The sequence below is a fragment of the Callorhinus ursinus genome, unplaced genomic scaffold, assembly GCF_003265705.2.
Source record: "Callorhinus ursinus isolate GAN/ISIS: 27379988/994484 unplaced genomic scaffold, GSC_fseal_2.0 scaffold4, whole genome shotgun sequence".
Classification (NCBI taxonomy): domain Eukaryota; kingdom Metazoa; phylum Chordata; class Mammalia; order Carnivora; family Otariidae; genus Callorhinus; species Callorhinus ursinus.
In genome coordinates this window covers 157,570,117-157,642,205 of record NW_027397066.1, presented here as the reverse complement: position 1 = coordinate 157,642,205, position 72,089 = coordinate 157,570,117, and positions in this window count along the sequence as shown.

Here is a 72,089-nt window from a genome sequence, read left to right as displayed (position 1 = left end):
AAATATCTCTATACTCCTCCCATTTGGGGGGTGTTCTGTCCCTGTACCTCCTCCTAAGATCTCTATGGACAGTTTTCAAATCTTGTTCCATCAAAGTCCCTGATGGTTCAGCTAAGTCATTAGTCACTGTCCATGAATCAGATACCTCTGGCCATCTCTTCTTAGGACTTTAGGATTTGCTTAAATTTAGTCTTTTATGACACTTTCATTTGATTATGGAATGTCACTATGCAGTCCTAAATTTTTGGCTTTGTAGTTCAAACAACCCCAATAAAAGATGGGCAACTCAAGTCACATGGTAACTTAATGGCTCATGATTAGCATTCAGTCTCAACCAAGCTCCAGTAGTAAAGGCAGAAGTTGTTTCTAAAAAAAATAAATAAATAAAAAGAAAGAAAGAAAGAAAGAAAAGAAAAGAAAAGTTACTGATAGACAGTGGCATAACTGCTCCAAAATCCTAGAGATCTGCACTGTGATCCACCTAGAGATTCCTGCCAAAGGCTCCTTGCAGCATGACTATCTGCCTGAGACATTTAAAGCACTATCATATATGCTGGATCATAGAACCTGAATGACAGAAGAGCTTGTTTGACAGTGTGGACATATTGCACAGCCTTTTTAAAAAATTCTGTGTCCCATTCAGTATGCTGACAAATCTTCGGATTTAGGCTGATGAACAAAACTGGATTTTAAAAATTCAGCAGGTTATGGATACCCATGAAATCTTTAGAAAAATAACTAGTCAGCTTTTTCCTTGCCAATGACACACTCATCTTGCTTTTTCTGATCATTTTGAGAGGTTTATAAAAAAATTTTTCTGTTTTTTGAGTTTCCTATTGACTAAAATCCTTAGAGTGTTTTTAAGATGCATTTTTATAGAGCAGTTGGGTCTGTACAGTTCTCTTAAACCTTGGGCATGTGGTCAATTCCATACATTTGTTGAATTAAACTTTGAACAAAAAAAGAGCCAATAAATGTAAATGGGACAAATGTGCATACTGTATAAAGAGGTAGAAGATGTGGATTACATACATATGGTAGTTTATATAACCACTGATACTCTTGGGTACCCAAAGAAATTATTCAGTTTTCCTTTAAATTATAATTTGTATTCCCTTATACAGAATGGATGTGGATATATATAACATTTTATATAATATACTATATTTATATTATATATACCACATTATGTTTAATTATCATGTCTACTTAGGCTCCTCTTGGCTGTGATTGTTTCTCAGAGTTTGTTTTTAATGACCTTGAAAGTTTTGAGGTGTACTGCTTAGGTAATTGGTAGAATGTTCTGCAATTGGAACTTGTTCAATATCTTTCTTATGAGCATATTGGGGTTATTTTGGTGGAGGAGAAGACCATAGAAGTAAATGCCATTCTCATCACATTATCTCAAGGATACATACTATCAACATGACCTATCACCATCAAACATTAACCTTGATCACCTAACTGAGGTAATGTATGTCAATTTTCTCCATTATAAAGTTACCCTTCCACCCCCTTTCTATACTGTACTCTTGGGAAGGAAGTCACTATGCAAAGCCCACACTTAAGGTGTGGAGACTTATACTCCCTCCTTTAAGGGTAGAGTATTTATATAAATTGGAATTCTCTTGAATGGGAGTCTCATCTCTTCTCCCTCACTTATTATTTGTAGTATTTTATTGGAATTAGTAGGTGTTCATGATTATTAATTTTGTACTTTGGGTTATATCCAATAATATATTTTGTTGTTCATATTGTTTCGTCTTTGGCCATTAGGTGTTCTTTCAGCTGGCCTCTTTGTTCCTTTGCCATACTATAATCATCATGGGTTTTCTGAGTACTTCCTTACTTTCTGCCTGCCACTACAAGAGGCTCCAGGATCATCTTGTGTATTTCCTGACTTGGTCCTGGACTCAGACATTTCTCCAAGGAGATTTGGTTCCTTTTACTGGTGAATGGTATTAGAAACCAAGATCTGGGTGCTAGGTGTACTCAGTACTTCTGTGGTGCCACTGTTTCTAAGCTCTCCCAATTGACAGAGCAAGAAAATAAATGTGTGTATAACTAAACTGTCTATATATGCATATTTGTAAGTATTTCTATATATAAGCATCTGTATCTATATTAAGCTAAGTATGAGTTCATACTAATTACCACATGGATCATTTTAGCTTTCTCTTGCTTTTCTATAAAATCCCATTCCAAATATGAGAAATCTGACTTCTACTTGCTGTCATACATTTACTTAATTATTCTGTTCTAGCAAACATGTGTTATGGATTGAATGTTTTTGTTTCCCCCAAAATCACATATAGAGACTGTAATCCCCAATGTGACTGTATATGGAGGTAGGGCCTTTAAGGAGATAATTAAGATTAAGTGAAATCATAAGTGCCATATCCTAATCTGATAGAACTGGTGGCCTTGTAAGAAGAGGAAAAGACACAAGATTGTGCTCTGTCTCTGCACACATACAGAGAAGAAGCCAGGTGAGGGTACAATGTAGCCAGAGAGATCCCAACAGAAACCAACCCTGATGGCACTTTGACTTTGGACTTCCAGACTCCAGAACTGTGAAGAGACAACTTTCTGTTGTTGAAGCCACCCAGTCTGTGGTATTTTGTCATGGAAGCTGGAACAGACAAATACATGTATAGTGGGTTCGGAATTGTTAACCCATTTTTCCACTGGGCCAACTTCATCAACCAAAGTGCGGTGCTTATATTCATTTTCCTTTGCTTTAGTCTCACAGTTGCTTAGGTCAGCACTTTTCTCTCCTACTCTTCAATGAAGGAAGGAGTTACTCCATACATTTGTAGTACAGTTAGATTCTTTTGTCATGGTCTGCATTCTATCTTAGGATTCCTCAACATGGTAAATGATTTTTACATATTTACATACATCAAGATTTACTCTTTGTGCTGTGAAGTTCAACGGATTTTGACAAGTGTGTAGTATCATGTATCAAACATTGTATCAGAACGGTTTCATTGCCATGAAAAAAATTCTCCTGTTCTTCACCTATTTGTGAACTTCTGGTAACCACTGATCTGCTGTCTCTATAGCTTGCCTTTTCCAGAACATCAAATACATTGAATCACAGAGCCTTTTCAGACTGATTTCTTTCACTTAGCAATATGCATTTAAGAGTCATCCATGATTTTGCAGGGCTTCAGTGTAATAACCATGTTTCCTAGTTTCTGTTTTTGATGCTTGTACATTGTGGGGTCTTGCTGACCCTGGAGGGACTGCCCCTACCGGGGTTAGCTGAGTCCTAGAGATAGCAAATCACCTTTGAGCATAACTGTGAGCAAACTAACCAATCCAGAGCCCATACCACCAACCATCTTCGTCAGGCTCTCACATTTCAGTGAGAACTGTCTCCCTGCCCTAAAGACTTGGGGACAAGTACCAGACAATGAGGGACAACCTTTATACCTCAGAGCCCACTAAAATTATTCAAAGTAGCTCATCCTAAACCTGTTTGGCCTTCTTACTCTTCCTTGTTCATTCCTTCCTGTGAAAACCACAATAAAAGCTTTTGCCCACATTTTCCCCATGTTCCTTCTGCCTCTGATCCTGGTGTTTTCCCATGTGGTCCCCCATAATGTGCCATGACCCCTCCTCTTGAGATCTGAATACCAAGCTATATTTTTAGTGGCAATCATCTCCTAATCTGTTGGCCTTGCCATACCTGAATAATAATAAAACTTGCATTTTAAAACACATAGTTCACTCCATCTTATTATTGAATAGTATTCCATTATATAGATCCACTGCAGTTTATTTATTCATTCATCTACAGAAGAACATATTAGTTGTTTCTAGTTTGGGGCAATTATGAATAAAGATGCTATTAACATTCATGTGGAGGTTTTTGTGTGGGCATGTTTTTAAATCAGTTGGGTAAATATCTTTGAATGCAATTGCTGGATTATATGGTGAGACCATGTTTTGCTCTGTAAGAAACTACCAAACTGACTTCCAAATTGACTGTACCATTTGCCATTTTGCATTCCCACCAGCAATGAATGAGAGTTCCTGTTGCTCACATTTTGCCAGGATTGATATTTTTATTATTTTTAAAAAGTTAGCCATTCTAATAAGTGTGTTGTTTTAATTTGCATTTCCTAATGAAAAATGACAGTCGGCATCTCTAATATACTTATTTGTCATTTGTATATTTTTTTTGGTGAGGTGACTGTTTATATCTTTTGTCCATTTTATAATTGTGTTGTTTATATTCTTATTGTTGCTTTTAACAGTTTTCTGCATACTTTGGCTACAAGTACTTTATCAGATTGGTGTTTTGAAAATATTTTTTCTCCCAGTTGGTGGTTTATCTTTTCATTCTCTTAAAATTGTATTTTACACAGCAGATGATTTTAATTTTAATTTTTTTATTGTTATGTTAATCACCATATATTACATCATTTGTTTTGGTGTAGTGTTCCATGATTCATTGTTTGTTCATAACACCCAGTGCTCCATGCAGAATGTGCCCTCTTTAATACCCATCACCAGGCTAACCCATCCCCCTACCCTCCTCCCCTCTAGAAACCAAGTTTGTTTTTCAGTCCATCATCTCTCCTGGTTCGTCTCCCCCTCTGACTTACTCCCCTTCATTCTTCCTCTCCTGCTATCTTCTTTTTCTTTTTTCTTAAAATATGTTGCGTTATTTGTTTCAGAAGGACAGATCTGTGATTCAACAGTCTTACACAATTCACAGCGCTCACCGTAGCACATACCCTCCCCAATGTCTATCACCCAGCCACCCCATCCCTGAAATAAGTCAATCAGAGAAAGACATGTATCATATGACCTCACTGATATGAGGAATTCTTAATCTCAGGAACAAACTGAGGGTTGCTGGAGTGGACAGCAGATGATTTTAATTTTGTTTAACTCCAGCCTATCAATTTTTTCTTTCATGGATCATGTTTTCTTATTTTGTACCTAAAAATATCACCAAACTCAAGGTCACTTAGATTTTCTTCTAGACATTTTATAGTTTTAAATTTTACACTTAGGTCTATGATCCATTGGGGTTAATTTTGGGGGAAGTTCTAAGGTCTGTGTTTCTTTTCTCTCTTTATCCCTTCCTCCCTCCCTCTCTCCATTCCTTCCTTCCTTCCTTCTTTCCTTCCTTCCTTCCTTCTTTCCTTCCTTCCTTCCTTCCTTCCTTCCTTCCTTCCTTCCTTCCTTCCTTCCTTCCTCCCTCCCTCCCTCCTCTGTTCCTTCCTCTTTCTTTCTTCCTTCTTTCTTTCTTTTCCTTCCTTCCTTCCTTCCTTCCTTCTTTCTTTCTTCTTTCTTCTGTCCTTCCTCCCTCCCTCTTTCTTTCTTTTCTCTTTCTTTCTTTCTTTCTTTCTTTCTTTCTTTCTTTCTTTCTTTTTCTTTCTTTCTTTCTTTTCTTTCTTTCTTTCCTTTTCTCTTCTCTTTTTTTACATATGGTTGTCCAAATATTCCATCAGCCTTTATTGAAAGGCCATCTTTTCTTCATTTCACTGCCTTTGCTCCATTGCCCAAGATTATTTAACTATATCTATGTGAACATATTTCTGCTCTCTATATTCTATTCATTCATCTACCTGTCCATTTTTTTTTTTTTTTGCCAATATGACACTGTCTTTATTACTGTAGCATTGTGGTAACTTTTGAAATAGGGTCATGTATGTCTTTCACCTTTGTTCTTCTTCAGAATGGTGTTGGTTATTCTGTGTATCTTGCCTTCCCATATAGGCTTTAAAATCAGTCTATTGATATCCGAAATATAGTTTGCTAAGATTAGGATTGTGTTCAATCTATAGATCAAGTTGAGAAGAATTGACATCTTAATACTATTGAGTATGTCAGTCTATGAACTTGGGATATATCTCCATTTATTTAGATCTTCTTGGATATTCTATTCTTTTGTTGTTGTTCATTTCTTTCTCTTTACATTTCAATTTAGGAAGCTCCTAGTGACCTACCTTTAAGTCCAGTGATTCTTTTCTCTACTGTGTTCCATCTACCAGTAAGCTCATCAAAGTCATTCATTTAGGTAGTATTTTTGTGAAATCTAGTATTTCCTTTGATTCTTTCTTAGAGTTTCCAACTCTCTATTGCCTATCAGTTCTTGTATGTTGTCCATTTATATCATAGTTATTTTAAATTGTCTGTCACATAGTTCCAAAATCTGAATTGTATCTGAATCTGAGTCCAATGCATGAATGTCTCTTCAAACTGTGTTTTTACTTGCTTCCATCATGCTTTTTAATTTTTTGTTGAAAGCCAGACAATTTATACAGTAACAGAAACTGAAGTAAGTTGGCCTCTGGTCTGATATGTTAATTTATGCAGGCATTGGGTTGTGTTTAATATTTTCTCTAGCTATTGGTGCCAGAGGCTTCAAATTCTTATAGCATCTTTGTTTATGTCTTCTTTGTTTTCTTTGGGTTTCTCAAAGAACTATTTTAAATAGAGTTTATCCCTCAGTGCTCTCTGAACTGTAATCCATTGCTATTTATAATAGATAACTATTGTGTAAGATATGGTGTTGTATAAAGTGTGGGGGAGAAGAAGCATTCTATAATCTTATAATTAATCTCAGTCTTTTAGTGGGCCTGTCTCCTTCAGCTGTGACCTTCACAACTGTTTCTTAGCTTCCTTTGCTTTAGGTTAGACAATAATTTTAGAGTGGGCGTGAGTCAGAGAAATGGCCTTACTCTATATGGGACAGGCTCCGATAAAGTCTTTTCTTCTGGATAGTAGGCTTTGCTATGGAGAAGACCCTAGGTGTATTTCACCATATTCTTTCTTGAACTCCAGCAGAGTGCTCTTTCTTGGATGTTCACAGTGAATAGGAACCTTGTGTGTTTTTTAAAAATAAAGCCCAGGAAAGTGTGGCACCCCTATAAGGCTGTAGCTTCTAAGAGTTTCTCTCTTTCATTCTAGTTTACATTTAGCTTCTAGGCATTTGTCAAAGTTGCCATTTCAGGGTTTATACCAGTTTATGGCTCCAGAGGCTCCTGTTCAGGGTAAACAGATATCAGTCACAATTGTCTACAGTTGTCTGTGTCTCCAGATTTTGTGGTGGCAGTTCACTGAAACTTGTCTTATGCATCCAAGAAAAGGCATTGGTTTTGTTTGTTCACCTTTTAACTGTTGTAAGGATGGGCATGACTTCCAAGCTCTTTACATGCCATCAGTGAAACCCGAAGTTGTGGTCATGTGGTTTAATTGCTCATGCTTTTATTTTTGAAATTACAAAGTATGCTGAATAACCATGTTTTTTATTCCTTAAGGAATGTATTCTCTCTCTAAGGAATTAGAGTCACTATATAGCACATATTTGTTTCTAGATGTTTTATTCAGTTTTCTGATTTTTAGTGAAAAGGATACTGCTTCCTTCCCAAATGTTATGCTTAGCCATTACCTTTCTTTGAACTGAAGTACTACCTATATCCAAGATGTCAAAAATCTTTATCCCTTAATATGCTTCTCTGGCTTGAATTATAGCTCTGGGAAGTGGCTACAAATTTTAGTAATGAAGTAAAGTGGTTTTTTCATAAGGTTTATTTTTTTTTGTTCTGTAAAAGTTAAATGTGCTGTAGGAATAAAGGAGAAAGAGGCCAGAAAAACTAAAATCTAAAAACTGATCAAAGTTATGATGGGAACACTTGACAGCTTTTTCTATGTGGCGAAGCATACATCTGTGTCATTATTAAATGGAAGTACTGTTCAGCAGATCATAAAATTACATGATATAATTTCCCCGTACTACAGAACTTCCTATGACTCACAGATATGAACTACCTTGTGTTTAACTAGTACTTTTTTTTCTAATGCAAACCAAGAGCCAAATTAGTTATTAAGCTTCCAGGAAAATGAACAAGATTGTCTTTGCTCTTATTCTGTCTCTTTAAAATCACAAATTTACTTGATGTTATTTTTTTTTCCAATAAGAATTCCTTGCCAATTTTGATAAAAATCCAAAGTAATTGGCAGGCATTGATATTTCATCCCTCCTCTGCGTGTCTCGGGAAAATGACCCACCAATATGGCTCTATGTAATTTACTTCCCCATCTCTGGAAACACCATTAGTAACATTAGCACTGTTTTAACAAATAGCAGTTTTTACCTGCTTATCAGCTAGCTTAGCAACAGTAGACTTGAACAATATGTAGTATTCTTTCTGGTTATAAGAATTTTACTTTTATTGTATCCTTGCTTTGTAGAATATCAGACTTTCATGTGTACCTTTAGCAGTACAATAACAATGGTCCTAATTTATTACACAACTCTACCCTTCTAGAAATTTTACTTGTATAATTCTCTCATTTAAATTTCACTTAATTTTATAAGTATTAACAGGGCTGAGATTCAGCAGGTCCACCTTACAAGGCTAGATGGATTGTTTTGAGCATCTCTATTCCATTTAAAGGATGAGAAAACTGTCTAGAGATGAATTATCTCTATTAATTTGAATAGCAAATAAAATACAATTTTTAAAAATACAAGACAGGAAAAGAGGAATAGATTACATTCATCTACCAGTATATCAAAAGAAGTGTAGCTAGTGATCAAAATCAGGGCAAGTTTCCATGACCAAGATTATGACTTTAGATTTCTTGGCTAATGAGAAATGTAAGCAACTTTCTTGCTCTCTGAAGTTTCCCATCCCCTCCCTCCCTTCCTTCCTTCCTTCCTTCCTTTTTCTGTCTCTCTCTTTTTTTGGTCTCCTTTCCTTACTTGTGTTCATTCTCTTTCTTCTTTCTTTCTTTCTTTCTTTCTTTCTTTCTTTCTTTCTTTCTTCTTTCTTTCTTCTCTTTCTTTCTTTCTTTCTTTCTTTCTTTCTTTCTTTCTTTCTTTCTTTCTTTCTTTCTTTTCTTCCTTTCTTCCTTTCTTCCTTTCTTCCTTCCTTCCTTCCTCTTTCTTTCTTTCTTTCTTTCTTTCTTTCTTTCTTTCTTTCTTTCTTTCTTTCTTTCTTTCTTTCTTTCTTCTTTATTCCTTCTTTCTTTTTTCTTTCTCATACCCTCTTCCCTTCTCACCCTTTTTTTTTTACTTATGCTGAATACTTATACAATTTTACTTAGAACTAGCTCTAATTACATTATTGTAATATAAGCCTAATTTCTATATTATCAAAATTGGTCCCTATTAGCTGGTTGAGGTGTTTTTGGCTTTTGTTTTGTTTGTTTATTTTTTGCAGGAAGTGGCAATCTGTTGACCCAACCCAAACAGGTTTGGTGTACCATATGTTTCTCTTGGGGTGGGCATGGGGGAATGATGACCACAAATACCATTATGGTATTCCATCTTCTACCTCTTCCACCCCAATTTACTAGTTTGTATCTTATGGAATTGTCATGTAAAAATCAATAACATTGAAATTCAAAAACAGTTTCATGAGATGCAACCTGATATATTCATGTGACATCAAAGAAAATTTATATCCAGGATTGAAAATTTCTAAGAAAGTCTTGTGGAATGAAAAGAGGCTGAGTAATTCCTTATCTCAGCATGTTGTTGGGGGAGTGGGTTGCAAATCAGACACTGAACTCTCTTACTGCCAGTAGGTGGAAACACTTTTTTTTACTACTTTCTATTTTTGTCTTGAGCCATAGGTCCCTGCAACATCTATCATGTATATCTATTCTTCAGAAGCCCAGTGGATCAGAATAAATGCTTTTATTTATATGGTTATGATGTGCTATTACAATGGCAGCTGTATAGTCAAACATGTGTATGGGTGTTCATATCTTTAATCATCTCCTAAATTAAGGATGGAACATGTCCAGATTCATTGGACTTAATTCCCACACAGTTTCCTGACCAAATGCCAAGGATCTCATATTGACTTCTTATCTAAAATTAGAGGCAATTGAAATGAATTATAAGGTGTTTCATAAGATTCTTTTAAAAATAATTCTTACCTCTGTTTGTAATGCCTCATAACATCCTTTCCCCTTCATCTCTACTCTGTGTGGGGTGATTTGTAACTGCAGATTTTCTCATATATTCATTTTTTTCTTCTTTAGTTTTTCATTAATTCTGGGCTACTGCTACTAGTTTAAATTGTGGTTTTACTTTCTCTTGGTTAAAAAAATAGAACAACAAAATTATCCATACAGATGACTCAATGTTTACAGATCTTTTGGTGGAGAGAAAAAAATGCCTGGCCTGTTGGCATGGAAGACAGGGCTAGGGGCAGTGTGAACCTTGAGAGCAAAAAAGAGAATTTCTAAATTATTTTATGCTAGGGGCTTCTAAGGAGAATCAATATGGTTAGACTTACACAAAACCTATCTCTGAAGCTTTGCTCCTCACAACCCAGACGTGGCTAATAAGAACCAGATTTCTCAGTCAAGTTAGAGAAATAAGCAGCTCTGAGCACTAGGTTAACTATAGGTAATTTAGCTTTCCCTATTAGACTCAAGTGACAGTTAATTGCCTTCTTGTGTCTAAGGTTAGATTGCTACCATAGGTGTTTATGCTTATGATTAAAGTTCGTGGAAGAGATTATTGGTCATTTTACCTAAAATGTATTATTTAACTGGAAAGCAAATATACTGACTCCTATTGATTATTTATCTTTCTAACACTATTGTTTAAAACATAATAGACATTCCAGGTATGCATTTTAGCACTGTGTATTAAGCAGATGATACTAAATAGGATAATGCCTTAGCAGGGTGTGGAGTCCTCAGTAAATCTTGGTATTTTCTTTTTTTCACCCTTAAGTAGGTCTGAAAGAGTAGATAAAAACAAGTGTTAAGGTCAGTCTAAGTGAAGAAAAGAGGTCATAGAGAGTAGGCTCTCTGAAAGGACAGGGTGGTGAGGAATTCCAGCTCCAACTTTTAAAAATCTAAGTGATGTGTTAACTTATCAAAAGCAGAATGCACAGTGTATAAGCTGGTTGGACACTAAAGATTGCTTGGCAGCTTTGCCAGTCAACCTGACCTCTGACTGTCAATCTGAGAAAAAAATCCAACCACTACAGAAGTAGACAAGAAAAGAACTTTATAGAAGAAATTGAAAATGGCCAAGAAGTGTGTGGGGTCCAGAAATTTTTGATTTTTTTTCCAAAACATTAAATAATACATAATGTCTATGCTATTTAATCTGTTTATTTTACCAAATCATCTATAATACAGATACCTTTCAGCATAAGTAAGTTGTATATATGAAGAGAAATGCAGGTGAAATTCACTAATGAATATACAGTCAATGTTTCATAGTAAGTACCAGAATTAACTGGTGCACAGATTACTGAGAGTAAAGGTGGAAAGGGCCTGGAATCCATTCCCCTCCTCAGTGGTGCTTGGTGAACAGTGGCAGCTGGAGAAAGGATTTTTTTTTTCCTTTGGTAGGGGGAACAACCAGTGCAAATGCTAAAGATGTGTGAGGATGGCTTGCTTGTGGGTTGGTAAGGAGCTGTGGAAGTGGAGAGTAAGGAGAGCAGAAGGGGAAGTTAGACAAATGACAGGCAACCAGAACTCAGGGGCCTTTGCGCAACTCAAGTGTGATGTCAGGACCAGCAACATCAGGATCCACTGACAGCATGCTAGAAATGCAAAATCTGAGGTCTCACCTTGACCTAGTGAGTTATAATCTGCATTTTAACAAGGTCCCCAGACAATTTTTAGACATGTTAAAGTTTAAGAAGCACTGTCCAATGTAAGACTCTGGCTTTTACTCAGGCACAATGATTGGTTGCACCTTGGTAGAATGTGAGGCGGGGGCTTTAAAAAATAATAATGTCTTAATCCCATAACAAGAGATTCTAATTTAATTGGCTGAGGGTAAGAGCTGAGCATTGGAATTTCTAAATGCTCCTAGTGATTCTTTTTTTATTTTATTATGTTATGTTAATCACCATACATTACATCATTATTTTTTGATGTAGTGTTCCATGATTCATTGTTTGCGTATAACACCCAGTGTTCCATGCAGAACGTGCCCTCTTTAATACCCATCACCAGGCTCACCCATCCCCTAGAACCCTCAATTTGTTTCTCAGAGTCCATAGTCTCTCATGGTTCATCTCCCCCTCCGATTTCCACCTCCTTCATTTCTCCCTTCCTACTATCTTCTTTTTTTTTTTTAACATATTATTTGTTTCAGAGGTACAAGTCTGTGATTCAACAGTCTTACACAATTCACAGTGCTCACCATAGCACATACCCTCCCCAAAGTCTATCACCCAGCCACCCCATTCCTCCCACCCCCCACCACTCCAGCAACCCTCGGTTTGTGTGGGAAGGGTTGAGTATCGCTGCTCCAAGTAACATAATATTATTTTCCATTACAAAAGATCATTCTTGCTGCTGTGTTAAGAAAAGAGTGTAGGACAAAATTTTTAAGTTGGTTATGAATTATATGAATACATTAATAAAGATTTGGAAAAAAATAGGATGGAGAGTCATCTTATCCACTTAGGCAAGTTCAGATTGTAAAGATGTCTATTCTATTCTCAGTGATATATTCACTTAATGCACTGATATATTCATTTAATTCCATTTTCATAAAGCTTCCATAAGATTTTGTTGAAACTTGGTAAAATGCTTCTAATACTCATCTAGAAACTTAATAAGTATGAAAATAGGGACTTACATTTTGATAAAGAATGAAATAGAGAAAGTAGTTTGAGATGTTTTAAAACCTGCTATCAACCTTCAGTAGTTATTTCAACAAATGTATCAGTGGAGATACAGTAGAAAGTTGAGGAACAGACATAAGTATATATAAGAATTGAGTATTTTAGAAAAGTGATATATATATGAAAAGTGATATTTTATATATATATAATATACAAATATATTTATATATTATGTATATATTAGAAAAGTGATATTTTAAATTAATGCTTGGATGGTCCCTTTGGGATTACCCTTTGGGAGATTGTCTTTTTTCCATTGGTCAGTCTTTCCTGCTTTGTTGAATATTAATTGACCTATAGTTGTGGGTCCATTTCTGTGTTTTCTATTCTGTACCATTGATCTATGTGTCTGTTTTTGTGCCAGGAACATATTGTCTTTTTTATTTGTTATTTTTTTAAATTATTTTTTAATTTAATTTAATTTTATTATGTTATGTTAGTCACCATACAGTACATCATTAGTTTTTTTTTTAAAGATTTTATTTATTTATTCATGAGAGAGAGAGAGAGAGAGGCAGGCTCCCCACTGAGCAGGGAGCCCGATGCAGGACTCGATCCCAGGACTCTGGGATCATGACCTGAGCCGAAGGCAGACGCTTAACCATCTGAGCCACCCAGGCACCCAGTACATCATTAGTTTTTGATGTAGTGTTCCATGATTCATTGTTTTCATATAATACCCAGTGCTCCATACAGTACATGCCCTCCTTAATACCTATCACTGGCCTAACCCATCTTCTCACCCCCCTCCCCTCTAAAACCCTTAGTTTGTTTCTCAGAGTCCATAGTCTCTCATGGTTTGTCTCCCCCTCCAATTTCCCCCCCTTCAGTTTTCCCTTCCTTCTCATAATGTCCTTCATGTTATTCCTTATGTTACACAAATAAGTGAAACTATATGATAATTGACTTTCTCTGCTTGACTTATTTCACTTAGCATAATCTCCTCCAGTCCCATCCATGTTGATGTAAAAAGTTGGGTATTCATCCTTTCTGATGGCTGAGTAATATCCCATTGTATATATGGACCACATCTTCTTTATCCATTCATTTGTGGAAGGGCATCTTGGCTCTTTCCACAGTTTGGCTATTGCAGACAATGCTGCTATGAACATTGGCGTGCATATGGCCCTTCTTTTCACTACATCTGTGTCTTTGTGGTAAATACCCAGGAGTGCAATTGCTGGGTCATAAGGTAGCTCTATTTTTAGTTTTTTGAGGAACCTCCACACTGTTTTCCAAAGTGGCTGTAGCAACTTGCATTCCCACCAACAGTGTAAGAGGGTTCCCCTTTCTCCACGACCTCTCCAACATTTGTTGTTTCTTGCCTTGTCAAATTTTGCCATGCTAACTGGTGTAGGGTGGTATCTCAGTGTGGTTTTGATTTGAGTTTCCCTGATGGCTAAAGATGATGAACATTTTTTCATGTGTCTGTTAGCCATTTGTATGTCTTCTTTGGAGAAGTGTCTCTTCATGTCTTCTGCCCACTTTTTGACTGGATTATTTGTTTTTTGGATGTTGAGTTTGAGAAGTTCTTTATAGATCTTGGACATCAGCCGTTTGTCTGTAATGTCATTTGCAAATATCTTCTCCCATTCTGTGGGTTGCCTCTTTGTTTTCCTTTGCTGTGCAGAAGCTTTTTAACTTGATGAAGTCCCAAAGGTTCATTTTTGCTTTTGTTTCACTTGCCTTTGCATTCCATGCTCATGGATTGGAAGAATAAACATTGTTAAAATGTCTATGCTGCCCAGAGAACCATATTGTCTTGATGATTACAGCTTTGTAATATAGCTCGAAGTTTGGAATTGTGATGCCTCCAGCTTTGCTTTTCTTTTTCAGGATTGCTTTCGCTATTCGGGGTTGGGATTACCCTTTTGGATGTCTACCCCTTATACACTGGGATAAGTTCCAGATGGAAGAATTAAAGATGTATATGTAAAAAAATTCCCACAAAATATAACCAAAAGAATTATGCATATGTTTGTGTAAATGTGTTTGTGATGTGGGTTAGTATTTTGTCAAGTATGATATAGGCAGAAAACATAAAAGAGAAAATAAATTTGCTTAGACAAAAGCAGCCATAGTAAATGAAAATGCAAATAAGATTTTGTGGGAAATATTTGTTACATATGTTTTAGATAAAGGGTTAATATAATTACATACATATAAATATATATTATAACATATTGTACAAATTAATAATAAAAATGATAAACACTTTAATAATACAATGTGAAAAAGTTAACCCAAAAAATTTAAAAGAGAAAATGCAAATGGATAGTAAACACACTGACACATATCGAACATCACTATATTTCAAGAAATTTATGTTAAAAGCATGATTTATCATTTTTGCCTGTTGAATTGAATTAAAAATATTATAAAATTATCTCATATTAAAATAGTGATACTTGATATAGCAAAATGGGCATTCTCACATAATTTTTTTAAAAGATTTTATTTATTTATTTGATAGAGAGAGAGAGAGAGAGTGACAGAGATAGCAAGGAGGAACACAAGCAGGGGGAGAGGCAAAGGGAGAGGGAGAAGCAGGCTCCTTGTGGAGCAGGGAACTGGGCGGGGCTTGATCCCAGGACCCTGGGATCATGACCTGAGCTGAAGGCAGATGCTTAACGACTGAGCCACCCAGGCACCCCTCTCACATTCTTCTTTTTGAAATGGGTAAACCATTAATTCAAAGACAATTTTATGGAAATTTTTATTAAGATAATAATCATGGCTGGGCGCCTGGGTGGCTCAGTTGGTTAAGCAACTGCCTTTGGCTCAGGTCACGATCCTGGAGTCCCAGGATCGAGTCCCACATCGGGCTCCCTGCTCCGCGGGGGTCCGCTTCTCCCTCTGAGCGTCTTCCCTCTCATGCTCTCTCTCATTCTCTCTCTCTCAAATAAATAAAATCTTTAAAAAAAAGATAATAATCATGGCTGTAAACAAAAATTTGGCCCCTGATATATTTTTGCAGCATATTTTTTAAATAATAAAAAACATAAAAATTCTACAATTATTTAATGTTCCAATAATTTAAGATAGATCTGAGCAGCGTAACACTATGTAAACATTTTGTGGGACATATGATGGAATGAATGTTGAAAGGACAAATATTCTATATTGATATTTGACATACAAATATACTACTACATACATTCAGTAAAAAACATACATGAGGATAACATATGTGGCATAAATTAAATATAGCTCTTTATAGAAAATATCTAGAAGTACCAATATTTTAATTATTTGAGTTATTACTTCTTCATATTTCTGCTTATCTTTAATTTCTATAATAAATATGTAATTTTTTGGAAAAAGTTTTAGTTTGGAATAATTAGATTTACAAAAAATTGCAAAGGTAGTAGAGTTCCCACATACTGTTCACATAGTTTCTCTTGATGTTAACATATTATGTAACTATGGTGCATTTGTTAAAACAAAATGTTAACATTAGTGCATGACTATTAAATAAACTACAGATGCTTTTTGGATTTCATGAGTTTATGAACTAATGTTTTTATTCTATTCCAGGATTTAAGCCAGGATACCACATTGCATTTAGTGTATTACTTTTCTAAAAAGAAAAAAGCTCCCAAAACTCATTGAAAAATAATAATAACAATGCAAATTGAAGAACAACATAATTGAGGAACAACAACATAATTGAGGAAAACTATGGCATTTGAGCATAAAATGAGCTTTTTCTAGATTTCCATTGGCCAAGAAAAAGAGGGAAAGATGATAGGGAACATAATGATTCACCATCTGGTACTGTGTTCTCCCTTCATCCTTGAGGCAGGTAACAGATGGTGGTAAAGGAGTTGAAGGAAGATATCCACACCACTTTTCCAAGGATTCCAATAGAAAGATGTTATTTCCCTATGTGAAGGGTATCCATAGCAACAGATCTTTACTCTGGTTTAAATTATATCAACTAAATATACTTTAATTCAGCTCAGAAGCTCTGGTTGGTTGTCATATCTTATCCATAAGGAATTGAAAACTGGTTATTAAATGCAACTTGGTAGATTCCTGTGTTCTGTGGGGGAAAATAAGAAAAGAGATTTGGTAGTAGTCAAATATTTAGGACTGCTTGTGACCTAAAGAAGTATTTTGGCCAAGTCTTGTCTAAAGGTAATTGAATTGTGCTGGTCCATTCCATTTTTCTTGTTGGCTGCTCTGAGAGACAAGAGGCATATCTTTGTAAGGTAGCCAGTACAGGACTCTTAAGAGTAAAGTTTTAAGGGTGATTCAGGTTTTACATGTCTAAGAACTATGTTATTAATGCATGTGGTACCCAAGAAATTCACTCCTGCAGACTTTCACTGAATTTATTCAATAAAAAAAATTACATGTATTAGTTCATCTCTGTTGTCCAACTCTAGTGCTCTATGCTTTGGGATAATGCCACTAGTCTCCTCTATCTCAGGATCTATCTGACTTCATGAAATAGAGAGAGGATTCAACTGGAAAAATCTAGTCAGCTTTATTACTTAGAAAGTTTTTTTTTTTTTTAAACCAGGATTCTTTCAATTAGTGAGGACCATAGGAAATTGTCTTTTGGAATCAGGCTAAGTGGTTGAATGTCAAATGTGTTTATTGGACTCTCTGGTGCCTGCACAAATCACTTGTACAAATCACTATGTGGATTTCTCTGGTGTCTCATCCCTTGTGATTATATCTAAGCTTTTTTATATCTAGGCAGTATAATTCTGGATAGAACATAGATAGTAAACAATAGACTTCTGAACCTAGGAATGAGTAAGCACTATTGAGGCAAAGGCATAGCTGTAAAACCCATCTTGGTGAGGAGACCTCACTATGTAATGGACCCAGCACTGGCTTGGAATAAGGTAGAGCTGGGTTCAATCTGGCTCTGTCACTTACTTGCTGTGAGATTTCAGGCTTGTTCCTCACCCTAACTCATCTTCCATTTCCTTGTTTATAACATGGGGATCCTAATATTCTTCTTAGAAAGTTGTGAAGAGTAAATGAAATCATATATATAAAATATTTGATACATAACAGTCATTCAAAATGGATCCTTTATTCTCCTATTTGGTCCTGCTTATTCCCCGAAAATCATGCCACCATGATCCGAAAGATACAATTCTTATGCAATTGTTTTGTTTTGAAGATAGGAAAGGGTAAAAAACCAAAATCAAAAACCCCTCAGTGTTTTCCAATACAGTCAAGTGAAATGGGAGTTTTGGATGTCAATATAAAGACATGCCCTTTTGAATCATGGAATCTCATAAAGATAGGGTAAAATTATACCGTGGCTTGTGCTCCCATCAAACTGAATTTCCAGAACCAGTCACTCTATAGATGCTTAGTGCCATGATTCACTTTCTAGATTCATTTGATCAGTTCTCCCAATAAGCCAGAACTAAATGAATCCCAAATGACTTTCAGCTATTTTAGGACAAGTGTCATTTTCCTTAAAGCCAGTCATTACATCTCTTCCCCTGATGTGTATTTCACATTTTCCTGCCAAACAATTTCTGTAATAAAGATTACAAAAAATGAAAAAAAAGTTTATTTTCAAAATACTTCAAGCTATTTTAATTGAAAGAAGATGAGATATAAAAACATCTGATCTAAGCACATACTAACATTAATATGATGTAGTTAAAAGCTCTAAAATGATGTAAAAATAATTTGTTTAATTGCATTTTATTAGAGGTAAGAGAATAACTTTGTGCTACAAGTGCGCTTTTGGGGAGGGTATATGCTATGGTGAGTGCTGTGAATTTTGTGAGACTATTGAATCGCAGACCTGTACCTCTGAAACAAATAATACATTATATGTTAAAAAAAAAAGAAGATAGTAGGAAGGGAAAAATGAAGGGGGAGAAATCAGAGGGGGAGACGAACCATGAGGGACTATGGACTCTGAGAAACAAACTGAGGGTTCTAGAAGGGAAGGGGGTGGGGGGATCGGTTAGCCTGGTGATGGGTGTTAAAGAGGGCATGTACTGAATGGAGCACTGGGTGTTATACACAAACAATGAATCATGGAACACTACATCAATAACTAATGATGTAACGTATGGTGATTAACATAACATAATAAAATTAAAAAAATAAGAAAAAAACAAAAACTAATTCACTAATTCTTAATCACTTGTATGTCTAACAAATAAGTTGCTTAATTTAAAATGTGAATTCTTAGGTTTCACTAACAAAGATTTTGAATCAGTGGTGCTGGGGTGGTATCCCTGCAATATGCCTCAAGCAAGCATGCAAGTGAATCTCAAGCAGATTTTCCTTCTACAATATTTTGTGAAACAATTGAAGAATGGAATTTTATTGGTATGGAGGTATTTGATAAATCCAGTTCCACTTGCTTACAATTCTGAATTGTTTCAATCATCATTACTTTAGCCTTCCATAATTCCCATATTCCAAAGGAGTTCAAGATGCTGTGAACATAAGATTGAAGCTAAGGTAATTTTAAAATTCTAGAAGTACTAAATATCCTTATTTAAGGTGTATGGGAATGTTTCAGTTATTTTAAAAATACTGCATACAAGACTATAGAGAATCCTCAGAACTAGCAGAATGAGTACATGAGACAAGTATTTGACCAAAATTACCTAGAAGTGCAGCTGATACTAGATAATGGCATCTTGCATATTGAATCTAATGGTACTTTACTTAAATTTTCAACCTAGAGACTGGTGGTATAGACCAGCACTTCTCAAAGTGTGTTCTGTGGACTGATGCCATCCTTGAACTGTTTTTGTTATCATTTAGTGACAATATAGAAGTTAAGAGTAAGCTTTCAGAAACTTTTATGGCATTTTGAAAGAGTAAATATATGTTAGTTGTATCTAATAAGTAAAATAAAATGGGCTTACATTTTGTATGTCTTTTCCTCAAATTTCACCTTTCTAGTGATTCATTTTGACTGTATTTTACAAGGATATTAGACCTAGATGAATTGGAAATTTTAAATAAAATTACACTTTCACAGGTGAATATATAGTGAAGGTAGTGAGTGGATTAGCAACATAAAACTAGTATGAAGGTTAAAGGGCAAACTAATAAATTAACTATAGTCAAAATAATTAGTTAAGGGATGCACACATAAAAATATGTAAAATATAACATTTGAAACATAAAATGGGGGAGCAAAATACAGAGTTTTTTGAATGGCTTTTAAATTTAGTTGCTATCAACTTAAAAATAAATAAATATATATCTCTCTCTCTCTTAAAAAATCCTATATATGGTGTTATATGTGAACTTCATGGTAACCACAAAGAAAAACCAGTAGTAGATCCACAAAAGATAGGAAGAAAGACATCTAAATATAACCCTAAAGAAGGCTATCAAACCACAAGAGAAAAGAGAAACACAAGAATAAAGGAACAAACACAAGAATAAAGGAACTCCTGAGGAACTCCTCAAAGCAGCGAGAAAACAATTAACAAAATGGCAAAAAGTACATACTTATCAACAATTACTTTAAATGTAAATGAACTAAATCCTCTAATAAAAAGACATAGAGTGGCTGAATGGATAAAAAATACAACACTCATCTGTGTGTTGCCTACAAGAGACTCATTTCAGATCTAAGGATACACACAGACTGAAAGTGAAGAGATGGAAAGAGATATTCCATACAAATGGAAAGAAAAAGAAAGCTGGTGTAGTTATATCAGACGAAATAGACTTTTAAACAAACACTAGCAAAGGACAAGAACATTACATAATGTTAAAGGAATCCAACAAAAAGATATAACATTTGTAAATATTTATGCACTTAATAGAAGAGTACCTAACATGTAAAGCAAATATTAACAGACATAGGGGGAGAAATTGGCAGCAATATAAGGTAGGGATCTTTAATATGCCACTTACATCAGTGGCTAGATCACCCAGATAGAAAATTAATAAGGAAACATCAGCCTTAAATAACATAAAAGACCTGATGGATTTAATAGATACAAAACATTCCATCCAAAAACATCAGAACACATATTCTTCTCAAGTGAATATGTAAAATTCCCCAGGATAGATCATATGTTAGGCCATAAAACAAGTCTTGCTAAATTTAAGAAGTTTGAAGTCATATCAAGTATCTTCTCCAACCACAATGGTAAAAAAACTAAAACTCAGTTAAAAGAAGGAAACTGGAAAAATCACAAGTATATGGACATTAAACATGTTACTGACAACCAGTGGGTCAGTAAAGAAATCAAGGGGAAATCAAAAATTAACTGGAGACAAATTAAAATGAAAATACAACAATCTAAAACCTTGGGATGCAGCAAAGGCAGTTCTAAGAGGAAGGTTTGTAAAGATACAGGCCTACCTTAAGAAACAAGAAAAATATCAAATAAACAACCTAACTTTACATCTAAAGGAACTAGAAGAAGAAGAAGTGATACCCAAAGTTAATAGAAGGAAGGAAATAATAAAGATGAGAAGAAATAAATGAAATAAAGACTAAAAAAAAATGAAAAGATCTATGAAACTAAGAGCTGTTCTTTGAAAAGATAAACAAAATTAACAAACCTTAGCCAGGCTTATCAAGAATAAAAGAGAGAGGACTCAAATAAATAAAATAAAAAACAATATAGAAGAAGTTATAACTGATGACACAGAAATGCAGAAGACTATAAGAGACTACTATGAACAATTGTTTTCCAACAAATTAGGCAACATGTAAGAAATGGATAATTTCCTACAGACTTAAATCTTTCATGACTGAATCATGAAGAAATGGAAAAACTGAATAGACTAATTACTAGTAAGGGCATTGAATCAGCAATCAAAAACCTCCTAACAAACAAAAGTCGAGGGCCAGAGAACTTCACTGTCAAATTCTACCAAAAATTCAAAGATTTAATACTATCCTTCTCAAACTCTTTCAAAAAAACTGAAGAAGAGAGAATATTTCCAAATCTATTTTATAAGGCTAGCATTACCCTGATACCAAAACCAGCCAAGGACACCACACACACACACACACACACACACACACACACACACACACACAATCATAGGTCAATATCTCTGGCGAATATAGATGAAAACATTCCCCACAAAATATTAGAAAAAACAAATTGAACAACACATTAAAAAGTTCATACACTACTATTAAGTGGGATTTAGTTTAGGGATGGAAGGATGGTTCAACATCTGCAAAATCAATCAGAGTGATACATCATCTTAACCAAATGTAATATAAAAATTATATGATCATCTCAATAGATGCAGAAAAAGCATTAGACAAAATTCAATAAACATTTATGATAAAAATTCTCAACGAAGTGGGTGCTTGAGGAAATATACCTTGGCATAATAAAGGCCTTATATGACAACTCCACTGTTAACATCATACTCAATGGCAAAAATCTGACAGGTTTTCCTCTAACATAAGGAACAAGACAAGGATACCCATGCTTGCCACTTTTATTCAGCATAGTATTGGAAGTCTTAGCCACAACAGTTAGGCAGGGAATAAAAAGGCATCCAAATTAGAAAGGAAGACATAAAATTACAAAATCTATTTGTAGATGAAATGATACTATGTATAAAAAAATCCTGAAGACTCCATCAAAAAACTGTTAGAACTAATAAATGAATTCAGTGAAACTGCAGGATACAATATCAACTTACAGAAAAATGTTGTGATTCTATACTAGTGGAAAGAGAACTATTAGAGAAATTAAGAAAAAAATACCATTTATAATCGCATCAAAAATGCTTAGAAATAGATTTAACCAAGGGAGTGAAAAACCTGTACACTGAAAACTATGACATTCATGAAAGAAACTGAAGAAGACCCCCCCCAAAAAATGAGATTGAGAAGACACAAATACATGGAAAGATATTATGTGTTCATGATTTGGAAGAATTAAATATTGTTAAAATGTCCATACTACCCAGAGCAATCTACAGATTCAATGTAATCTGTATCAAAATCTAATGGCATTTTTCATAGAACCAGAACAAATAATTTTAAAATTTGTATGGAACCCCAAAAGACCCTGAATAGTCAAAGCAATCTTGAAAAAGAACAAAGATGGAAGTTTCATACTTCCTGATTTCAAACTGTGTTACAAAGGTATTGTAATCAGAACAGTATGCTATTGGCATAAAAACAGAGAAATAGATCAATAGAACAGAATAGAGAACCCAGAAATAAACTCATTGCATACACAGTCAATTAATTTATGACAAAAGAGACAAGAATATACAATGGGAAAGGATAGTCTCTTTAATCAATGGTGTTGGGTAAACTAGACAGTAACATGCAAAAGAATGAACCTGGACCACCATCTTAAACCATACACAAAAATAAATTCAAAATGGATTAAAGCTTTGAAAATAAGACCTGAAACCATAAAACTCCTAGAAGAAAACATAATTAGTAAGCTTCTTGACATCAGTCTTGATGTTGAAATTTGGATCTAACTCCAAAAGCTAAGGCAACAAAAGCAGAAAAAAAAAAAAAGAGCAGGACTACATCAAGTTAAAAAGCTTCTGCACAGCAAAGGGAACCATCAATAAAATAGAAAGGCATCCTACTGATTAGAAGAAAATATTTGCAAATGACATATCTTATAAAGGATTAATATCCAAAATATAAAGAACGCAAACAACTCAGTAGCAAAGAACAAATAATCCAATTAAAAATGAGTGGAAAATCTGAAAAACAGACATTTTTCCAAAGAAACATACAGATGGCCAAAAGGCACATGAAAAGATGTTCAGCATCACTAATTATCAGGGAAATGCAAATTAAAACCACAATGAGCTATCATTTCACACCGGTTAGAATGGTTATTATCCAAAAAAGACAAGAGGGGCACCTGGGTGGCTCAGTTGGTTGAATGTCCCACTCTTGGTTTAGGCTCAGGTCATGATCTCATGGCTCCTGAGATGGAGCCCCAAGTCAGGCTCTGCTCTAAGCAGGGAATCTGCTTGGAGATTCTCTCTTTCTGCCCCTTCTCCCCTCTAAAATAAGCAAGTAAATCTTTAAAAAAAAAAAAAAAGACAAGAAATAACAAGTGTTAAAGAGGGTGTGGAGAAAAGGGAACACTTATAAACTGTTGATGGGAATGTAAATTGGTGCAGCTGGCTATGGAAAACTCTATGGAGGCTCCTCAAAAAAATAAAAATAGAATTACCATATGATTCAGCTATCCCACTTCTGGGTATTTATCCAAAGACAACAAAAATACTAATTATATACACTCTTATGTTTATTGCAGCATTATTATAATAGCCAAGATATGGGAACAACCAAAGTGTCCACCAAGGGATGAATGGATAGAGAAGATGTGTTCTGTATATACTCAATTAAATGCTTTTCAGTCACAGAAAAGAAGGAAATCTTGCTAATTGCAACAACCTGGATAGAACTTGAGGATATTACGCTATGTGAAATAAGTCAGACAGAGAAAGATATACTGTATGATTTCACTTATATGCGGAATCTACAAAACAAAACAAATCAACAAAAGACAAAAAAATCAAAACTCATAGATACGGAGAACAGATTGGTCATTATCAGTGGGGAGGGTGTTGGGGGATGGGAGAAAAGGGTGAATTGTATGGTTACGGGAGGTAACTGGACTGGTGGCAATCCTGTGTTTACTAATATTGAAGTATTATGTTGTATTCCTGAAACCAATATAATGTCATATACCAATTTATCTCAGTAAAAAAAATTGTTCTTTAGCCACAGGTAGTTTGAGAAGCAGTGGTTAGGATCCTCTTTATTTACAGTTTTCCTGGAGATGGTGATTTAACAATGCTCAGAATATGACCACTTCTCTCATTCCTGACTCACACCATATCTGTGCCCAAGCCTGTTTATAACTAGACAGGAAAGATAAGGGGAGCTATTGATTATATTTGTTTTTATATATCCACTTTGTTCCAGAAAGGATTTAGGGAGGCTGGCTCAGAAACTAAGAATGTTGATATGGAGTGAGTCTCTCTAAATTTGGAAGACATTTTCTGTTTTTGAAGAAAGGTTCTAATGGTATTTGGATGAGGGGCCTCCTTTCTTTTCTCCCACCCTCTGCAGATGATTAGCAGATGGGAGCTGGTCTTGCTTGTCTCATGTTTGGGTCCATGTGGGTCTCAATTCTTGTGGGTTCTTGTTTTGATCATATATAAGTCCATTTGTCAGTTGGAACACAGGAAAAGCTACCAGAAGATTTAAGTGTGAATCTCATTATGTATTATTTACTAGTTGACCTGGCCTGTTTGCAATTTATAACTCTAAGATATTAAATTTTGGGAAGAGAAACTTTACCTATTAATACTGATGAGAAAGCACATATTCATTATGACTGATGAGAAAGCACATATTCATTATGTCTGAATGTTGTTCCTCATCTAGCAGCTATCCCATGTAGATGAAGTAGGTGGTGGTAGAGAGTCCAAGGTCAAGACCAGTATTTTCAGCATTCATTCAATGCTTCTCATTAACCTGCAGTGGTTGGACAGATAGATTTAACTCCTAATTCTTCAAGAGATGCTTCCACATAACACTGCAAATACTGTACTTTTCTACAGCACTATAGTAGTTCTTGTTATTGAAACAAATTACCACAGATTTACTGGCTTAAAACAAATATGTTTATTATCTGTAATCTGAAATGAGTCTTATTAGGCTAAAATTAAGTTGTCAGCAAGGCTGTTTTCTTCTGGAGCCTCCAGGAATTCTATCTTTGCTTTTTATAGATTTGGTGGCTGCCTCATTCCTTGCCTTGTGGCTGCAACATTCCAATTTCTGTTTCCATCATTACATTGCCCTCTCTTCTGTAGTAGTATCTCCCTCTACTCTCTTTTAAGGACATGTGTATGCACGTGTGTGTGTGTGTGTGTGTGTGTGACTTTATTGCCTACAAATTTAATACTGAGGCAGAAAAGTGGTTAAGACTACACACTCTAGAATTAGACCATGTGGTTTAAAATCCTAAGTATTTATGGGGTTCCTGGGTGGCTCAGTCAGGTAAGTGTCTGACTCTTGATTTTGGCTCCATCATGATATCAGAGTCATGAGACCAAGCCCCATGATGGGCTCCATGCTGGGTTTGGAGCTTGCTTAAGATTCCCTTTCTCCCTCTGCCCCCCCACCCCAACAACCGCTTATCTGTTTAACAGTGAAATGAACCTCTTTGCATCTTATTTACCTCATTTGTAAAATGGATAATGATTGTACCTACTTCATAGGCTTATTATGAAGATTAAATGAATTATTTTATACAAATAAAATATTATCTAAAAACACAGTAAGTACTCAAAAAACATTAGCCATATCTTATTATTATTAAGTAAATGTCTCTTGGTTCACCTTGGGTCAGGCACTGTGTGAGATCCTGGGGATTTTTTTCACATGAATCATACTAGTTCATACTCATAAAAGTTGTGGTGAATATCGAGGATTGGCTTCTTCAACTTCTATTCTACCTACTACTTCTAATGTGTCTGTTTAGGTCAAGCTCCTCAACGAACAGATTCTGAGGTGAATACTTGTCTGCAGGAAGTCTGTATTGACCATGAGATCAATAATTGAAGGGCATAGGATTGAGCCGAGAAAGGGGTTGAAATGTAATGCAGTCACAATGAAGGACTCAGTCAATTCCATAAGGATCTCTGACATTGAGATGACCTTCAGAGGTACCCTGCCTTAAGGCAAAACTTCCGGTTCTTCATACTCTCACGTGGATCAGTAATTAAATTTAGTGTGCCCTGGGGCGCACTGGTTTTGAGTGATGTAGCTCTCTTTAATGGATGGTAATTCTGAGACAAAACTTAGCCGAGAGATATCAACCACCAATAATCTCAGCTCAACACAACTCAGCAGCTGGAGTAACATGGTGCCAGTCCTGAAGGGGCATCTGGTTGACCCACCCAGACAATATTGTCAACAGTGCCCTTCCAAGCTAGACATGCCAGAAGTCCAAACTTCAGGGTTTTACACTCCCTTGCTGTTAGAGAGCTGCATGTGATTTTGGTTCTAGCAATAGAGGTACCCCTGTGGGATTTTGATTCAGAACTGAATTAAGCAGGGGAAAGAGTAGACAGTAAACATTCATTTGCTGAATAGGGGTGTGGCACAGGCATGGTGGTTTTTTTCAATCAGTGGCTTCCTAATGTGGCACCTTCTTGCCCTAGTAGGGACAGCTCTCCTGCCATCATGGTGAAGGCAACATGATGCTAGGGACTGGGAAGTGTTCCAGGAAGTCAGCCTAGAGCTGACTCTTCCAGCTTTTCTATTGTTTTGTAAGCCACTTAATACCTGATAATAAATTATTTCTTCTTAATTTAGCCAGGGGCTAAATATTTTGCAACTGTATCCCCAAACAATTATAATAATTTTATTATCTTTTGCTTTCTAGATAAGGAGTGTCATAGAGATGGAGTGATGTACATAGGATCATACAACTTTTAAGTGGCAGAGCCCAGATTCAGATTTAGATACACTGGCTTCAAATGCTGTGCTCCTCACCTACAACAAGGTTAGAAAATATACATTTTGTGTAACACTACTCAACTCTCTTCCTGTATCCAGAAATGGGCTTACAATCCTTAGCACAAAGCTCTAGAAAGCCACTGTGAATTGGTAGGAATTAGCATATAGATAACATCTATTTTTAATTTGGCTCTATAGCACACAGACTATAACTACAGAGAAGTAGGAATATTTGTTTCATGGTTCTCCTACCTTTCTTTCCTCCTCTCTTTTAATATATTTTATGACTTCTTCCCAATCTTATGCTGTCAGATGTCAGCAGTTCTTCTCCATTGGGAAGACGTTGTCAATCTAATATTTTATTCTCAGATCAATGATTTTGACACATAAAGGAGGACCTTCAGAAGAAAGAAGGCAATGCCTAACCCTAAAGAAGGAACTAATAATAATAATAATTTTATATTAATACTAATTATTAATAACTACTAATAATTTTATAATTATTATTTAATAATAAAGGAAGTTTAGACTACTTTGAGATGTTTCAGTAATTTCTGGGGATTGGCACTTCCCCTAATACAGCACTTTGCATCATTTTGCTCAATAAATATTTTTTGATTGGAGTTTTTCTAATTCATTTGCTAATGGCTGTGTGGGCAAAGGCAGAAGTCTTGGATTCAAAACAAAGAGCACTATTAGGGTTAAAATGATTTCTTCCAGGGACAGCTCCCAGGGTAATATTCTAGAGCATAAATTTAGCTTGGCTGATCTTTTGTGAAGGAAGTAGAGGAGTCTTTATTTATTTTGAAATGCAATAGCCAAGGATTCAGCCTTTGATTTCTCTCCAGATATGGCTGGAAGTCCTGAAAAGGTCTTCTGGGTGCCTTGATCTTGCGCCCCAATGCGAATCTTCTTGGTGTCTCTCCTGGGTAGCTATAATCTGCCTTTGATCTTTCTCCCTATTTCTGGGTGTGTGTATGTTGACATTTATAGTTGTAGATTTGTTTGCTTCCTTCTGTTTGCCCAGTTGATTCATTTTTCAGCTAAGGGATCAATAACCCAAAGCTATGACATTTGGTGGCAGTGCCACCCACTCCATTCTGTAAGTGAACACATGTGTGTATTAAATAAACAGGACAGCATTACCCTCACTGGGGAATTTTTGCTAAAGCTATATGTTTATTCAGATGTATTAAATGAAATGTTCCTTAACTACATTGATGGTTTAACAAGGATTTAACCTAAAAGCAACCATACTTAGGCCTCATCTAGTAAGAAATGAGTAAAAGAGCTAACATTTATTGAACTTTAATTATGCTAGACATTGTGGTAGGTAGGCATTTGAAATAAGCACATTTCACTCAATCCTCCCAATGTTTTGTGAGATAATTGTTCTGAGAAGTGGGGCAATCTAAGGGAGGACACAGAGATTTGGATCCACTTGTGACTGACTTCTCAAAACATTATTTTGCCTCTTGGGGGTCTAGGTGACTCTAGATGGAAGTTCACCAGCTAGAGGAGAACTGTAGAGGTCTGCTGACCAGGGATGGTCCTAGATTTTACCTTCACTCTATTCTTTTATTTATGCCCATGTAAGTGCAGGAAAAAACTGAACTGGGAGTGAGAAACTATGAATTTTTGTCCTAATATGGTCATTACTTTGCTGCATGATGTTGGTAAAATATTTCACTTGTTTGGGTCTCTTTACTCATCTGTAAAGGAGCGATTTGGGCTCATTATTGACCAGTTCTCCCATATAGCTCTCCCAGGCTGCCTGGAAGTAGTTGGAGAATGCTTTATGGATGTTTCGCTTGGCCTGAGTTTTTATGTAAGTATAAGAGTTTACCAACAAAGAAGGAGAATAATGACTTTGCTGGACAGAAAATAGAATATTAGCCTCTGTGTGAACACTGTGATAGATGTGCTTGGAGAATGGTAAGAAGCTAAGTATGTGGGTCAAGTGTACACTGAGATGTGGAGAGACATGAAGCTCCAGAAGTAGTTTGGGGGCAAGCTGTAAAGTGCCTTGGATGCCAATTTAAGGAGTGTGAATTTAATCCTGCATGTAGGAGATCCATGAGTTCTTTAATTTGTGGAAGCCATCACCAGAACTGTTTTTCGGAAAGATCACTCTGATAGGAATACTGATGACGGATTGGAGGGGGGAGAACTGAGATGGTAAAAACAAGAGATTTTGCATAGTAATAGCCCAGGCAAAAGATGATGAGGGCTTAAATTAAGATTTCAGCAGAAGGACAGAACGGAGAAATGAATTTCTCAAGAGATATCTGAGGGACAATATTTTCTCTATCATACTGATCTAAACTCTTCTGTATACTTCATAGATTCTAATTGCATATTTAGAATGTTTAAAAATCATTTTTGAAATTGGGATTCATCTTACTCTTGGTTTATCCAGATTTAATTGGCATAGTATTTCCTTTTTTTTCTAAATACATGGAAATAACAGTGAGTGAATAATCTATGTTGTCTTACATATAATTAAATAATTGTTCAATTATTCCATGTACACCTTTTAAGGTTTTCTGGTCCAGTTGAGATTAAAAACACAAAACAGAGCAAGGAACAGCAGAAAAAGCATTTCATTTTCTTTGTTAAGTGGAGCAAAGTAAAAAAAAATATATCCATTTGGTTCTCCTTAGTACATGATCACTTGGTTGTTTGCTTAACATAAATCCACTATCTATTATAGCTTTTTGTTTTTAGGTGAAGTCAGTTCTCTTCATTAAATGAAAACAGTCAATTGATCAGATCCCTGTTGAAGAGAAGGTCTATGAGGAAAAAAAAAATGTCAAAAGCTCTAATTTGAGTCCCGCATTTGGGGCACTAATTCTGTGACCTTAGGCAAGTCATTTAAACCTCTAAAGCTAGTCAGTTGCCTCACTAGTAAAACAGCGTTATAAGATCAGTCTCATAACATTGTTGGGGAACTCAAATCAGAAAATATATTCACAAATATGATATAAGAGAGCTTTCTTTTGGTGATCTGTTATCTTACATGAGTACTTGGTAAGCTTTAAATTGCTCAGCAGAACTTAGGTATTATTTGCTGGTCATATTTGAATGCCCTGATGGATGCTCACAGCCTATCTACCTATACCTAGTATCTCAGACCTCCAGAAAGTCGTCCTGTCTAACCTGTTTTGTGATTTGGCTCAGAAAGCACATTTCGGTGGCGGATGTGGTATTACGAATGTTCTAGAGGGGAGAGTCGTTTGCCAGGAAGCATTGCCAATTGAAAGCAAAGTGAAAATTCAGAATTACGGAGGTTTAATTTCCTGCTGAATAATTCTCCACAAGCTGTGTAAACTTCTCTTCACTGAACAAATACTCATAATAAAATACCTTAGATGCTCTTTTCCTTTTTAATAAGAAAATGTTCATATTATTTGAGAATGGCGCCGAGGGAAGAAGAGGGTCTGGTCCTCCTGAGTTAGGTTTGTAGAAGGTGTCAAGAAGCCTGCTATACCTTTGACCTGTGGAGCTTGAAAGTTTGGGTGAAAAGGGCTTGTTATCTAAGGGCTTTTTCCAGCAAGAACCCTACAGATTGTCCGTTGGCTAGTTTCTTGCAGTCTATTTAACTTCATAATTCTGGAATGGACTAACCATTCATAGATGATGCTTTAAAATAGTACTTGTGCACCTATGATGTGCCAGCCCTGGGGTTAAGTGAATAGCAAAATAGATATGGTCCCTGACTTGCTAGAACATAGGAGAGGAGTCTCTCAACAAGTGTTCACATAAATAAATATAAAGGTAAAAACTGTGATGAATGTTGGTTTACATCAGTGCATCAGAGAAAAACTCTTTAAGAAAGGATGTTTGAACTGGAACCTAAAGTGTAAGTAGGCATTGGCTAGCTGTCAAATGCATAGATGGGTGTTTCAGTCAGTGTTAGTCTTAAATGCAAAATCTTTGAAGTGGGGAAACAACTTGGTGTGTTTGAGAAGCTGAAAGGAGGCCAGTATGGCAGGGCATAGTGAATATGAGGTACAAAATGATAAGAAATAGTCTGTTTCCAGATATTCCCAGATATTATAGCCCTCATGGACCTAAGTATAGTGGAAACTCAGAAACATTCAGTCAAGGGAATAACCTGATTATATTTAGGAAAATCACTTTGCTTGCTGTGTGAAAATCCCCTGAAGAGCAAATCATACAAGCAAAGAGATTAGTTAGAAAGCTCTTATATTTGAGATGGAATAATTTGGTGACTGAGCATGTACAATTCTGAGATGTACTTTATTTTTTTAATTTTTTAAGATTTTATTTTTTTATTTGACACACACACACACACACACACACACACACAGAGCGAGAGAGCAGGCCGAGTAGCAGGCAGAGGGAGAGGGAGAAGCAGAATCCCTGCTGAGCAAGGAGCCCAGTGTGGGGCTGGATCCCAGAACCTTGGAATCATGACCTGAAAGAAAGTCACTTAAACAACTGAGCCACCCAGGTACCACTGGAGATGTATTTTAAAAGTCAGGAGTGCATGACTTGGTTCTGAATTGAATGTGAGGAGTGAGGGAGGGGAAGTGGTCAAGGTTGAGTCTCAGGTTTCCAGATTGAACACTAGCTGGGTTTATGGTGAATCATTTGCCAACTCAGTTAACTGTGAAGGAGGCAGGTTTGAGCAAAGAGCTACGGCTTGGCTTTAGCCACCTTGAATTTGAACTTCCAAGGCTTCCAAGTGGAGTGCATATTACATACATTTGGGGGTTCAGCAGAGTTCAAGGTTGGATTTATAAATTCGAGCATAGATAGATATTCTTCAGAATATAAATAGTCTTGAAAGCCATGGAATGATGGTATTCCAGAGCACTGTCACTAGAAGTGTGGACAGGTGTTTCCTTCTGAGCAAGTATGTAAAGATTAGTAGATGAAATCACGTTACTGGGACATAGGTCGTGATCAAGTTCAGATTGATCACTAAGCAATGAGAGCAATTAGAAGTAAGGCACAGTCTCCTGTTTCTTGTGTTTTTGTTTGTTTTAAGCAGCTCTCTGATATAAAAGGGATGATAAAATTCTGATTAAGCATGAACTGTGTAACAAGCACTGTACAGGGCATTTTATAAGAATTTTCTTATTTCAACTTTTTTAAAAAAGTTTGTATTTTTGTAAAAATTAGATAGGCATATGCCTTGCAGAGTTGATTCTACAAAGATTATTATAAAAACAACAGTTTCCTCTGCTCTACCTCTTTCCATCTCCCATTCCTCATAGACAACAGCTTTAAATTGTTAGTTTTTTCCCTTGATATTAACATATATGTCTTGAATAGCATGTTTATAATGTTAATTATTAATTTAATTTAATTTTTTTTGTTTCAGGCATTGTATTTGACTTTTCACTATAAAAGATGAAAATTTAGCCTTTTTCATCAAGCCCCTTCCCCAAGAGAGGCACTGAGAACTCATACTCAGGAGTTTTATACGGTATAGAGTAGAATGCATTTTAAAAGCCTTCCCGGTGGAATTTGAATTGTACCTGAGTCTTTAAGGAAGAGACATGGCTTGATGGAAAGTGAGGACATGGCAGAAACATCTCACCTGGAGAGGAGTGGTGAAAGCCAGACATAAGAGCAATGGCCATAGCACCTTACATTTCAAAGTGTTTATCTCCTCACAGGACATTTCCACACTGAGTCTCTAAAGGCTGCCTGATATTCCAGTGAAGCAGTAGGGTAGATATTATTCAGAGTTTTGCACCTCAGAGAAGAAATTGAGGTTTAGAAAATTTGGGTAATTTGAAGTCAAAATGAGTGGCCATTGAGGTCACAGTAATGAGAGGAATAATTGGTAGATAAATATATGTACATCAAATACTAAATGAGTGCATGGGTAATGTTTATGTTTCCAGTAATAAAGAAATATAAATTATATATGTATATGTGCATAATATAACATAATTTTGCATCTAAATTATATAGGTATATAATTTCATTCATTGTTAAAATACCCTGTGTGTGTATGTGCACGTTGGTATATGTATATATGTGGCATAATTTGGTGCAAACCTGGAAAATGATATGAAAAAGTAAAGCAATTTAATTGGGAAGATCAGACTGTGAATGATGCCTAAAAACTGATTTTCCCCACTGTATTATAGTTATCTTTTCAAAACAAATTAAGAAGTGGTGGGACTTAGTAAGAATTGAGATTAACTTCTAAGAGTTTGGATTTAACATTAGAAATACTATAGGCTGTTGTTTAGAAATCCACATGAATAAAATTGTTTCAAAGAAATTACAAGTGAGCACAATTATTGTATAAGAAACAGTAAGGTCTTTCTTCATTTGCCAGTACATCCTCTCCAATCCCTATTTCCCTCCATATTTTGAAATTGTAATTTGGGGGGAGTATGTTAGCCAGCAAATCATGATTATCCATGGATCAGCCGTGTAAACTCATGGAAGGATTTACCATTGTCCTCTCCAACATACACAGCCACAAGCACATGTCTTTTGTCACGGTGCCCTTCTGGAGGGCAGTCATGATAATGCTGGTTGGGAAAAAGAAAGTCTGAAACCAGAGAGAGATCTTTTGCTGTGAATTCATCATGGCAGTGATAACTATTTGAATAAGGGCAAAGGCAAGAATTTAAAGATATATATTTTCCCCAAAGTTGATTGGAAAGATCAATATTCTGAAAATTGCTTAATATATGATGATTTCTATAAATCTGGGGCAGTATAACAGGGATGCCATTAGAAAACAATCAGCAGTTGGAAGTAGAGTTGAAAACACTAACCCCCTCTGTGTGCGTGTTGTGTCCATGAAAAATGCAAAGATGCTTTTTTTGGATTTAAACATAAACTGTCTAATCCAAAATCTTTTGTGAGAACATAATGCCTATAAATGTAAAAAAAAGTCATGGAAGGCTAAATTGCAATTTACTAACATGGTTAATAGGAGAGTGAATTGAGGAAGAAATGAAACCATCCTGACTGGTTCCAAAATGCATTCAAATGGCAACCCACACTCTGGGTCGCATAGGAATAACTGATGCTCTTAATCCCGAGTAAATAGCTCCTTCTACTTTGTTCCCTGTGATATACTTATCTCTTGCTGATAAATGCATCATTTATCTTTGTAATGCTATAAGATTACATAAAATGAATTTTTTTCCCTCTACATAAGAGTACTAACCTATGTACTCTATTTTCTCCCCATGTGAAAATTCGATTTGGTGGGAAAGTTGCTTTAAAAATATCTGAATGAAAAAATAAGCTAAAAGCTTAGAGTGATCAAGGAATTTTGCACTTTATTAATCTCTCTTTGTTGCCTTAGAGATAAATTTTCATATACTTTCAATTAGAAGCTCTATGTCTTCTTGATAAACACTTTGCACCTTAATATAAAGGTGGTGATGTAAAATATGCATGTCTTTCTTCCCTACATTAGAGATTACTAATAAACACTTGTCAGGAACCATCAGATCAAGGGCATTTCTCTATGGAGCTTGTCTGTCCTCTTTCCCAGCTGTGCCCATGCCTTTTCAAGGTTTCCATGACACAAGTCATTTGCCTGCAGTAAAGTAGGTAAAGGGAAGACTGAGAGCACCATGCTGAATAAAATGGGCATAGAGAACTGTTAAGAATGGAATCAGTCACAGGCTCCCTGGACCAGACCCCAAGACCTCCTGAGCTAGAACTGAGGGATGGTTTAAATTTCTATGTCACTGGATTAGGGAGAATAGTGGTATTGCCCACAGAACAGTAGACCAGGAAATCTGCTTATGTTCACAGCTGAACAACCCAAGAGGTCTTTATGAAAATCTGAACTATAGAATTAGGTGGAAGGTGTTCCTCATCAGACCTATGGAAGGATAATAGATTAAGGCCACTGTGTGTTCAGTAGCATGACTTTTATTGGGGATGAACTTTGCACAGGCTCCCTCCACAATGAGTAAGCCTTTCTCTCTTTGTTGTGGGTGTTAAAATCATGGCAAAAGTCAAATGGTCGAGGAGAATTAAAATGTTCTCAGCACTTTTTTCTCAACAGCCTCTTCCAGTCCTCCATTTGTCCAGCCAGTACTATTTTCAGGGCAACATGTGTTTGTGCTTTTTTTGGGTTTAATATCCACAATCTGGCCTATTTCCCTGGCTATTAGCCCCTTCCTTCTTTGCTCTTCCAGCAGAAACAGAGCTGCTTTTCACCTCTTTGTGACTTCCTAGGGACAAGTGCCCAGCCACACTCTCACAGTCTATATTGCTCCACTATAGGAAAATTAAGATTTAATACACATGCACACATGCCCACACACATGTACATCTAACTCCTCGTTGCTTATGGTTGCAGATCAGGATTCAAGTTCAATTTTTTAAAAATTTTCTAAGCAACTCTTAGAAAAGATAATGACTCATTACTCAAAGCATCCATTTTCTCAGTCGTCTACATATGGCAAAATGCCTCTGTGTGTGTGTGTGTGTGTGTGTGTGTGTGTGTGTGTGTGTATTTAAAGTTGATGAGTGTGCATCTAGTCTTCGTACTAAGGATGTCTTCACACACCCTTCTCTTTTCCCCAATGAAACTTCTTCCTACTTACCTACAAGGAAATACCTTCCTTCCCCTGGCGCCACACAGACCTGGGCAGAAGCTACTCAATTTGGATTTGACAATGTTTATAGATGCTGCAGGCTGTGGCTTATTACACACCAATTAAAATGTCACAATGAACAACTTATTTTAGAATCTAAACTCAATTAAAAATGGTAGGAGAGGAGTTTCTGGGTGGGAGAGGACATGGAAATTTGGGGAGAGTGGCACACCCAGAGAGAGTACAGAATCTCTGCATCCTCTCCCACATATCTAGCCCTACCCATCTCTTCCATCTGGCTGTTCCTGAATTATGTATTTTTATAATAAACCAGTAATCCAGGAAAAAAAAAACAGGTATGAACACATGAGTAACTGTAGTAGGACTATTTTCTGTGGAACCTAGGCAAACCTGAACCATTTAAAAATGGTTCAGTATTTGGCCTTTGCCTTGGGAGAATTCGGCTTCATGCTATTCTTAAGAGCACACAGGGAGGTTGAGGGAAGAAATAAAAACAAAACTGACAATCTCACATAGGAGGTTAAAGTTTGAGCAGTGTCCTCTCAGTCCAATTTTTTTCTTAAAAATCTAAATTATTTAGGGGTACCTGAGTGGTTCTGTCGGTTGAGCCTCTGACTCTTGGTTTCTGCTCAGGTCATCATCTCATGTAGGGCTCCGTGCTGAGTGGGGAGTCTGCTTGAAGATTCTTTCCCTCTGCCCCAACCCCCCAATCAATCACACTCTCTTTTAGATAAATCTTTTAAAAAAGTCTGAATTATTTATATTTATGACCCTCTTTTTAAGTATATCTAATCTTGATTTCAAAATTAAAACACAAGGGCACCTGGGTGGCTTAGTTGGTTTAGTGTCTTACTCTTGGTTTCAGCTCAGGTCATGATCTCAGGGTCGTGAGACTGAGTCCTGAGTTGGGCTCCACACTCAGTGTGGAGTCTGCTTGAGGATTCTCTCTCTCCCTCTCCCTCTGCCTCTCCCCCAATCCCTGTTCATGCTCTCTTTCTCTCACTCTCTCAAATAAAGGAATAAATCTTTAAAAAAAAGAAGTAAAACACATTTACTTTAGAACATTTGGAAAATACAGCAAAACATTAAGAAGAAAATAAAAGTCATTTGTTGCCCCAATTTTAGAAACAATCACTGTTATTTTGATATATGTATTTCTGATATATGTTCACTATATGAAACAATGTTTATATGCATAATTGTATTTGATTATATTGATATATATAGGTGTGTGCTTGTATGTGTGTACATCCATATATATATGTTGTATTTGGTGCCATGTTTTTTCACATTTTCATTCTTTTTGTTGGTGGTTTTTCTGTTTAAAATGTCTCCCAAGTGTAGTGCTGCAATGCTGTCTAGTGTTTGAAGTACAGGAAGGCTGTTCTGTGCCTTATAAAGAAATAAAGAAAACGTGTGGTAGATTAGCTTCCTTCAGGTATGAATTATAGTGCCATTGGCTTTGAGTTCAATGTTAAACAATGATAAACATTAAAATTGTTACATATAGAATTATCTCATATTTATATGAGATAAAATATATTTAAACACAGATACACATTTAAAAAGTTATGTATTGATTAGTTGATGAAATGTGACCAGAGTCTTGCAGGAATTTGACCCTATATTTCCCCTAAGAACAGTGGTTCAGAATTCACTAGTTTAGTGTTTGGGGCAATTTTACAGAAAATAATTACTACAAATAATGAGAATTGACTGCACATCTTCCAGAGGCATTGATCTTTGGACCACTGAACATATCCTCTCTTTCTACCATTTTCTTTCATTTTTCTTTTTACCATTTTCTTTCTTTCTTTCTCTCTCGCTCTCTCTCTTTTTTGTTTTTACCTTTTGGTCTGTTCTATGATACTTTTGAAAATTTGGCTCCACACCATTGGTTCAATTTTTCTACAGCATTAAATCTGCTTTTTATTGCTTCCTATGAGGATTATTACTTCTCTGTGTTGTTATTGCTGTGCTTTTTCATCCGTGTGTATCTTTCTGGCTCTTAGTATGAAGACTCAGAAGTCTTACCAGAGCTTACTAAAGAGATGCCATTTTGAATTTGAAATCTGCAGATTATTTTGATTTTGTTTTTAGTTGTTTGATGTGTCATGAGGCATAGCATACCATAGTGATGTACAGACACAAAGATGTTGTCGTCATTCAACTTGTTTAATGATAAAAAAGAGATTACTCAGAATATATCCAGCAAGAAAAAGTGTGATTTTTCTCCTAAAACAGACTTACTTATACATCCTCACTATGGTCCTACTTTTAGAAAATGAAAGCCAATAATTATCCTTGAAATTAATCAATCCACAGCAACATTGCCCCTCTTTGAGTATGGGGTAAGGTGGAGGTGGGGCAAGAAAGACAACCATGAGATGAGTTTACCAAAAAGAGCTCACCTTTATTAATCATTGTTAGGCATTTAAAAACTATTATCTTAATAATTACACAAACCAATAGTATAGTCATTTAGATAGTGAAGTAGAGTAGTTAGGAGCTGGGGTTTGGAGGAGACTGCTTATATTTTAACCCTGGCTCTGTTACTTAAAAGAATAATAATGGGATCTACCTTATGAGGTTATTATGGAATTATATGAATTAATCCACACAAAGCTCCTAAAAGAGCTCCCAGCACATAATACATAGGATATAAATATATCAAGTAATTTTTTGAAGGTCACACAGGAAATAAATGGGAGCTCTAAGACTATCTTTAGATTCCTTATGTGTCTTGTGTCAATTACTATTCCTCAAGATAAATACTACAAACCTATATTCGTATTACAACTGCATGGGCTGCAGGATTTCAAGAGGCAATGAACAATGTATTCTTCGAAATGGTCACTTATTTCTTAATGATAAAAATGACAAATGACCATGCATTTTAAAGGATTACTGGTATTATGTAGATATGTACATCTGAAATTATGTGCTTTTTGCTAATTCCCCCCTTCACCATTTTGCCTGTCGCCTATTGACCTTGCCATGTTGCAAGGATCTGCCATTCCCTCTGGCAGTTGAGATCTCTGTGACCTTTTCAGCTGGAGGGATGCACTGAGGCATAATCCTGATGGAGTTTTCTGTGCCATGACACTGTGTTCCCCAGTGTAATTAATGAAACCCATTTTGAAATCACTTGTGACCCAAACACAGACATTTCCTGTCACCCCTTACACATATTGTAAAACAAATCTACTTGTGTGTATCTTGAAAAATTGTTCCCAGATCCTAAGGTCTGTCTCAGTGCTTAAATTAACCTTCTCTCCAGCCTTCGACTTGATGGCAGAGTTATAAGATATCCAGAAGATTGTGGTCTTTGAGCCATCAAAACCATGATTCTGGCCACTCAATAACTATGTGACCTTAGCATATTATTTAATTTCTTTGACATACAAACTTATCATCTTCACACGAGCACAATGATGCTAATAATGATATAGAACAGTTGCAGGATTTTAATGGGATAATACCTATAAAGCACACAGGTCTGTGTCTATATGGTAAAAGTACTCTTCCCTGTGTCCTTCCATTATGACTGTCACTCTCACATCTGTGTGCAGAGCATATTCTCAAAATGTTTCATTTCTCAGAAGGTCTAAGATGAAGCTGCAGCCTTCAAATGGGGTCAACAAAACAGGATCCAGGAAAGAATTAACAGGTGTTATTCCAAGCTAGAAGACTCTAAGTTTTGAGAAATTTTCCCTGAATCTGACCATTGATTTGTGACCCTGTTTTTCTCATCTGGGGAAGGAAGTTCTTCCCTGTTGTTCTGGGAGCATTGTTGTAACAGAGAAAGGGTGCAGATGTGCTGTGTTTCCCATCATGTGTTTAGGCTGATATAAGAGGCCTGTGTGTGTACATATGGGATAACTCATCAGTGATCAATGAAGCCACCTCAATAAAAATAAAAGTCAGATGAGTTTTTGGCATCATATAAACACTTTATCTTTGAAAAAAACAATTATTATAGCTTATTTTTGAAAGAGAGATGTGATCCCAAAATAACTAGATGACAGATGAAAACAACCATCCTTTAAGGTAGTGTCCTACATCAGGAGTATGGGAAAGAATCATGTGTAGAAACCTAAAAATGTATTCATGCCTGACATCAGACCTCAGAGGTTCTTATTTGATAGGTGTGGGTGGGGCATCAGTATCTGTATTTTATTGTATAGATACTATGTTGATAAAATTTACAGACTATAGTAGCTACCAAGTGGATTCTAGCATGCATGCATAGCTATAGCTTTAGGCCACGTATTTATAACTTTTGTTATTTCCCCTGATTTTAAAGGTAATGCTATACTGGATACTTTTCTTTTGCTCATCCATTTTTGGTATCCACTCTTTCTATACTAAACTATGATGGAAGAAGCTGATCTTTAGGATATTTATTCCATCACTCCCTCCCTGCCAAAGGTTGCAGCCCTTGAGCAAACTTCTATACTCTGTGGGATGTGCTAAGGACTTCCTCTTCCAGACCTAGAGTTTGTAGCTTTTGGCTATTGATAGCCCAGGATAGGGATACTGTTTTTAGCCTCAGGCATTTGGTTTTCTCAAACTCAGTCAATCCCTTGTGTGATGGTTAATCTTTTGTGCCAACTTGAGCAGGCTATGGAGTGCCCAGACATTTGGTCAAAGCATTATTCTGGGTACATCTGTGAGGATATTTCTGGATGAGATTAACATTTGATTTAGTAGATTGAGTAAAGCAGATTGCTCCCTCTAATGTGGGTGGGCCTCATCTGATCAGTTGAAGGCCTGCATTGAACAAAATGCCTGAGTGAGAGGGGACTTCTCCTGCATGACTACTTGATCTGGGACATCAGTCCTTTGTGGCCTTCAGACTCATACTGAAACAGCAGCTCTTCTTGAGTTCCCTTTGGCCTTCAGACAGAAACTTACACCATTTGCTCTACCAGGTCTTGGGATTTTTGATTAGAACTGGAAGTACACATTGACTCTCCTGGGTCTCCATCTTGCTGACTACAGATCTTGAGTGTTCTTAGCCTCCATAACTGCATGAACCAAATCCTTTGAATAAATTTCTTTTTTCCTCCCTTCTCTCTCTGTACGTACACATCCTATTGGTTCTGTTTCTTTGGAGAACCCTAACTAATGTATGATGTATGTTGTAAGTTACCCCTTTATTAAACTCTCCTCAATTACCATTTTTGGTGAGCCAGGACCTGGCCTGATACTTATATCTAATCCAGTGAGCTATGATGACTAATCAGTTATCCCATAACTGTTATTTTGACTTTTATTTTATGAAAAATTTTTCTGTAAACCTGTATGAATTGATATCATTGGTATTACAAAATTACTGTGTTTCTCTACCAAAAAAAATCTATGAGGGGTTTTATAGGCATTTTTAGAGGGATAGATTTTCTTGAAGAGAGATGTAAGACTTTTAAAGATAAAAATTAGCTCTTTTTTGAAAGAATTTTGCCATTTTCATAAGTTCCAAATGTAGAAGTAAATTTGCTTTGTCATCATTCATTTCGATTTGTTTTTTGTCAGCTCTTCCAGTGCACTGTTATGTGTGGGTCTTAGTGAAAATAGTTTAATTCCCAATAGAAAGACTGTCCAATTGTTTTAATGTCCTGTATCACAGCTGTTAAGCAACTCTTTCATCTTTGTAGTGGATCAACTTTTGTTGCATTTGAAATCCTTCAGAATGAAATTTAGTCAATTCATGAGGAGAATATTGACCTTGGAACACATGGGCACCGATTAAATGTGCAGGGTCATGTAGGGAGAAAGGCTGGACACTCTAGCAAGGGCTCTAGTGACTGCAGTTGTTGATCTACTTGGAAAAAACCTTGACTGTCATCTGAGACTTTTACTGAATAATTAATTCATTATTCTCTTTGATTGAACTCTGGTTGGGTAAATTCTGTCCAGTATGAATCCCCATTTATTTTCCTCATTCTCTTCCAGGACTGGCAGGATTGTTTCAAGCGGTGAAGGTGAATGTGATTCTCTAATAAGCCTGAGGGAGACCGACCACTAAGAATGGTTCTCCACTGACCATCTGTGTGATTGAGCAGTTATTTTGTGTCTGTGCATTTATTTTCTCCAATGTAAAACATAACTTCTCTACTTGGAAGAGGTATATGCAAAGATAGGTATAGACTCCAGATATTAGAGAAGCAAGTTGAAATAAAAACTTGAAATAAAAAAAAAGAAAAAAGAAAATATTTGAAGGACAAATAATAATAATAATAATTAATAATAATAAAAGTTTGATTTGAAAAAAAAAGAAGGAACTTAGTTATTATCTAATTTAAAGCTTCTCATCTTGGAAGCCATGGATGGACATTTAGGATTTGTGAACCCTCGAAATTAAAAGTAAAATTTTATAATGTGTGTCTTGTTGGGGGAGGCAGTGAAAAAGACTGGTTGGTTGCTTTTTCTCATGAGTAGCTCTCTTTGAATCTCCATCTTCCACATAGGAATTCAGGGATCTCCTGGAGAGCAGAAGGGCAGATTTTGGTCTCATTCTCAATCTCTCTCTCTCACACACATGCACAGACACAGACACACACACACTTAAAGACTAAGTCTTTCATTCATGTTCAAATGATGTAGTCTAATCCATACAGAATCCAAAGAGTGGGGAGAAATTGGTCAGTCTGTTTCTTATCTGTAAAGAAAAAGCCTCTCTTTCAGATATTTGGGGAAGCCCATATGGACACATCTCTGCCAATAGTGATCGTCTTACTTGTGTTCCATTTCCCCTTTCACACAGTCATTCAGCCCTTTAACCACTGCTCTTTCTGCAAAGTTCTTGCCTCCTTGTGTGTTTTAGCATTTCACCTGCTAGAGAGGACGGGGCAGACTCCAGGTGCTGTGTGTAGAGGAGTGTGAAAGGGAAGACATCAGGAGGCCTGGTCTCTGGGTAAAATATCTAAAAACACCAGCTGATAAGTTTCCTTATCAGCCAGAGATTAAATTATAAAATATATATATATTATTGTTAGTTTGGTCTTAGAAGGTGCCAAATGAAAAACAGAAGATGTGAGAAGACAAACATCTGTCCAGCTCCGAGCATTATTCTGTTAAGGAGGTTTTATCTATCACTTTAATACAATTATCAAAAGAATATATGACAGGGCACCTGGGTGGCTCAGTTGGTTGGGTGACTGCCTTCGGCTCAGGTCATGATCCTGGAGTTCTGGGATCGAGTCCCGCATCTGGCTCCCTGCTCGGCAGGGAGTCTGCTTCTCCCTTGGACACTTCCCCCTCTCATGCTCGCTCTATCTCATTCTGTCTCTCAAATAAATAAATAAAATCTTAAAAAAAGAATATATGACATAAAAGGATTTAAGAGTCGCTTTTAAATGGAAATTTATCATTTTACTGATAAGAAAACTGATGTTCAGGAAAATGGAAGGGGTTGCCCAAACTCATATAGGTAGAGGCAGAGGGGTGGAGCATAGCCATTAATCCACATTTTCAGTCTCTGTCTCTCACTTCGATGATTTTTCTAAGATACACTACAGAGCCTAATGTCACATATTAAAAGGAGGTTCTATAAAATTTTCCTCAAGGCAAATATATAAATTCAAGTTAGGGTTCTGGTTACCAAACAAACTAGTACTATTCCTGATAAGGCCTAAATCAGAACCTCCAGTTAAGGAATATAGTTTTAGAAGTGGTTTGTTTTTTAGGTATGATAACTATGAATGACAGCTACAAGTGACCAGCTTCCCAGTATCTCCTCTAATCTATCATGGGCAAGCAGGAGTGCTTTGTCCTGAACTGGGGCCAAACAATCCTTTGTAGGTGGCAGGGAGAGAGGAGAAATTCACTTCCTTTTTCTGGCTTTAATCACCAAGGAAACAATTTGAAAATGATAAAATGTTCATTTCTTTTCCCTCCTTGACCCATATTTTTATGTTTTAATCCATATATATTAAAATTCACACATATAATCATGGACCTGTAATTGTTAAATTTCCTTAATAGCATCCCTTAATAATTCATGGATCTCTGACGGATCATGTATCTGGAATGCTTCCTAAGGTTAGCCTTAGGCACCTGTAACTACTTTTAGTGCACTCCATTCTACAGCAAGGATCAATTTTTTCCTGGATCATAACTTAGTTTCCTTCTATTGTAAACTCTCTTTGTGTGCATTAGAATCACTAAAAACTGTTTGCTTGCTTCCCTGATCCTTTTTATTTGGGAACCGGTTGGTTGAAGCATATTTAGAAGTTTATCATAATACCTTACTTTTGTGTATCGGGACACAAAACATGTGTGCAGAATGTGATTAGATACTGTTCCCATGCATATGGTTGGATATAATGGTTGAGGGCCAAGAGATACACGCTGGTCCCACTAAGCAAACTTATTCTGGGTAGACTTGAATGGTCTATATATTACCACTGCACCAGTGTCCAGAACTACTTTGATTGTTCCAGTTGCTTCCAGAAATTACATGCTCACCACAGTGTACCACAATTATGTAGAACACAGAGGGCCATCAAAACATGAGCTAGATATCATTTACAGAATGACTGAAATAAGAAAGTTATTTACATGCTTCATATGTCTCTTCCTCTTTACATATTTATACCTTTTTCTGTAGTCTCTTTAGCATGGGGAGAGAGGCGTAGGCCATAGCCTACAACTTTGGTAGGAAGATGCTGGGCAAGAAGCTTGGGAGGGAACCATTGCTGTTCAGAGCATTGCTGGCTGACATATTGGGTTCCAGGGTGATTTTATGATATCCCTAGGACCTCTACAGATTTTATTTTTAGCATTTGTACTAGAGATTATAATATACATCTTAATCTATCACTACCTTGAATTAATAACATTCTTTCACTTATAATGTGAGTTTTACAATGATATTTTTTCATTTATAGCCCTCCCATCTTTTGTGCTAGTCATATATTTTACTACTATTTGTTATAAACCCTATAATATATTGTTATTACTTTTTGCTTCAAAAAGTCAATTTCCTTTTAAAAATTTTAAGAAGAAATAAAACTAGTCTTTTATGTTTTTCCACATACCTACCATTTCTACACCTTTTTATTCCTTCTTACAGATTTAAATTTCCATCTGATATTGTGTCACCTTTGTTAAAAAACTCCCGTTAGCATTTTTACAATGTAGAGTTGTAGAAGATAAAATTTTGAAGCTTTTGTTTATCTGAAAATAACTATTTTGTCTTCATTTTTGAGATAATTGTCACCTGGATATAGGATTCTAGGTTGACAGTCCTCTTGTTCAAGCACTTTAAAGATATCGTTCCACTGTTTAATGGTTTCCATAGATTCTGAGGAGAAGTCAGCTCAATGCTGTCATTGTTTTACTGTATGTAATGTGCCTCTTTCCCTCAGGAAAACTTTTTTTTAAAAAAACTTTTCTTAAGATTTTATTTATTTATTTATTATTTATTTATTTATTTTTAAGATTTTATTTATATTTGACAGAGAGATAAAGAGAGAGCACAAGTAGGCAGAGCAGCAGGCAGAGGGAGAGGGAGAAGCAGGCTCCCCGCTGAGCAGGGGGAGTCCAATGCTGGACTCGATCCCAGGACCCTGGGATCATGACCTGAGCTGAAGGCAGATGCTTAACCAACCGAGCCACCCAGGTGTCCCTCCCTCAGGAAATCTTTAAGATATTCCCTTTATTTTTGTATTTTAGCTGTTTGTGATGTACCTAAGTGTGAATTCTTATGTGTGTGTGTTTATCCTGCTTATTTTTATATCTGTGTGATGCTGTTTTTGATCAGTTTAGGAAAAATTTCAGCCAACATGTCCTCATATATTTTTTATTCTCCATTACCTTTCCCCTCTCCTGAGATTACAATTACATATATATTAGACAACTTAACTCTGTCAATTTGTCATTGACATATATGATCTTTGTTCTTAAAAAAAAATTACTGTGCTTTAATTTGTATTCTCTATTGACTTGTTTTCAAGGTCACTGGTATTCTCTTCTATTGTGTCCAATTTGCTATTACTACTGTCCAATAAATATTTCATTTTAGTTATTATATTTTTTAGTGTTAGGATTTCCATTGGTTCTTATTTATAGTTTCAGTGTATGAAATGTAGTGTCAATACATGAAATTCTTTCTATATCTCCCCAGAATTCCCCACTTTTTGCCATTAAACCCATTTTTCCTACAAATTCCATAACATATTTATCATTGTTACTTTAAAGTTCTTGTGTGTTTATTCAGTCTGAGGTATTTGGATATTTGCAGTTTTTGTTTCTATTAACTATTTTTTCTTCATTATAGGTCATATTTTTAAGCTTTTTTGCAAATCTAAAAATAATTTATTTTATCTAAATTTTGTAAATTATATTAGATTCTGTAGAACACTATAGAGAATTTAGATTCTGTTATCATTCTGAGGGTTGTTGAGCCTTATACTAGGCTCCTTGGAGTCTCATGCATGTATTGTTTAGGAATCAGCAAAGAATTTGAGAGAAGTGTATATACAAATTTTGTAGCTCCCCTCCTGTGATCTCTTTCTTTCTGGGATTTCCTCCATTGATTTCCAGTCATTCTGGCAACTCCAAATTTTATCTGCTGAATCCCAAGGCCAATAAAGTCAGATATGACTTTCTGTTTGAGTTCCATTCTTTGAGTGCAGTGCAGACAAGGAATGCCTTCAGCACAGTCAGGACAAGGGTAAGCCAAGAGAAGCAACTTGGAAACAATATTAGAGGAGACTTTCACTCTCAGGGTCATGCAAATGCAGGGTTGTGACTTGGGAGCAAGTGACTCCTTAACATTTTTTATCCCAGGCACTTCTCTTTCTCTCTCTCTTTTTAAGATTTTATTTATTTATTTGAGAGGGGAAGTGAGTGAGAGCATGAGAAGGGAGAGGAGCAGAGGGAGAGAGAGAGAGAAGCAGACTCCCTGCTGAGCTCGATGCTGGGCTTGGGCTCAATGTGGAGTTTGATCCCAGGACTCCAGAATCATGACCTGAGCCAAAGGCAGACACTAAACTGACTGAGCCACTCACGTGCCCCAGGTACCTCTCTTTCTCATTCCATTCCTTGACCTACCTGACCTTCAGGAAAAATGCTTTATAAATTTAAAAATATTTAAAAAAATGGAAATATTTTTTAAATATTAGATATTTAATATTTAAATATTAAATAAATAGAGAAAATAATACTCTATCACTACAAAGTAAGATAAGAAAGGAGAGGGAAAGAAATCAAAGAAACATCTCCGTTCTGTAATAAAAACCTGCTTTAAGAAACCTATTATATATACATATGAATTTAAATATATTATATATATGTAATATGTTTATATATAAAATCTCCATAAAGAAAAAGAGCTGAGGGAGAGACTGTGGGCCAGAGATGTCAGCATATTTGCAACAAAGGAAAGCAGCTGGATGGGTGGGATCTGTTCAGCATATTGGAAACAGCTGAAACCTGAAGGCTTGTAGAAGAAATGCAAATGAGAAGCAAGGTTATCTGAATCACAGAATCTTAGAAAAGCAGTAAGTTACCTGGACAGGAAGGAACCAGGGACGTACCTAAAATCAGGGAGTTGGAAGTCTGTATGAAGATTAGTTAAACCCTAGCAGCCCCCACTGCCCTAAAAAACTACTTGCCCACCTTCCCCAACACTTCAGAGGACAGGAGGTTATTTCCATGGAGAAGTTAGAATACCATGTCTTAAGCTAGGGGTTAGGCATTGTATAAAAAGCAGTTGAGGAGAGTGTATTTCAAGAGAAAATAGATGTCTGGTGGGAATATTCTTGGATCTCTTTTGATACTCTTTAGCTAGCAGGCTGGCAGCTAGCCTTATATCTCTCTTGGCAAAGGACTGGAAGATTCTTCTCCGGAGAAACTGACCCAAGAGAAAAGCCTACAGAAACTAACATTTTAGAGTCCACCAATAAAATGTCCATGACCTGGCCAGATTTATAACAACAATGTGAGACTTAAACCCACTTATCTCAGAAGCTTGTGAACCAAATAGAAAAAAAGAGAGAGTGAGAGAGATTTGAATTATGTAAGAAACAACTTTGATACATGAAATGTTGTACCTAATAAATTGGAAAGTAGCAAAAATGGACTATTAATAAAATGTGACTCTCTATTAGGCCCTGAGGAAAAAAACCTCCATAAATTTACATAAGGCAGAAATTTTACGGACATTTTATAGCTCTAAAATAGGAAAATCATAAATCACCAGTAAAAAGTACTTCTTGGTTGGAATCAACAGGACTTATTGTAGTTCCTTTAAGTGGCAAAGAAATCTGTTAGAAGGATAATAGGGAACCTATAGAATTGCCTACAAGCAGGAGAACCAGACAAGATGCCATCTTGTGAACTGATTTTTTTGCTGCCCCTGGAATCTTGCTGCTACACTTATCCCTGAAGTCTCCTTTGAGACTTTCACCCAATGGAAGCTTACTGATAAATTGGAGGGGTTGCTGAATGCTAGGTAGCACAAGACAACAGGTGTCTCCTGTTGGGGATAACAACAACAAAGGAAAATAAAAAGAAATGTTTCCTAGTATTCACATTAAAATTTTCTCAAAAATTCTTTAAAATAATTCAAATTAAAGAAGAAACCAGGGGCACCTGGGTACCTCAGTTGGTTAACGGTCTGCCTTCAGCTCAGGTTATGATCTGGGGTCCTGGGATCGAGCCCCATGTCTGGCTCCCTGCTCAGAGGGAAGCCTGCTTCTTTCTCTGCCTCTGTCCCTCCCCCCACCCATGCTCTCTCTCCCTCTCTCAAATAAATAAATAAAATCTTAAAAAAGACGAAGAAGAAATCAATGTAGAAAGAATAATCTATTTGGGAAGGAATGAAAATGTGAGCAAAACATCAAAATTGCCAAAGTAATAGACTCAAGCTTTTAACAATGTATATATTAGGAAAAAATTGAGGATAAAGCATTTCATTCAATAAGGTAGCAAAATAACCACTGTTTCAATAAGGACAAAAACCTGAAGTTATTATAATCAGAGGAAAACAGAAAACATAACCCTTAATAAATAATGGAATATTACTCAGCCATCAAAAAGAATGGAATCTTGTCAATTGCAACAACGTGGATGGCATTGGAGGGTATTATGCTAAGCAAAATAAGTCAGTCAGAGAAAGACAAATACCATATGATTTCACTCATATGTGAAATTTAAGAAACAACAGATGAACTTAGGGAAAGGAAAAGAAAAATAAAACAAAAACAGAGAGGGAGGCAAACCATAAGAGACTTAATTATGGGGACCAGACTGAGGGTTGCTGATGGGGAGGTTGGTGGGGTAACTGGGTGATGGGCATTAAGGAGGGCACTTGAAGTAATGAGTACTGGGAGTTGTATGCAACTGATGAATCACTAAATTCTACCTCTGAAACTAATAATACAGTATATGTTAATTAAATTGAATTTAAAGAAAAAAGAAAAAAAAGGAAAAAAGCAACAGGCCTCCATTCTTAAAAAGAATCTTACCTAATTTGGAAGCAATAGGTAATTCTATTTGAACTGTTCAAATTTAAAAGATGAGAAGTTCGTTTTATGTGGCTATAGAAAGTAACTGGACAAGAACAGCGTAAAGAAAACTATAGATCAATTTCACTTATGAGCATTAATGCAAAAAATATGAGTAGAGTATAGTATTTTCAAATTAAATACAGTAATGGAATAACAGAATAACCACATTCCACGCATTGTTTATCCCAAGATTGCAGGAATGATTCAAGGGTCTACTACTCTAAATTAACATATTAATTGGAAAAACAAACACATTATATTATCTTCTCAATAGATGCCACAAAGAGTTTTGATAACATTCAATAGTCTTTCCTAATTTTAAAAGGCCTCATTAAACTAAGAATAGAAAATAGTTTCCTCACACTGATAAAATGCTCTATAAAAAAATTGCTGTATACAACCTAACAATTTTTGAAACATTAGATGCATCCCCTAGAAAGTCAGTGTGGCAGACACTGTTGGTTGTTTACTCATTATCCATTCCTCCTTTCTTCTTTGTTAACAAAACATCAGTATCCTTTCTGGAGACCAAGATGCCCAGTTATATACTTATTTTCTAAGCTGCTTTTGCTGTTGGAGATTGTCAAAGGATTGAGTGTTGTCCACTCATTTGTACCTAGAAGTTCCTGTATATGCCACAAAGCTTCTTTTGCTTTCTTGATAGAAGGAGGCACCAAACTGTCCCTACTTGCCTCTTATTATATATATATATATACATATATATATATATTTTTTTTGACTGTGGGAAGGAGCCATTTTGCAACCTAACTAAAATCCAACATACTAAGGAGGATGCAGAGAAAAACATAAAGAACCTGATTCAGTGTTGGCACTTTTCTTGAGCAGTTGTACCATATCAGCAACCTGTGAACTCTTAACTATTGAGGGAGAGAGAAATGTTAGTTGAATTATTCATGACTGACCAAATTTCTTGATGAAGCAGCCAAAGATAAGACAAGAATGCCCACTATAACCAGTATTATTTAGTTGTGTATTGGAGCTTATAGCCAATGTAGGAAGATGAGCATAATTAAATAAAAACTATAGACAATGGCAGTAAGACAATTTTTTTTTTTACCATTAGCAGGCAACATACTTGTCTAGGAAAATCAAGAAATTCAAATTAAAAACTATTAGAATCAAAGAGAATAATAAAATGGCTGGTTACAATAGCAACATATGATCAATAGCTTTCCTAATCAACATTCACAATCTATTGGAAAATATAATGGAGTAAACAGTTCCACTCACAATAGTAACAAAATCCTAAAATACTTAACAGGAAAAGTACAGGATCTATATGAAGACAACAGTAAAACTATACTGAAGGACAAAATGAAGACAGAGAGCCTAACCATGTTCTTGGATAGAATGACTTAATATTGTAAAGATACCAATTATTGCAAAATTGTTTTGAAAATTCAATGGAACATCAAGTTCCACAAAAAGCAAAATGGACAGAAAAGGAAAGTATATTTGAAAATAACCTCCAAATATGAATGAAGATACACTACCAAATGGCAGCATATTTTAAAACTATAATAATGAAAGCAATATGGAATTGTCACAGTAATGAATCAACCAACAAACTGAATAGAGTTAGGAAATGGACTTATGTTTGTAACAAAGTTGTGTTTGTGTGTGTGTGCACATATGCATGTGTGGTAGCCTCTTCTATGTCTGGAATCAAGGACAATGTGACACTTTGGAGAAGATTTTTTTATTTTATTAATGGAAACATCATTTAGGTGAACTACATTAATTATGTAAATATAAGTGACCCGTTGCTCTGGTGGGTATGCAAAGGTACTGGTGAGAATATTGTTAATATATAGGAGGAAAGTTCAGACCTCTGACCCCTTCCTTTTTGTAGTTCCATGTTGTTATAACCTGTCTGATAACTTGAGATTGTGCCACTCAAATCTACTGGAATCAATCTACACCAAGAACCTTAGAGAATGCTCACCAGTAAGGAGGTTATTTTTGTTGGGGAGTGGGGATGAGAAGGTGGGAGGATGGGCAAGGTGGTGCTCTGGATTGGCTACTAGATCTCCATAGCACAGCCTGGATTAGCAAAGGATTTGGGGAACTCTTTCTCATGCCAGTTGAGGCCAGGTCTGAAACCCCGTCAAGACGTAACTCTCTGATGAAGTGCTGTGATTTGGGAATTAGAGATGAGCATGTTAGTGGGTGCTAACAGATTGGCAAGCTTGGAAATAAGACATCTGCCCTACAACCTTCAAGACATCTGAATCAGTGAGGGCACAAATATGGCAATGGAACAATGGTCACCAGACTCTGAAGGGGTTGATGTCCAAGAGCAATGTCCAGGGCAGGGACAAAAGCGATGGTACTGGTGAATTGATCAGCCTTTCCAGTGCTCTTACTCAGCCTCTTATTTGGAAGTAGGCTTGAGGAAGACCAACCCTCCCCACCAATCCCCCAGGTTTTGTTACAGAATTTAAAGTTAGGAAGGTGAGATACTTTCCAGGAACATACTGGATTTTTTACTAGTAGGACATCTGAGGTATGATGATAAGAGAAATAAATCAGATATGACTATATATGTTTCCCTAATTAATGAAGATATGTACAATGATGCAATGGATGAAATCTATATTTTCTCCTTAAAATTTCAAATGGAATTACAGTATACATGTATTGTTATAAAATTTGATTTCACTCTCTATATGTTAGACTTTTTCTATATCAGTACACACAGATATATAATCTATTCTTTTTTTAATATTTTATTTATTTATTCCAGAGAGAGAGAGAGCAGAGGGAGAGGGACAAGCAGACTCTGCCCTAAGGGCAGAGCCCCATACTGGGCTCGATCTCAGAACCCTGAGATCATGCCCTGAGCCAAAACCAAGAGTTAGGTGCTTAACTGACTGAGCCACCCAAGTGCCCCTAATCTATTCTTTTTTTTTTTAAGACTTTATTTATTTTTGTGTGAGAGAGAGCACAAATGGGGTGGGGGGGGAAGGGGCAGAGGGGAAAAGCCAACTCCCTGCTAAGCGGGGAGCCTGATGCGGGACTCCATCCCAGGACCCTGGGATCATGCCTGAGCCAAAGGCAGATGCTTAATCAACTGAGCCACCCAGGCACCCCTAATCTATTCTTTCAAAGTGTTTTCTAAGATCTTATTATAGGGATATGCAAAAATGTATCTTTTGGCCCACTGTTGATTAACATGAAAATTTTTGTAGATTTTTGCTCTTACAAAAATGCAGCAAAGAAAATCCTTTCATATGTATCTTTGTGCCATTGCATAATTTTATCTGCAGGATGAATTCCTAGAATTAAAACTGCTAGATCCAAGTGTACATAAAAAAAAATATATTTGAAGCTACTGTCAAATTGCAAATTTTGTTTCACTTTATAGTCACCAGAACAATGTTTGAGTGGACCTGTTTCCCTAATGTCAAACATTGAGTAGTCTCAATCACATCTTGCCAGTCTGATATATAGAAAGCTCCACCTCTGTCACTTTATTTTGAGTTTCTTAAAACGTGAAGGCTGAGAATATTTTCAAATTTCTTGGTCATTTGTATAAAGAAAGATTGCCTGAAGTATTCTTTGAGCTGAATATTGAGCTAGTGTTAATATTACCTTTCAAAATATCTTTTTATTTCATTTCACTGATACATTTTTCCCCATTTTATTTTTAACTTTTTTGTGTCATTCCATTTTATGTATTTCTTTTGGAAATAATGAACTAGTTAACCTAATATAGTCTTTATTTTTAATAGATAAATTAAATTTAATCATATTTATTGTAACTTCTGATCTGCTTGGTCCTTTTGAGGGCATATTATGTTATTTTACTTTATTTTACTTCTGTATGTTGAAATTTTTAAATTTAATGTCCTCTCCCACCCCCCTTTTATTATTACTAAGTTAGATTTTTTTCTTTGTTCCTTAAGTGGTTTAGGAACTATATATCTCATGTATTATATTCTAGTACTAGTTACACTTAATTTTAAACAGATCCATTTAAATTATCTATCAAAATACAGAATTGTTGTATTCATTGCCTTTCTCTTTTGAACAAGATATGATTTTAGCTTGTTTTAACTTCCTTTCTTTGCTTATCACCTACTCTTTTCTCAAAAAATACGGGTTTTGCTGAAATAATCTGAAATTTTAGCTTCAGGTTGCTATTTTTTATTATTATTATTAACTGTGTTTTATATGCCCCACTTCTATTTGTATATATATATATTTTGAATAAGAGCAGTTAATTTTGCAGATATCATCAACATTTGTTTAGATTTACTCTAAGTTTTGCCTGTTTATAACTTATCACTATTTCTGCTATGGCATGTTTTCTCTCTTCTTGGAGTATTGCTCAGATTCAATTTTGCTTGTTTGGTACACTTCTTCAAGGATTTTTCCCAGAAATGTATTTACATAATGTTCTTTTGAGTTTTTATATATCTAAAAATATCTTTATTTTTCCCTCACATGGCAAAAGAATCAAATTTTCCTGTTTATAGCTTTTAAATGTCACAATCCTTGCACTGAGTGTTGAGGAACAAGTTTGAATTCCAGTCTCAAAGTCAATGGAGAGAGAAGGGGACATTCCAGACAGAGGAAATGGCATTTGGAGAAATTTTAGGACACTAATTTTCATTAGTTTTGTCTTTGGATATGAAGCATGAAGAAAAGGGATATATTGAAAATAAGGATGTAGTTAAAGAAGAAAACAAATGGAGTGGTTCGGGAAGTGGACGAAAAACCATAAATGTAATATTTTATGATATTATTTTACAGTAGAGGAAATTGGTAGAAACAGTAAGATCATATAATAACAAGCCAACAGGACACCTGGGTGGTTCAGTTAGTTAGTCAGTTAAGCATCTGCCTTCAGCTCAGGTCATGATCCAAGGGTCCTGGAATTGAATACCACATTGGGCTCCCTGCTCAGCTGGGAGCCTGCTTCTCCCTCTGTCTGCGGCTTGCCCTGCTTGTGCTCTCTCTCCCTCTCTCTCTCTGATAAATAAATAAATAAATAAATAAATAAATAAATAAATAAATAAATAAATAAAATCTTAAAATAATAATAATAACAAGCCAAAATTATATAAATAAGAAGCCAGGATCAAAGAGAAGCACAAAAAGTTCAAGAGATCAAAGAAAGAGTAAGAAAGATTTAAACTTATAAAGATAGATGAATAGATGATAGAAGATAGATAAAGAATTGAATTTGGCTAGCAAGAATTAATTGGTGGCTCAAAGAAGACAGTGAACATGAAAGCTGTAGAATGTTTATCTGAGGAACTTGGTTTAAGGGGAAGAGAGGTCTAGGCTAGCAGTTGAATATTAACCTTCACACAGAAATGGAGAAATGGCTGTGATTGTCCTTTTCCCCTCAATATGTAGATGATGAGTCTGGGACTATGAAGAGGTCTAACATTGTACTCTATTTACTTTTCCAAGCCATTGTTCTTTCTCTTGACCTAAACTTAAAATATGATTTTATTTTATATTTATCTGGTGATTTTCTGTGTTTTCCACATATGAATTCTACTATTTGGGAAATATTCCTGACTGGAGCACCGGTTACAGTGGTAACATAGGACTGACCACTGACACAGGCCTCCTTTGCTCTTTCTACAGGCCACATGCATTTATTTCTAGAGTAAAATAATTACTGAAAATGGAGGACTCTTCTCAATAAATTTCCTGTGACATTCTTCATGCGACCTCGGTTTACCTCCAAGTGAGAAATTTCAAGTAAGAATTCCACAGAGACTGGGTTTAACATAGCTCAGATTATCTGTCCTTGGTAGTGGAAAATATTTTCTCTCTATTTGGATGCTTGGATTCAGCCCCATGGGTTTTCTCTTAGATGAAGCAAGGACATCAGGCTTAGTTACAGCTGGGGTCTCCCCAGCTGCTGGCTTAGCTTATCTAAAATTGCTCAGGGATAGAGTAAATGTCATTGAGATGGTAAAAGCCAAGAGGTCCATCAGTAACACTATGAGTGTTCTATTTGGTTTTATGTACCAGGATTACAAAACGATTAAGCTATCTTAAGTAACTTTTTTTTTCTCCATTTGCAAAGAAGAACCAAATAAAGCTAATAATTCCAAGAACAGGTATTCCAATTTTGAGGTTTACTCCATGAGACAGAGTTTTGATGTAACCTCTTCTTCCCCCACTACCTCCTACTCCCCTGGCACAAATAGCCTGTAACTGACCAAACAGGGAGGTGATCTTGGAAACACTCTCTCTTCTGTCCTAGGGTAAAATTTGTCAGTGGGTAGATATCCCTCTCATCTCCCCATATCCACCCCCCTTTTTAAAGCAGTATAAATGCAAATGGGTTGAGTGATTTACAGCTGCCCTCACTCATAAAGCTGGAGAAAATTGCTTTTATACAGAGATGATTCCTGCTAGTGCACTTAGATACTTTTTTGATTTTTCTGTAAGCAGGCAGTGCTGACCAGGGAGGGGGCGGGCGGGTGTAATCCTTCATTAACTTGACAGCAGAAAAACACTTGACAATGTCACAGAGTCCCAACTCTGGGCAGTGTGTGAAAGGTGACCCTGTCTCATTTCAGAACAGGGAATAGAAGAAGGTGTCTTTTTTCCCGAACAAAAGCTGGAAGGAAAGGAAATATTTATTTCTCTCTTACTCTCTATCAGTAACTGTATTTTATTTGTCATTAGTTATTTGATGCTCTATAAAGTAAGTGATTATATTCTCAATTTTATAGATGAAGAAACTGAGGCTCAAGAAATTTAAGATACAGTTCTTTCTAAGGCCACATGGCAGTACTCTTTGCCTATAGCAACAACCTAGTCCTGCAGAATAGTGAACCTGATCATCTAACTGCTTGACTCCTTTGGAAGGAGGAAGTGCTGAACTCATTCAGACCAGGTGATGATAATGTTCACTTGTTCCAAAAATGATTCCAGATAAGTTTTAAGCCTCTCCCACTTTATAAAGCACAGGGTAAACATTCCTATAGGCCAATGGGCTTCAGATGTTTTATAGAAACATGTTTTATATTGTAACTGTTACTACACGCATGCATACAGTTTTTCAGAATTGTTTATTTCATTAGAAAATGCTGGTTGGTTGATTTCATGATCACTTATATGATGCTTTGCTGTCCAAAAAGAATTACTCCTTAAACCACAAAAATGAAAAAAAAAGGTCAACCCCTATTCTCATCCAATATTTTAAATTATTCTCCAACTTTCTCTAACCTACCAATACTTCTCATTTCAAGATCTAACTGCTCAATCTACTTTTTCCTTCAGACTACACTACTCTGCTCATTGGAGAGCTCTGAACATCAAAGGTATATTTGGTAGAAGTTAATTCTTGGACTTCCCTAAAGAAAGACTTGTACTTTACCTCTCAGAGCCATATATTAAATCTTTTTTAAAAATTTTTTATTGTTATGTTAATCACCATATATTACATCATTTGTTTTGTTGTAGTGTTCCATGATTCATTGTTTGTTCATAACACCCAGTGCTCCATGCAGAATGTGCCCTCTTTAATACCCATCACCAGGCTAACCCATCCCCCTACCCTCCTCCCCTCTAGAACCCTCAGTTTGTTTTTCAGAGTCCATCATTTCTCCTGGTTCGTCTCCCCCTCTGACTTACTCCCCTTCATTCTTCCTCTCCTGCTATCTTCTTCTTTTTCTTTTTTCTTAAAATATGTTGCGTTACTTGTTTCAGAAGTACAGATCTGTGATTCAACAGTCTTGCACAATTCACAGCGCTCACCGTAGCACATACCCTCCCCAATGTCTATCACCCAGCCACCCCATCCCTCCCACCCCCAACCACTCCAGTAACACTTAGTTTGTTTCCTGAGATTAAGAATTCCTCATATATTAAATCTTAATAAAAAGTATAGACAGGGCACCTGGGTGGCTCATTCAGTTAAGCATCCATTTGACTCTTGGTTTCAGGTCAAGTCATAGGCTCAGGGTCCAGGGATTGAGCCCTGCTTTGGGGTCTGCATTGAGGCTCCATGCTTAGTGCAGAGTCTGCTTGAGATTCTTTCTCCCTCTGCCCCCCTCCCCCTGCTCAAATAAATAAATAAATAAAATCTTAAAAAAAAAAACAAGTATAGGCAATTGATTTGTTTTAACTTTGTGGATTCCTCATCTCAGGCTCTTAAACCACATAGCACACTCTGATCTTTGCTTGAGGATGTCATGGAATTTAAACTGGACAACACCTGATGAATGCTCTGCATTGGTGGACAGGCCTGAAAGTGGAACAGAAACTAGTAACTTGCTTCATAGTAGTCTTTGGCACTGGCCTCACTATTCTGTTTCTTTAGTTTGCAGGTAAATATCATAATTAAGTATAGAGGTGAACTCTATAAGACAGAAATTGTCTTGTATAAATGTTAGTATAAATATGTGTCATTCTTTGCTCAACTTGTGTCTCAGACCAAGTTCTAGAACCAAAGAAATTTAAAGGCTTGCTGGTGGTGGTGGTGGCTTCAGGGGTCCCTGAGGCTACTCATTAGTGGCATATCTTTGGAAAGCCAGCAAAAGGAAGCAGAGATGCTATATGCCTCAGTGGTGAGGGTCTTATCAGGCTCCAGTATGAATCTTTTTGCTTCTTTTCATGGAATTCCATGCATTTTATGAATTCTACAAATAAATATGTATTTATAAATATATAGAGGATTTAGCTTTTAGATGCAGAAGAAAGAGAAGGGTCTTAATTCTAATTAATATTTAATAAGAAAAGGTGAGGTGTGAGTTGAGATTTGCTTTCCTTAGGTTTCTGCCTAAAATAAATGTCTGAAAAAGCTCACTAATACTTTTTTTCTTTTTTTTTCTGTGGTTCTCAAGATTTCCTGAGCTGCCATCCCCTCAGTCCATCCAAGTACTTATGAATCCATTGATTAGTTTTATTCACCTAATACTTTTGGATACTAGATATTATGCTAGATGCTGCCTAGAAAAGATGCTTTGAATACAGTGTCTTCCTATAAGTAATGTAAAGTCTAGGAGATATGAAAATAACTTTATTATTCAAAGTAGTACTTGAATAAGCAAAAATCTATAAGAAAAAATATAGGGAAAGGAGGACCCAGCAAACTTCCCAGAGATTTGCTACCTGTATGGGGACACATCTTCAGCAGAGCTGTCAAACAGGTAATGTTTATCTGCCTGCACAATTTCTAGGCCTGTAGAGTGCAGGTATAGGATAAATCCAAGCTGTTGTTAGTCTTCCAAGACTGGGACAATTGGAGGAGTTTAATCACTAAAACTAATCAGGGAGAATTCAAGGCAAATAACCCTGTGCTTTCAAGTGTAATGCAGACCCAAACTAAGGGACTTTTATTATCACACAATCATGCAGGCTATTTCAAAAGCTATCAGTTGTCTTGTTGTGGAAAACTTCTTCCTAAAACACAGCAATTCATAGAATAAATAGATCTTTCAATCTTTCATCTCCATTTTTACCTGGACCAGAGAAATATACTCAGACTTGAATGTCTTCTTCCTCAATTGGTTTCTTACACACTCCAAACCTTAATTTCTTAAACAGTAATCTATAAAATCATGGATTTCTACTGCAATCTATTTTGCTTTGTTGCCTTGGAAGTATTTCTCATGTAGGTGAAAGTTTTCTTAAAACTAATTTCTCTTTTTGAATCGATAGAGATAAATAGGTTGGAAAACTAAAATGCTATATGAGGCATTTTCAAGAATTTATTGAATTTTACTCAAAATTTCATTGAATATAAGCCCACCAAGGATGCCCTGCTCATTGATATATCTCAAACATCTAGAACCTTGACTGACATAGGATAGATGTTCAATAAATTCTGTTAATAGATAATAAAAGATAAATTGTTGAATCTTCAGAAATCTACTTTGATCTTCTTCAGGGGCATGACAAAATGTAATCTAGATTTATAATTGAAGTTATTCATACAGTGGGAATTTATGGAGCACCTTATATGTGTGCATTCCACATTATATAAAAAAAAAGACTGTAGCAAGGAAAAGCATCGAGATGGTCCTTGGGTAAAAAATATAGAATAAAAAAATTTCACAACTCTTAGATTACTTTCTTCTACTTTTTTACAGAATAAATGCCCTGTTGCTCATTACCCTTTCTCTAACTCTCCTTGCCTTGTTTTTCCTCGTTTAAAGAAGATATAGCTCAGTTATTCACATCACAGTTTGAAATTAAGTAAAAAGGATAATGAATGGGAATGTCGACCTAAGTAGATCTAAATAAGTATGTGTTTCTTTAGGGCAAAATTTCTCAGCTTTGGCACTACTGACATTTTGGACCTGATAAATATGTTGTGGGGTCTGTCCTACACATAGTAGGATATTTAGATCCATCTCTGGCCTTTACCTACTAGACACCAGCAGCACTTCTATGCTCCCCATGCCTTCTTACCCTGTTGTGACATTTCAAAATGTCTCTAGACATTACAAAGGTCTCCTGGGGAAAGGAAGCAAAATATCCTCCTAGCTGAAGACCACTGATTTAGAGAAATGTTTGGTTTCTCCAAGGACATTCAAGGTGTTTCCTGCTAAAGGAATTTCAAGAACCTGCAGTAGATATAGTAGGCAGGCACTACTGTTAGGAGCTCCTCTGGAATGCTTTTAAGGTGACTGTTGAATTTACCTTTTAGAACAGCTCTAGTTCAGACTCTTGTGCTCTTTGGCCTGGGGTGGAAGTTGAGTAAATCAAGCCTCTATGGGCTAAGGACTCTCTTTTTTATTAATTAATTAATTAATTTATTTATTTATTATGTTCATTTAGCCACCATATAGTACATCATTAATTTTTGATGTAGTGTTCAATGATTCAATAGTTGTATATAACACCCAGTGCTCCTTACAACACGTGCTCTCCTTAATACCCATCACCTGGTTACCCCATCCTCCCAACTCCCTCACCTCTGAAACCCTCAGTTTGTTTCCCGGAGTCCATACTCTCTCATTGTTTGTCTCCCTCTCTGATTTCCCCCCTTCAGTTTTCCCTCCCTTTCCCTATGGTCTTCTGTGCTATTCCTTATGTTCCACATATGAGTGAAACCATATGAAAATTGTCTTTCTCTGCTTGACTTATTTCACTTAGCATAATCCCCTCCAGTTCCATCCATGCCAATGCAAATGGTGGGTATTCATCTTTTCTGATGACAGTAATATTTCATTGTATATATATATATATATACCATTTCTTCTGTATCCATTCATCTGTTGAAGGGTATCTCAACTCCTTCCACAGTTTAGCTATTGTGGACATTGTTGCTATGAACACTGGGGTGCATGTGCCCCTTCTTTTCACTACATCTGTGTCCTTGGGGTAAATACCTAGTAGTACAATTGCTGGGTCTTAGGGTAGCTCTACTTTTAACTTTTAGAAGAACCTCCATACTGTTTTCCAATGTGGTTGTACCAGCTTTCTATTCCCACAAAGAGTGTAAGAGGGTTCCCCTTTCTCTACATCCTCACCAACATTTGTTGTTTCCTGCCTTGTTAATTTTTGCCATTCTAACTGGTGTAGGGTGGTATCTCAGTGTGGTTTTGATTTGAATTTCCCTGATGGCTAATGATGATGATTATTTTTTCATGTGTCTGTTAGCCATTTGTATGTCTTCTTTGGAGAAGTGTCTGTTCATGTCTTTTGCCCATTTTTTGACTGGATTATTTGTGGGTTTTTTTGGGTGTTGAGTTTGAGAAGTACTTTATAGATCTTGGATACCAGCCCTTTATCTGTAGTGTCATTTGCAAATACCTTCCCCCATTCCATGGGTTGCCTCTTAGTTTTGTTGACTGTTTTCCTTTGCTATGCAAAAGCTTTTTATCTTGATGAAGTCCCAAAAGTTCATTTTTGCTTTTGTTTCCCTTGCCTTTGGAGATGTGACTTGAAAGAAGTTGCTGTGGCTGATGTCAGAGAGGTTATTGCCTATGTTCTCCTCTAGGATTTTGATGGATTCCTGTCTCACATTGAGGTCTTCCATCCATTTTGAGTTTATCTTTGTGTATGGTATAAGAGAATGGTCCAATTTCATTCTTCTGCATGTGACTGTCCAATTTTCCCAGCACTATTTATTGAAGAGACTGTCTTTATTCCATTGCATATTCTTTCCTGCTTTGTTGAAGATTATTTGACCATGGAGTTGAGGGTCCATATCTGGGCTCTCTATTCTGTTACACTGGTCTATATGTCTGTTTTTGTGCCAGTACCATGCTGTCTTGGTGATCACTGCTTTGTAATATAGCTTGAAATCAGGCAACATGATGCCCCCAGCTTTGTTTTTCTTTTTCAACATTCACTTGGAGATTTGGGGTCTTCTGGTTCCATACAAATTTTAGGATTGTTTGTTCCAGCTCTTTGAAAAATGCCAATGGTATTTTAATAGGGATGGCATTGAAAGTGTAGATTGCTGTAGGCAACATAGACATTTTAACAATATTTGTTCTTCCAATCCATGAGCATGGAATATTTTTCCATCTTTTTGTTTCTTCCTTAATTTCTTTCATAAGTGTTCTGTAGTTTCTAGAGTATAAATCCTTTACCTTTTTGGTTAGGTTTATTCCTAGGTATCTTATGGTTTTTGGTGCTATTATAAATGAAATTGATTCCTTAATTTCTTTTTCTACAGTTACATTGTTAGTGTATAGAAAAGCAACTGATTTCTGTGCATTGATTTTGTATCCTGTCATATTGCTGAATTGCTGTATGAGTTCTAGTAATTTGGGGGTGGGGTTTTCTAGGTTTTCCACATAAAGTATCATGCTAAGGACTCTTTTTGATTGGATATATGGCACTATACCTGGCCCCATCCACATCCTCAATGTCCTTGCTCCATTTTTAGAATTATTGGGACATAAACTTTTCCTATACTTAATAATGACATGATGGTCTGGTTATGATATCATGATAATTACAATAATAGCAACTACATTAATGAGTGCTTTATGTGTGCAGGCACTGTGTAAGTGCTTTATATAAAATAACATACTTAATCCTTTTAGCAACCTTCTGTGATGGATGAGGATAACTCTGTAGCAGGCAGGGAAGATTTTTTAATACCTGATAGTCATCATTTATTAATACCTAATTGGAGAAAAAAAATCTTCCTGAACAGTTGATATGGGCACAATACTCTGGGAAATGAAAGGAATTATATCACATGCTGGCTGTCTTTAGATAGTTGTTGAAATGGTTTATTGTGTCATTCATCCTCTTGCATTGTAACTCTTTGTATATATGCCTGTCTCTTTCCACTAGACTCTTAAACCACTTGTGAAGGTCTGACTTCTTGCTTTTGGTATCCCTAGCACTTACCACATAACAAGTACTTCAATGTGTATTGAATGCATACAGGAATGGGTAAGTGGGTAGAGGGGGTGCTGTGTTAAAGACAACAACACAAGTGAAGGATGTTCTGCTGGCTTGCCATTTCCAAATTATTTGGTTCAAACATCAGACTCTTAAAAAGTACTCTCTTCCATACCTCTGTGGGAATAGAAAGTTCTTAAAGGCTATTCTATAGTTCCATCCTTGTGGGTCAGAGAGAAAGAAAGAGTGGCATTTCTGCATTGCCCATTATGTGTTATGCACATTCTCAGATGTTATCTCATTTTGTCTTCGCATGGACCCAGATAGGTGGGCATTAATTCCATTGGTTTGAAGATTAAACAACTAGGCTCAAAGAAGCTATTACATTTCTTTTGTTTCAGATTGATCAGTCACTTTACAGGGGATATCAGTTGGACTGAATTCTTTATTTACGGTCCAAGATGCACATTCATCTGCACTTCACCCTCCCCTTGGAAAACTCTGTCATATAAAATGACTGTGCACTCCAATGTGAGGACAAGATTTCATTATTGCCTTTTCTTTGACATATTGTGGGATTCTTGTGTCTCATTTTTCTTGTCCTTAAAACATGAACATTGCTCATTTCTGCCATCAGACCATGTCAGTGAGTACTTTGAAATCCTTAAATGAAAGACCCTACATAAACAACAAAGATGGTATTCCAGTGACAGTAAACAATAGAAAGCGAGTAACTTGGGGCTAAAGTGTCAAGTTTAATTCTTTGAATTCTTTTATCTCCAAGCAGAGGCAGGGTGGATACATCTTTCCTAAAACTTCCCGAGAACCACACAGTAAAGAGTTGGGAATTCTGTTTAGTTCTGCTAAAGATAAAGAGTTAACTGAATCACACCAGGATTCCAGCCCATGGCTCCAAGGAGTCTAGGTACATCAAACCAGATGTTCAGACCACTGAGCCATGCCCTACAGCTGTCCCAGGGAAACATTTTTTAGACTAAGAATGAACATCTTACTTGTCATCATTGAGCCGCATGTAGCTTCCAGCAAAGTGAAGGCTGGTACTACTTTTAATTTGTTTTGCTATTGTTAAACTGTGTTCATTCTTGTGGTCTATTTCATTTGTGTGTGAGAAAGGCTTAAACAAAACCCCACATATTTGCACTCTATCCTTCTTTTGGTATTTTCTTGGGGACAGTCTTAATTGAGGACAATTGGAGATTTGCCCATTGGTCAGTCGAGTCATGAGACTGTTGTCTTGTTTTCCAGTAGGAGGATAAGGCTCAGCAACTGCTTCCTTCTGACAACTGCAAATATGTAGAAATTTCTGGCCTCAGCTTTTAGGTGTTATATTCAATTTTGTAGAGAATATTATTTTGGCCCTTTAATATTCTGGAACACCTCTACCTTCTGCTTTTTCATCCTATGTGCTGATTGGGACTTTACCAGTATGAAGATGGAACAGCTGGAGTGCAGCATTAATAGAAGCAGGAAAAACATCTGGATTAATTTATCTTTTGGACATCTGCCTCTTCCCTTGTGTCTAATCCAGCATGCACGAGTTCTGGGTACCAGGTTAGAGAATAGAATGTCCTAGGACATTGGTGTCTAAGATATTTTCCTTCATGATATCAGGAAAGATGAAATCATTTGAGAAGCATTTTTTTCCTTCTTTCAACTAGCAACTGTGCAATAGAAATTAGGTTAGGTTCCAAACCAGTAATAGTAAAGCTGATGCCCAACAAAATAAATGGGGTAAGTAGTATTCCTTCCCCACCCCCTTTGATGGCAGTTTTGACAATGGAAACATTGTTACCTTAGAAATATGCACCATTGCGTAAAAGGCTTTTTATCTTGGGACCAAAATAAATGCTTTCGTGGTTATAAATACACTAAAAGAAACCTCAAGAAAACCTGGAGCAAATTAGTCAATTGATGTCAAAATGACAGAGGCTGGTGTATTTGTCTTCTTACCACCACAGCCTGGCTACAGCCTTCCAAGTTCCTTTCTAATGGTTTCCTTCCATTTAATTTACAATATTCACTATATTTTTATTTCTGGATGTTAGGTATTGTTTACTTTTATGCTGGAAGACTGGCTGGTTACTTGGACAGAGATGATTTTTGCCCCAAAATGTTGTAAAGAGAGGAAATATACCACTGTACTTTAAGTCCTCTCCAAAGGAGAATGCAGTTTTAATAATATGCACTGAAAAACTGTCACAACCTCTGCTTATAAATCTATGTTTTGTAGTATGTTGCATCTTTTGATATCCCTCATCTGATACCAGTTCACAGAAGGCACAGTTTTGCTTGTATTCAAGATCCAGGAAACCACCTTCCATTTTGAAATTGGGTGACACTGAAATACTTTCCCCTTGCTTGCTCATCTGAAATTAAAGCTTTAGAAGTCACTGATGGCCTGACAGTGCCCATATGGGGCAGTTAATAACTGAAGACAAATATCTCTAGGGAATGCATTCCCAAAACAACTTGATTTAAGCCAAACTTTTTGAGAGATGGCATGGGTACTGCTATGCCACATGAGTCCACCATCATATTTTCCTGGTCTTTTGCCTGAATATGTGTCTCACTCTGCCTCCCACTGTTCTTAAATTCTTTATCCAGACTATCCTGAAACGTGTGGCCTTTCTGTAAGTCTTATGATTTGGAAACGTACAAACACCAGAAACTTTAGAAGTAATCAATTATGGGCAATGATAAATTTCAATAAAATAAACATGAGCGCTTAATAAACAAATTTCACTCCTGACTTCATTTCTTTACCTCTTCTCTCTTTCTTTAAACATTTATTGGTTCTACATTTTGTGTGTGTTTGTGGTGTTGGGGGGGTATCGATGCTTACAAGAATCTGAAATATGCCATTATTTTAGTATGGATTCAGAGTGAAAGAATGACGATAACTTGTTGGGGGTGTATGATTTTTCAATAGTGTCATTAACTGGCATTTGTATTCATTAGGGCTTTAGCAATAAGCTTACCCCTTAGGTTTCCTTATAAGTATTAATAAAATCTTTATTATAGTCTTACCTGAGGTATTATGGTATGTAAAGAGCAATTTAATAAGACCCATCACTGTTATATGAGCTTATGCTCACAGATGTACTTCAGCATGATCTGATGGAGATAGAAGTTGAATTAGGAGTAACAGCTCAATTCTTTTTGCCTCTATCCACACATTCAAAAAATGTTTAATGAAAAGACCGCCCTCTGTGGCAGTATCTTAGAGAAAGTTATTATGTATACTGAAGAATCATGGAGAAACTATCAAGTCTCTAAGTCTTGCATGACCTGTGGGACATGCAAAAAAAATGCAAACAAACAAAACTAGGAGAGGGTGACATGAGATTCAAAATATTAACAATCTTTCTGTCAGGTGTTTCTGAATGAATTTGGGGAGATAGAAAAGAAAAACATAATTATAAAAGAAAATATAGGGGAAAAATTCTAGAATTCTTTGTATATCATGGAATTACATTGTTGATCAAAAGTAATTAAGAGATCAAGGTCCTGATCATAGGTCTGATGATCTACCTATCCACTGAAAGGCAAAAAGTTTTAAGAGACTTTAATCTCTGAATGTGAAGAAGGTTTAGACACAAGCTTTTGGACATGGAAAGAAAAATAGTTCTATTAATTTATATGAATTTGTGTTTGTTATTGCTGGTCTCAAATATGTCTGTATTTAATATAGTCTTTCTTCTCTCCAAAAAGTTGTCCTTTAAATTGAGGGTACATTTTAAAAATAAATATTTTATGTAAATTCTGAGATACAATAATGACCAAAGTGCTTGTTGTCATGAATTTAATCTTCTCATCAGAAAAGACAAGAAAAAAAAAGTTTTGTCTTCATTAAGCTTATTTTATGAGCTTAGTAAGTAATAAAAAAAATCCAGAAATGAAATGATTTCATTTGGTAAGGCATGCTGTGGAAAAAATCAACTTGGCTGTCAAGTAAATTCTTTTATCTCCCTGAGCTTCAGCCTCCTCCTCTATAGAAATGAAAGTGTTGATTTACCTGTTCTTTAAGTGCACTTCCAGCTGTGACAGAATCTGTTGGATATGTGTATCAGTAAAATTACATAACCACATATAAATTAAGAGAGGTATACAATCATCATTAATATACTAGGTGTAGGTAAAGGGGCAGAAGATGGACAGTCACTGAAATGTGCTTGTGGGTTGATAACCAGCACCACTTCTGCTCCCTAGGTTTGAGGAGATACTGGGAACTCAGAGATGGTTAGCATAGCTGGCCAAAGTTTGACAGGTTGATAGAGAGAGACCAGATGTTATAGAATGAATGTGTGTGCCCCCCATTCATATATAAAGCCCTATCCCCCCATGTGATGGTATTTGGGGGTGAGGTCTTTGAGAGGTAATTAAGTTTAGATGAGGTCATGAGAGTGGGACCTTCATGATAGGATTCCTGGCTTTAAGAGAAAAGGAAGAAAGAATAGAGCTCTGTCTCTCCACTTGCAGGTGGAGGAAAGGCCATGTAAGCACATGAGAAGGTAGTTGTCTACAAGCCAGAAAGCCCACCCTCACCAAGAATGGGAATCTATCAGCACCTTGATCTTGGGCCTCCCAGACTCCAGAACTGTGAGAAATAATTGTTTGTTTAAGCCACCTGTCTGTAGTATTTTGTTAAAACAGCCCAAATAGACTAAGACAGCAGGTAACCATGTCAAACAGGCCAAACAACTAAACAGGAGGGTTAGAGGCAGCAGGAGTGTGGAAGAGTGAGGACCAGACTCAGAGGACCCCAAACCCAGCCCTTCACCCTCCAGTTGTGTAACTTTAGAATAGTAACTTGACTTTTGCAGGCCACAGCCTCTTCATTTATTAAATGAAGATAGTATTATCTAATTTACAACATTGTTGTAGGATTTGAGATATGTATATAAATAGATGGAAGCATGAAACACACAATTTTTCTTCTTTTTTAGATAACAACTTACTGAAAGACAATAGTCACTATGATTCATCAGCAGAGATCAGAGGCAGAGTGGTGTAATGAAAAGAACACTAGTTTAGTGGTCAGGTTTTGCTTTGAATCTTGATTCTTTCTTTCTAGCTCTCTATAAACCTGGGTATATCACTTCTCTGAATCTCAGTTTCTTCTCATGCAAATAGCTTTTTCCTTCCTTCCTTCCTTCCTTCCTTCCTTCCTTCCTTCCTTCCTTCCTTCCTTCCTTCCTTTCTTCCTTTCTTCCTTCCTTCCTTCTTTCCTTCCCCCTGATTCCCTCCCTTCTTCCCTCCCTCCTTCCCTTCCTTTCAGTTTATGAAGCATTAACATCTTTTGATAAGTTGAAATGACTTCAGGGTTGTCTTTAGGTAACACCACTTTCACTCAAGAGAATTCTGACATGTCTCCTTGAGTTAAGTCATAAGCACACCCCAGAAAGTACACATAACCATAGGCAGAGCTCTGGAGCTAGGGAAGCCATGTGCTTATTGTGTCTCCCAGGATGGTAGTCTCAGCTGGTGATGGCAAGCAGGTAATAAACATTCTCTGCTGTCCATTGTTATGGATCCCAAAACACAAACATAATAAACAAGACATGGTTGCTGCCCTCAAGAAGCTTACAGATTAGTGAAGGAAATTAATAAAATAACAACTAAGTAGAGTGTAATCTAATAGAAGGCACAAGTGAAAACAAGTCCCATGAAAGATTAGAGAGCTGGAGGGATGCTGGAAAGACTTCTCAGAAGAAAATACATTTAAATGGACCTTAAAGAGAACTGCTAACTAATGTACATAGCTATAATGTACAAATTCTAATATCCTAATATTTTAATATGATAATGACTCTATTCCAAGCACTGTTCTAATTAATTCTACTAACTAAAGTGATGCTTCTATCTCCATTTTATAGATGAGGCAATAAGAGGTTAAAAACTTGTACAAGGTCACTAGCTAATAATTTGTAAAGTTGGGCTAGAATTTCTGTGGTCTGGCCCCAGAGCCCTTGTGCTCGAACACTTTAATGCACTGGCCCCATTGGGAGGGTAAGAAGAACATTTCTAAGCAGAGAGAGCAGCATAAGCAAAATCACAGCTGGGTGAAAATTCCTCGTGTATTTAGTGAATAGATGGGGGAAAAAAAAGGACAAAGGGAAAATGGGAGAGGGATATAGGTAGGAAGTTGGTTTAAAGAGAGTTTTGGCAGTTTTATATGCCATGATAAGGAGTATTAATTTATCTTGTAGATTTTAAGCAGACAACGGGTTCAAGCAAACAGTGAAGGGAGCAAAAAGAGAACTCTGAGAGAAGCTCAACCCAAAATGCAAACCATTCAAATAAAGTGGCCTCACAATAAAACCAGGCACAGTGATTTTCTTCTGCAAAAGGAATTAATGATAAGAAATATGAGAAGGCCACTATTAGGTATGGGACATTATTATGCTCTTTCATTTAATTCAAATGTTTTATCTAGGTTATAGTCTGTATTTTAGTATGCTCAACCCTGGTCCACTGGTGTGAAAAAAGAAAATATCATAACTGAACTTCTTATTAATGTTTTATTTTTAAATTAAGAAATCAAGCTTTTTAAATATTGATTGTACAAAGAGATGTAGTGTATGCATACTTTATGAATACATAGACATATTGGAGTGTATACTCAAATTCTTTTTTATTGAGGGTTATGTGAAAATAAAGTTTGGAGATAGGATTGCTCTAGGTAAGTTGTTCTTACCCTATTTGAGATCATTGACCCATTTTAGAATCTCATGTCTCTAAATCCTTTGCCAAAATATTGCACATTTTATGCATTTTTATATGTTTGAAATAAATTAGAAAGAGAGAAAGCATACACATTTAAATATAGTTTATGAAATTTCAGGAAGTTTATAGATGATCTGAAGCCAAAATAATGAATGTTAGATTTGTAGTAAAAGGTGTTGGGGGTGGAGAAAATAAAGACATTAAAGAAATACTTAGAACATAACCAGAGATTTGGTAATAATTGGATTTTATCAGTGACAAAAAGAAATAGTTGTAGTTGCTCTCAAGCTTCTCCTTTGAGCATATGTGGAGATGAAAGATCATATTATTATATTACAAAAGAGAAACAATGAATTGAGTTTGGGACATTTTGACCTTCAGCTTTATTGTAGAGCATGAGTGAGAATGAAGGAAACCAGTAGGAGTGAGAGTTCTGAGATTCTGTAAAACAGTGAATTTGGAGCTACATATTTGAAAGCGATTCTATATATATGACAAAACCTTAGACAAGGATGGGATTCCCCAAAAGCATGTATAAAGTGAGAAATGATATTCTGGAAAATAACTTAATGACAACCCATATTTAAGGGTATGTCAGGAAGGAGGAGCCAGTGTAAAAGACAGAAGGACACTGCAGAGAAGCAAGAAGAGAATTGAAGAAATAATATCAGGAATGATAAGTCAGTGGGGTACACCTGCTGAGCTATGAAGGTCAGCATCATCAAGTGTGCAGACATTTTCAAAACTTGGTAAGTCAATTTGTAATGACTCCAGAATGAAAAAAGTAGAGCCGGAAAATGTCTTCAAAAGATGCATGGTAAAAGGAAGGAAGGAATTAGGTTAGCACCTGGACAGAGAGGAAAACCAGGGAAGGTTTGTGTGTTACATTAAAGAATTGAACAAATCGATCAGTAGTTCTTAACTGCGACTCTCTACACACGCTGATGACATGTTCTCCTTACTCCCACAGTTTTACTTGGTTCACTCAACTCATCCCTCAGGTCTCAGATAAAGGTCATTCTTCCCAGGAAAGCTTCTCTGGACTCATGGACTAAGTCAGAAATCTGGAACATTTTTCTAGAGGTTCTCCTCGAGAGCAGCTTCCAGTTCATCTTTCATGGAACTCATTATACTGGCACATAGTAAGTTTTCAATAGGCTACAGCTATTATGTTGAATATGAAGTGTCCTTGAAACTTCTAACCAGAGGTATCAAGAGGACATTGGATATACCTGCCTGGACTGCAAGAGAGACAGTTAATTGGAGATAGAATTTGTGAGACAAACGGGCGAAGGGGTAAATGAAGCCATTGGTTCTAGTAGGACATCCAAGGAGAGAATAAGATACAAGGAAGTCTAGAATTGAGGCTCAGAGACTACAACATTCAGTGACCCTATAAAGGGAGATGATTGTAAAAAGGAAGGAAGGAGAAGCCTGTAAGGAAACATGAGGTGTTCCAAGAAGGAGGGTGTTGTCAACCATGGCAAATAGTGCTGAGGTGTCCAGGAAGAACTGAGCAACATCCTCTAGATTCAGTGACCCTGCGGTCATTGTTGACCTTGTTGAGGCCTGTTTTGGCAGAGTGATAAGGGAAGAACCAGTTTGAATTGGGTGGCAGAAAGAGTGAATGGAATATGAATGTTAAATGTGAGTTTTTTATGCCTTTCAGGTGGCTGTTGTGAAGAACATTCAGAGATGTACTATTTTTTTTATAGAGGCTTTATTTTTTTTTAGATCAATTTTAGGTTCACAACAAAATTGAGAGGAAGGTACAGAGATTTCCCATATTCCTTCTGTCTGCAGACATGCACAGCCTCCCCTACTATCAACATCCCCCACCAGAGGGGCACATTTGTTATGAAGGATGAACCTACACTGACACATCATAATCACCCGAGGTCCATAGTTTATATAAGGGTTCACTCTTGATGATGTACTTTCTATGGGTTTGGACAAACATATAATGACATATATCTATCATTAGAATATCATATATATTTTCACTGCCCTAAAGACCCTCTGCATCCTGCCTATTCATCCTCCGCTCCTGCTTAGAAACCACTGAACTTTTTACTGTCTCCATAGTTTTGCCCTTTCCAGAACACCATATAGTTGGAAACATATAGTGTGTAGTCCTTTCAGATTGGCCTCTTTGACTTAGTAATATGCATTTAAGGTTTCTGTATGTCTTTTCATGGTTTGTTACCTCATTTATCTTTTTGGCACGGAATAATATTCTGTTGTCTGGATGTATCAAAGTTTATTTATCCAATCACCTACCGAAGGGCATCTTGGTTGCTTCCAGATTTTGGCAATTATGAATAAGGCTGCTATAAATATGCATGTGTAAGTTTTTGTGTGGACATAAGTTTTCAACTCCTTTGGATGAATACCAAGGAGCATGATTTCTGAATCAGTGAACTTTTATTCAACTAGAACCTAAATTACTATGTTACAAATCTCCACAAGTAGTCTTTACTTAAGCATTTAAATTTAGCTTATAAATCTTATTTTGCAACTTATTTTGTCTATTTTTTGGTACTTTTTTGTTGTGGTTCATGTAACATGAAATCTATCCTTTCAAAGTATTCTTAAGCATGCACTGCTGACTATATGTTCTTTGTTATACAGCAGATCTCTAAAAATTTTTCATCTCATATGACTGAAACTTTATACTCATTGAACAGCAGCTCCCCACCTTCCCTTCCTCCCAGCCCCTAGCATCCCCCATTCTACTTTCTGCTTCCATGAGTTTGGCTACTTTAGGTACCTCATATAAGTGGAATCACAGAGTATTTGTCCTCCTGTGACTGGATTATTTCACTAACATAATGTT